The sequence below is a fragment of the Apium graveolens genome, chromosome 8 (genome assembly GCF_009905375.1).
Source record: "Apium graveolens cultivar Ventura chromosome 8, ASM990537v1, whole genome shotgun sequence".
Classification (NCBI taxonomy): domain Eukaryota; kingdom Viridiplantae; phylum Streptophyta; class Magnoliopsida; order Apiales; family Apiaceae; genus Apium; species Apium graveolens.
The window spans coordinates 238981918-239054006 of record NC_133654.1 but is presented as its reverse complement, the minus strand read 5'-3'; the positions used below and the strand labels follow the sequence as shown (position 1 = coordinate 239054006).

Genomic DNA, 72089 nt, shown 5'->3' with positions numbered 1-72089 from the left:
AATAGCCTGGGGCAAAACCTTAGGGATAAGGTTATCCATGTCAAGGAGAAAGCCCTTGTATATTGTTTGTGCTGGGACTGAGGATGCAACCTCAACATCGGTAGTAACAGCACCCATGAATGATCGTTCAAAAATAATTAGAATATATGACTATGTACAAGAAAAAGATGATACTAGTTGTGTTAGCTAGCAAAAACTTAATTTGGTATATGAAAAATGAATGAAGCAGAGGCAATATATACTGGCAGAAGTTAGGTTCCTTGTTTGAACAATGTTTGAATTGTAGAGGAGCCCAATTGGACACAACTGTAAAATAATTAGCACACTATTGAATTCCAATTTCTTCATGGCACATCAAAGATGAACATACATTCTTGGCCACTATGAATCACGAAAACATGTATCAATCATTTAAAAAAAAATATGACAGACAATTCAGCTTATTTGATAAATAGTTGAGAATTAATTAGCTTAAAATGTGATATTTTGGTGTAAGGAAAAAAAATACAGTTAAAACTCTTTAAAGTAATAGGTTTGTGACTGAAAAAAATATTATTTTAGTAAGTTTATTATTTTATCGGAAGTAGAAATATACTGTATTTATTATATGGAGACAGAAAAAAAATATTATTTTAATAAAATTATTACTTAATTCATGTTCAAACTATAGTATAAACTGTATATGGTGTAAGCGAGTTGGCCAGCATTCCCCGCAAAATGGTCATTATTGGCGGCCTCCTCCAGTGACTTGCATGGCCATTCTTTCTCAGATAAAACTAACATAATTGAAGTTTTCGGTGTCCGTTAGAGTTATAAATTATTTGATAAACTTAATTTACTTGAGAGATAATATCATTATAAAACATTGCAAAAATTTGAGTTACAGGGTCAAATGAATTTACTAGACTGAGTTGTGTCAAACCGGGCGTTGTGCTGAATATTTACTTTTCCAAAAGGAATACATTTTGTAACTTTTTAGAATTTAAGGAAATAAATTAAACCACCTCAATGGTAAACATATGCTAATAATATCTTTTTTAATATAAAAACAATTGCTGTTTTCCGAAGCAATATGATATTTTAAAATAATCAAACTAGACAGTGATATATTGGTTGAATTTATAGTTTATCACTAGGAAGCAGGCTGCTGCAAGGAGGTCCCATGCCCCATTTTATGGACAAAAAATCAAACCTACTTGCATTTATTTTTTCTCTTAATTTGTACGTATTTCAGTATTTTTTAGGACGGTCTCTCTTTCCCGGTAATTGCAGGCATCAATCAGTTAGGTAAAGAAATTGATATACAAATAAATAAATATAAATTCTTGTTAGTGGTTATTTCTCTTAAATTTATTTTCTTAACATCTTTTTTTTGACAAATACCAAAATTTTCATTAAATTGAATATAGTATAGTTGGGACACAAACCCCCAACTGTCGATACAAACAGGTGGTAAAACAAATAACATACTAAAAACAATTAGATGATTTGTTTCCTGATCGTTAAATACAGAGAATTTTAAAATTCTTGAAGCTAAAAACGAAATCAAAGAGATCCCAAATGATCCAAATTGCACAAGTATCTCTGAAAATAGCAACATCGCAATTGACCATATCACATAAAAATTATGGTTCGCCTAATGTTCAGAAACACCAATCGCATAAAATGAGATTGGAGAAGCTACATCACAACTATTTACATGCCGGACACCCGCTATAGACATGCCGAAGGCACCCCAGACCAGGTATAGACATGCCGAAAGTGTAAATTCATGAAATATGAACAATTATTGGTTGTGAAATGTGAGCTCTTTTAATAATCATCACCGCCCCAGATTCGATACAAACTTTGCAGATCACCAAAAATATCAAAATATTCGTTCTCAGCTGATCCAACACTAGATAAATTCAAGCATGACTAAACAAAAATATAACATAAACTCGAAGAAGAGAGACAAAACACACACTCTAAGGGAAGAGACACATAAACACCCAAAAATTGGATTTTATTGAAAGGAAATTAACGAGAATAAAATAGAATGAATGAATTGAGATTTTTCACCGAAGAAAACCGGTAAAAACCCCTCGATTTACTTGAAAATGGACAAATTTTAGCGGCGTAAATTATTTTCTTAACATCTTTAAGTGTGTCAAACTATCACATTGTTATCAGGTGAATGAGTTGTTAAATATAGAACAAACTCCGATCAAATCTTGCTCCCAATATTAACTTAATCAACAAAAGTTTTAATGATGCTAATGTAAACCAAAACAAATAAACTTATCCAGTATAAGTATAATTTTCAAGCTGGGCGGATAAATTGTAAAAATAGGAAAACTGTTTTCATAAAAATTTCAATTTTAAGTAAGTTCCTGATTTTCTTCACATAATACTTAACATTAATAATTGCCTAAGGATCTTTTTCAGAAAAATGAACAGGCAGAAGAAAATTATTGACGTAAAAACAGATCTGACGAAGATGAACTCGAATATAACTCCTTGATATATCTGTGAATTCGTGCCATTATGTTTACCTGATGTATCACTAGAAATATTTTAAATATTGTGCCCATTTAGCAAAATCTCAAAATAAATAACTTATAATTTAAAATAAATAAGAAACTTGTAAGTGATAAATAGATAGATACTTATAAGTTAAATAAGTGTTTGGTTAATCGTAAATTTTTTTTACTTAAATAAATTAAAATAAATAAATTTTAAATATAATTATCTTAATTCGTAAATTTAAATTAGAAAGACATGTAAAAATATAAATTTTAAAAATAAAAATTAATAAAAAAATTGAAAATAAATTAAGTTAAGAAAAAGTACGTCATTTCTAATATTAAATTTATCAATTTATAAATGATAAATTTAACTTATAAACTGGGTTGACAAACACTCGTGTCAACTAGTTAAAATCTCAAACACTTTTCCTAGCCCATTGCGAACTATTAAATGTCACAATCGAACCGTAGAAAATTGTCTTTCTTCGTAAAAGTGGGAGTATCTGCTAAAGATGTCTTTGTGTTATGCGAATCTAAATATTTAAAATAGTACTAGTAGTTTGATGAAGTGGGTATATAATGCACCTCTATTGATATTGATGTTATGCAAATCTGAAACAATATTACAATATAATTTTCATCGTGCTAACATGTTCTATATCAAGGGCAGATATACGCATGTTTTGTATGTAGATGATTTTCTTATAAATAGTGAGTATTTATATTGAAATTAGTGTCTTGCTGATTAATTTATGTTTGTTCAAAGTGAATGAAATATAATGGAATATAATGAGATTTTAAGCGTAAAATAATTAAAATTTTAAATTTTTTGTTCTTTAACTCATTGTATTTCTTATCATCTAAATTATAACTAAGAGCAATATTATATATTAAAAAAAAATCAAAAAGGTTCCCAAAATAACATGTATTATATTTTAATTAAGGGGATTCATATTAATGTATGAGGGACCCATTTTATTTATGAGTGAATATCCAATAGCATGTTGACACCTCAATATTCAAAAACGGTTTTGACAACCGTTTTTGGATTCTAGCATTTCTTTATATTAAATCCCCCAATTTGAGATGGAATATTACATTTTTTACTAAACCCATTTTCTTAGTAATTCTTACCATAAAAAAATTACATTTCTAATTTTTGTTTTCAAATTCTTTCCCAAACTCCCATTTATTACATTTGATTGACACCAACCGAACACAACCTATAGCTATGTTTGACAGAGGTAATTAGGCTGGAACAAAAATATTCCAAACAAATACTGCGACAAATGATTTTTTTTTCAATTTATAACTAGTTTTGGATGTTATTGACTCATATATCTGAAATTAACATTTTTTTAATTTCCATTTTTGCCTTCGAACCCAATCAACAAAGTGGAACCCAACAGTTGACAAATGAATTTTGTAACAACAAAATTTGAGTTTTATCACCAGAATAAAGATCTACGATGACGATTTTTCGCCTGTAAAATGAGAAGGATTGTGGTGGTTATGATTAATTGGGGACTAATATTGTTTAGGGTGGTAGTGGCCCTTTAAGTCACTCGCTTCCGACCCCTTTCATATTACCTAAGCATCCCTATTTATAAGAAATCAAACCAATGTAATTTTTGGGCAATAAGAAATCTAATGGATTTAGATTTCTCATCCCGCGGCTCAGGATGAAACCTACTGAAAATCGTCTTCAACTAGTTTTAGAAATGTCCGTCGATAAAGCCTAATCACAAAGACTCAAGACTCGTCCACGGCGTCGATACTTTGCGGATAAGACATCTCACCGACCAAGGATAACACTCCACTGTCAGTTGTTTCCCTAATCCGTGAATACATGTATAACCATGGTTTAACCTAAATGTTAAACGCATTATTGTCACCCGAATCAGGAGCCCCCACTAGATTACAGGACAAAATACTCCGAATTTTTCCAACGAGACTAACGAGGATTTTCCCAACGAGACTAACGAGGACACCCATTAATACATAAAGAGGGCTCCCAAAACACACATCAGAGTTTACCCAACATTCCCAATGAGGACGTACATTTACTACAGGAGAAAATATTTCATCCAGACATATTCCTGGATGTCTCTGACCACAAAAACTGACTTCCCTTGATTAAATTACAGAAATAAATTTTTCAATAGAGTGCCTGCAAAAAATTTATATTAGTAACAATGATTCATCGTCTTCCCAGTATCATGAAGCGGTCAAGAAATCTGCCTAAAAATTCACCTTCTTCCAAATAATATAATAGGGTACGTTTTAATTTCTTCACAAGTTAGAGTTTCCCCTCTTCTGTTATCTTCAGGGCACGGCACACCCTACCTTTCCTAGCAGGAGGGCAAGCCATTTTGAAGTAAATAATTACTTAATAATTTGTTCTGGTCAAGTTAAATTGACCTGAATTCTCTTTTTACCAAATTTTGGGTATACCATCAATCATCAAAACATATAAATATTAATGTACTTGGATTTAAATTATGATCATTATTATCTACAGGTCGTTTATTATTAATAGTCCACATATATAATTAGGTCTGATTATTATTACATAATCTTTGGATTTTTAACAATTTATTTTCTTTAAATAATTAACAATTCTATTTTCTAATCATTTTAAGTTAACGATAATTACTTGACATCGTGTCACGGAGTTCAAATCGAAAGCCATTCGAACTAAGCTATTTCAAATAATTTCATTTACTTCCATCTTAATTTCTAATTAAAGGTAGATTTTGGATATGGAAAATTGAAACATTTGATTTAATTCTGTTTATTTCCCTAAACTTGATATCTAATCAAATTCCCCTATAATAATTTTATATTTTGAGCACTTTGTGGTAAAAAAAAACCTCCTTTAATTTTAAGCAAATCACACGTGGGATGAGTATACGTAGTACAATAATTCTTTAAACAAAAAATAAACGTCAATTTTAGCCCCTCAAAGTTGACCAAAGAGGACTCAGTCCACATTCCAACATGCTTTTCCAAATGTTTGAGATTAAGCTTTTTTCCAATCCAAGGGTTAAATAACACCCAAGTTTAAGTAAGTTTCAATTTATTCAGTGTTTAGTCTAATTTGTTGGACTGAGTCTAGTATTTATTGTTTTCTAATATAAAAGAAAAAAAAAACTCCTTTCACTCACTCTTCACTCTCCGGCCAGTGTGTTATGAGATCACATCATCGAAACTAATACTTACCAATCCTCCTTTTAACCAAACCTTGTTAACTTATTCTTAAGAGTTAATTAATATTTTACTCTTATTTATTCTTTAAAAATAAAGAGTACAATCCGCGTCACATTTAATTGACTAAGTTATAGTATGAACTATATTGTCAATGGTTTCTGGAAAATGGTTTAATGTCACACCGAAAGTGACTACTATTACAAAGTCGCATATATTTTATTTTACCGACTATTTTATTTTTGAAATAAAGATAAGATGATCATGCAATTATGTAGTACATGTTGACAAGAAATCAAGATCCTGCTCGCTATAAATAGCAGCTCAAACTTCTCTCATTTCATCCTACCAAACTCACATCATCCACATTCAATCCTTCTCTTCTACTTCATTTGCTCTTATTTTCTCTAGCTCTCAAGTTTTCATTTATAATGGGTGTCCAAAAGAGTGAAGTTGTTATCACTTCTGCCGTCTCAGCAGAAAAATTGTTCAAGGCCTTGTGCATTGACATCGACACCCTTCTTCCTCAGGTCCTCCCCGGTGCCATCAAGGGTGGTGAAATCCTTGAAGGCGACGGCGGGGTTGGAACTGTCAAGCTTGTCCAACTCGGAGATGGTTAGTATTATTTTCATTGTAACACGTAATATCATGTTAAGTGATCAGCTCAATTAGTATTAATATTTATGTATTTGCAGCTAGCCCTTACAAGACAATGAAGCAAAAGATTGATGCCATGGACAAGGAGGCGTTTACTTTCTCATACAGTATCATCGACGGAGACATTCTTTTGGGATACATTGACTCCATCAACAACCATTTGTCATTTGTGCCTACTGCTGATGGTGGCTGCACTGCCACCAGCACAGCCGTCTTTAACACCAAAGGTGATGCTGTCGTCCCAGAAGAGAACATTAAGTTCGCTAATGACCAAAACGGCCTCATTTTCAAGGCTGTTGAGGCTTACCTCCTTGCAAACTAATTGATCAGTCTTACCTAAGCTTGATAATAAGTTTTGTATCAGTTGCAAGTACAAGGTTTTCTATTCATGTTTTGGTTTCTGTATTTGATGTTCTTGAAACAAATAAAGTGTGTTATGTATTGTAATCTTTCTGAAATTATGAACCGGATTTACTCTATATATTAAGGTATCCGAGTTAATGGAAATGAATTCCCTGCGTTACTCATCAAACACACTCGTGTACTTTCTTATGTTTTTACGTTAACTTTCTCTCCCAAGATCAAACAAATCGTAAAGAAAAATGTTTGGTGCATAAAATTATATACAAAATTTTGTATAAAATTATATTTTTTATGTTTTAACTAGAATAACCTCTATATTTACATTAACAATCACAATTAAAATATCCCATCAATTATCATATCATTCTGTACACATTTTTGTAAACAATTAGTTTCCTGCATCCACTTCATTGTAAAATAATTTTTACATTAATCAACAATAACATTATAAAACCCAGGCCGCCACTATAAGCGACTTAGGCGGTGGCATAAGTTCCCAATTTTCAAAGCCCCCTAAAATTTATGAACTTATATCTGTACTTTTAATTATTAATTTAATTTTTTTAAAAATGTGTCCATTCTTATGTTTAAATGTCCCAAAAAGTAATTTCAATTATTATTAAATTCTTTATATCAATCATTTTTAATAAATATAAAATATTATTATGACAAATATGAATAATTTAACATTATTTCTAAGTCAATTTGAATTTATTTTATTTCAGTGTTGCACTTTCAATTGATAAGTACTTCCTAATAGTATTTAGTATTCTTTATTTTAAACTATTTATTGAACTTGAAATTATAATATTATTAATTATTTGAATTGAAATTGTTTACTTGTATATATATATATAACTAAAACCTAAAGAATTTAAAATATTTTGAAAAATTTATTAATAATATAAAAAATTTGCAAAAAAACTTTAATATTTCAATACAAAGTATAAGTAAAAATAACCCGAGGTGTTAAAAAATTTATGCGTAAACATAATTATCATTTTTAATACCTATATCAAATTACAGTTCAGAAACTAAGCTTTAATTTTATAAAAAATTAAACTAAAATATATCTAGTATACCCGGTTCTTTTTGTCACTTTAAAATATGTGTCATGAATTCAAACATCAGTTAAATAAGATACATGAAGTATCATTAAATTAATATATTTTTTAATTAAAGGCTTTATATTTAAATTTCGTGTTAGGCCTCCACAAGACTGGCACCGGTCCGATAAAATCCTCACATTATAATCAATATTCATGTTAGCTATGACCCAATGGACGAATGCCCAACCTCCTAAAGGACATCTAGACCGAAGGTCGACCTAACGAAAAGTCTGAAAGCCTAATATTTCATCCTACCGTTAGGAGACCATCATAATCAAAACTTCCCCTTTGACTCCTCTAACGGTCGTCCGTATTTTTAGCATAACGGACGAACATTAATCATAGTTTTGGAGGGTATAAATAGAAGCAAGAACTAAGAAAGACACAATTCACTACACACTCAAACACTCTCCACTTTCTTGTATTCTCAACACCTAATTCTACACTCAGATTACTGATTCTCACACCGGAGGTGAATCGGGGGCAGTTTCCGAAGATGAGCGAGTTTAATGGAAAGGGCTATCCGGAAGATCACTGTGAAAAGTACGAACTGTTAGTGTGTGTGCCCTAGAAACAACACCATGATGTTTTATTTTAAGAAATTTGGATTATTAATAATTATGTTATATCGATTATTCCTTTTATAATTTATTAATTCTTAATTTACTGCGATATAAATGTTATTTTAATAAATATCCTTGGAATATGATATGCAATTCTATATCTTTAAGTACGTGACTTAGAAATGAGATTATGAGAATAATATCGATATTTCTAAAGGTCTCTAGTCGAGTATTATTATAGGGGATAATAATAATGCATTAAGACTAGTATGTTTGTTGACTGATGATCAAATCTCATTAATCATAGGTATGATGATACTAAAGTCAAAACACAGGCACATGTATTAGATACATGGTGCTGGATAGATAGATGATTCCCGCATCTAGCCATTTAAGAATTTCTTTCTTCACAACCTCCTTCATGATATGATTTATCCTTTTTTGTTGCTCAACAATTGGCTTGCTTCCTTCCTCAAGCAGAATTTTATGCATATAATAAGAAGGGCTGATTCCCTTGATATCTACTATAGGCCATCCAGTTGCTGATTTAAGCTCTCTTAAAATTCTCAAGAGCTTATCTTCATCACTTCCTGAAAGGTCATATACAATAATAACAGGCAAAATAGATGCATCACCTAAAAATGCATACCTCAAGTGATCAGACAGCGGTTTAAGCTCAAATGTAGGAGCTTCTGCAATAGATGGTTTGAGTCGCTTTGAAGAATTTTTCATCTATCCCAAACCAAGAGACTCGAACGGAAAATCAAACTTCCTCTTCCACGGGAATGCATTCAAATACTGCATTTGCTCTTCCCCTTCTTCGTCTTCACTGTCAAAATCCCCCGTTAAGGCTCTTTCTAAGGTATTAGTCCTTAGCAAGTGATCAATCTCCGAAGTCACTACGAAGTCGACCAACTCCACTTTAAAGCACTCCTATTCATCAATAGGGAATTTCATTGCATTGAAGACATTGAAAGTGACATCCTGACCTTGAACTCTCATGGTTAGTTCACCCTTTTGCACATCGATAAGAGTTCGACCTGTAGCTAAGAATGGTCTTCCAAAGATAATGGGAATCTTCTTATCTTTCTCAAATTCTAGAATAATGAAATCAGCAGGGAAGATAAGTTTATCTACCTTAACCAATAAATCCTCCACTACTCCTTGCGGATAAGTGATGGAACGATCAGCCAACTGCAAAGACATGTTCACAGGTTTAGGATCAGGTAGTCCAAGTTTCTTGAAAATGGACAAGGGCATCAGATTGATGCTAGCTCCCAAGTCACACAAACACTTGTCGAATGACAGATTTCCAATGGTGCAAGGTATCGTGAATTTTCCTATATCTTTAAGCTTAGGAGGTAGTTTCTGTTACATCACAACACTGCACTCTTCCGTTTGAGCAAGAATTTCCAACTCCTCAAGTTTTAGCTTCCGAGATAGAATACCCTTCATGAACTTAGTGTACCTCGACATCTATTCTAGAGTTTCAGCAAAAGGTATGTTAATATGCAACTTCTTGAAAACCTCCAAGAACTTGGCAAATTGCCTATCGAATATCTGCTTCTGAAGTCTTTTAGGATATGGCGGAGGTGGGTAGACCTGTTTATCCCCTGTATTACCCTCAATAAGATCGTTTTCAATAGCTTTCTTCTTTGGTTCCACCTCGGCATCTTTCTGCACAACTTTTTCAGCTACAATCTCATTTTGAGAAATTGGAAAAGGTGCAGATGCACCTGCATTCTAAACAAAGTCTTCAGAATCTTCATCTTCCTGAAATTGGGGGCTCGTGACCTTTCCAGACCTCAATGTAATTACCTTCAATTGCTCTTTAACTTCCGTCTTGCCTGAATTAGCTTCTGTATCACTAAGGAGAGTTCCTGATTGACGGTTCAACAAAATATTGGCAATTTTCCCTATTTGATTCTCCAGAATCTTGATAGAAACTGCTTGGCTTTTGCATATAAGCCTCAACTCCTCCAATTCAGATTTTTCATTAGTAGATTGACCGGCACTTCCATGCGGTTGCTGTTGAAGTTGGAGTTGTTGTATTGGTGCATACTGTTGTTGAAAACTAGGAGAGTTGAATTGCTTTGCTCCAAACTGCTGATAAGGCTGTTGCACCGCATTCTTATTGTTGCTCCAGCTGAAGTTAGGATGATTGCGGTTGTTAGGATGATAAGTGGCGGGAACTTGTTGCTGCAACCTCTGAAAGTTGCTCACATACTGAGCTGATTCACTAGATATAGCACACTGCTCTGTCTCATGCGTATCTGATTAACTTCATAATTAGCCAAAGAATCCACTTTCATCGTCAACACCTTTAATTGAGCAGCTATAACAGTAGCTGTATCCACCTCCAGAATTCCTGCTACCTTGCCTTGAGGTAGTCTCTGAGTTGGGTTCTGATATTCATTAGCAGCCATCAATTCAATTAGCTCATAAGCTTCATCATAGCTCTTAGCCCATAAGGCTCCTCCTGATGCTGCATCGAGCATAAGTCTCGACTGTGCTCCCAAACCATTATAAAAGCAATTGATGATCATCCAATCAGACATTCCATGATGAGGACACTGCCTAAGCATCTCTTTGTAGCGCTCCCAAGCTTCACATAAAGATTCTCCCGATTGCTGCGCAAATTGAGTAAGAGCGTTCCTGATTGTAGTTGTCTTCGCCATAGGGAAGAATTTAGTGAGAAACTTCTGAGCAAGATCCTCCCAAGTAGTGATAGAACCTGGTGGCAGAGAATGCAACCAACACTTAGCTTTATCCCTCAGAGAGAATGGGAAAATCCTCAGCTTCACAGCATCTTCAGAAATATTATTGAACTTAAAAGTATCGCAGATCTTGATAAAGTCTCTAATGTACATGTTGGGATCTTCCGTTGGAGAACCCCCAAACTGGACTGAATTTTGCACCATTTGGATCGTGCTAGACTTGGTTTCAAAAGTATTAGTCGCGATGGCTGGTCTGACAATGCTAGATTGAATATTATTGATTGTCGGTTGAGAATAATCCATCAAAGCTTTCAGATTTGCTACTAGTTCTCCCATTGTAATTATAGATTCTTCTTCAACTTTCTCAACTTCTTCAAAAACTTCTTCAACTACTTCAACGTCTTTTAGTGTTTCCTTACGAGATTGAGAACGCGTTCGCATATACGCTCACTGAGTACTTGAAACACCAACAAAGTAAACAAGTAAGTAAAATATCCGAGTCAGTGAACTTTAACGACCACTGATGTCAAGCACATAAACAAAATTTAACAACGAAGTCCCCGGCAGCAGCGCCAAAAACTTGTTCGCACTAAAACATACGGGAAAATACACGCAAGCGCACGAGATCACAAGTAGTATAAGATACAATTCAAGTTCGTTCCCACAGAGAATTCGTTTAGGTTAAGTTCAGATTATGCACCTATGCAATAATATATGGTTATCGTTCAATGCTAATACAAATAACAAATTAAGTTGTTTAACTAATTAAGAAATTATACTAACATACATTAACTAAGAGAATTAAGATTGAATTACTTATATGAGAATAAACATGGGATTTTAACTTCATTAAATACTTCATTCAAAGTTTATGTCTTTAACCGTAGCATATGATGGTGATGACAACTAATCAGATAACACGAAACTAGTATACGCTAACTTTCATTATACGTATACCCTACTATCAAACATCCACAGTTAAGATAGAAGTTGAATAGACACCAATTATGTTGTTAGGGCGGAAAACACGCGCTAATAATACACGCAAGTATACGCGTTCGCAAGTAATATAGAATACTTTCTAGTTCGTTCCCACAGAGACTCAGACTAATTAAGTTCAATTAACACTTACTCACCAATGTATGATTACTTCTCAACGTTAAGACAATAACACATAGAATTGATTAACTAATTATTAACTAGAATTAACTACGAGAATTAAACACTTAACAGACACTTGAATTAACAATATTAAACACACATTAGATCATAACTTCATTACTACTTCCTTCAATAGTTATTGTTATTACCCTTAGCATGTAACGATGATGATATTAATTGAACAACACTAAACTAATAAAAGCCAACTTTCGTTGTACTAATACCATTCTACCAAGCACCCACAATTAAGATAGAAGTTGAATAGTCATCAATTGTGTTGAGACCCTATATGTCTACAGAATTTGACAACATAACGATTTAAGCACAAGTTGTTCCTTATGATTACACAGGGCAAGTAAAACGGTTAGAGTTACCCACTAATCATGCATACACATACATGAACCTATGCTAGCATGGCAAGTTCTAAATCTCAAGATCCACCGTCGCTTCACAAGAGATTAGCACCCTATCTTATATGTTCGCGACACACATAAGACGAATAAGCACAACCAATACTAGATATCATACAATCAGCACACAATAAGGTATTAAACAACTAACTAAAGAATTCCATAGCAAATCCGTTACGACCCCATGATCACGATTAACCCATGATTGAACTCATCATCACCATGGATTCATATGAAAACATGATAATAACACACAAGAATAATTAATAAAATTACTTATATTAAACCAGAGTACGTCACAAGAGTAAATAGGTTCAAAGTAAAGAAAACTAGCATCCACTGATACAACGAATAAAAGAATCACAAGAAACTATGCTTCCTCTTCATTGTGATGTGCTAAAACGGTCTTCTTTCTTATCTCCTTGCTCCTCGATTGATACCACGATTCAACACACGTGAAACATCTCTGAAAACTACTTATATAGAAGCCCCACAAAACCCAGCCATCTAAGAAGTTAGAAGTCCAGCAGAACAAGAACTCTAAAAATCGGATTTTTAATTCGCGCCCCTGAGCGGCCGCCCAGCAATCCTGAGTGGGCGCCCAACTTCTTGAGCGGCCGCCCAACCAGGCTGAGCGGGCGCCCAGCACCTTAATGGAAAATGCTCTGTTCTGCTCCCGTTCTCTGCTACATTCTGCTCCTATCTTCCCACTTGCAATGCCAAACACACACTAAGGCTTATTCTTGATGAAATCTCCCCACAAACACAAGGAACAACCTGAAATGCACAAACACTAGAAAAACACATCAAATACACAAAATACTTGATTTCAAGACATCAATTCAAACCATTATAAGACGTTCTAAGTGGTATAAAATGCCACTTATCACACCCCTAAACTTAAATCGATGCTTGTCCTCAAGCGTCACAGACTCAAAAACAAAACAAAAACATGCATGAATGCAATCTATATGAAATGCAGCGATCCCCCTCACTACGACCAAACCAACCAATTCACGACATCTCAACAAATGCAATTAGGCGAATATAGATCAATCAAATCATGCAAACTAACATACAACCAGAAATGTGGTGTGTGCGGATGCTTAACAGATATGCTTCGAAACTAGATCAATTTTCATAACTCGACTATCCTCAAGGCAATCACATGATTATACGAAGAATAAATTTTAGGCACAAAATGACTTACAACACTTCAAGATTACTGGAGTTTATTACAGAATCATGCTTTTTATTTAACACATAACCAAATGCTTATTTGACCGTGCAATGAGTGAGGTCCCCAAAAGACTTATACAATGGCATCCATTTAGCGAGCGTTAGGTTAGCGGATCCCCGAATATAAAAGCCTTAGGTCACTAGGCACAAAGTCTCCTAAAAACTTAATAACTCGAATACCAAAGAGCCCACTCGTGATCAATTATGCATTAACTCTTTTTTTTTCTTTTTTTTTTCTTTTTTTTTCTTTTTTTCCTATTTTTTCTTTTCTTTTTTTCAAATTTCTGAGCAAGTGCGTTTCGCTCCATCTTGCTCAACCCTAGACTACTCGCATAAAAATACGAGCCGACTACTAGCCATTTGACTCCTAGACACAATTAGCAATGAATTCCAATTTTTACTCTAATTTTTTCTTTGCATGCCTTTTATCATTAAGAACCTATTATAAATTCTAAGCATTATCAATAGATTAACCTCAAAAACCATCAAACCGTGACAACAATCTAGTCCTTAAGCATACTCTAAGACTTAGTGAAATTACAAGTATTTCTAGCATGCATGTCATCATATAAGTCTCAACATCACTCTAACGCTATCACTACACTCGCATCAATATCACAAATCAATTGGTAAAGCAACGCAAAAGGGATCATGGTAAATGCATGAGCTAAATGACATGATAAATAAAGCTATAAAAGAAAAATAAAAAAAAACTATATGGCAAAAATATGCAATTATATGAACTAAACTATCATGAATATGCAACTATATGACACACACATAAAAATATTCCTTAACTACCATCACCAAGGTCCACATAATACTCCTCATTCAAAATACCCCATAACAACCTTGCTCACTCAACTGTAACCTCATGTGCATGTGAAGTAGGCAGAATATTAGCACAAATAAAGGCATTCCATGCACGGGCATACATGTTCATCGCAATAGCCGGAAAAGAACGATACTCATTAGTCCCAGTCTTGAACTTCCAAACCGTGCCTGGTTGATAGAGAGTAGCATAAATCAAATCCAAATCAAAATCCTCAGAGGGCTTCTCATTCCAATTCTCCTCCGTGGGCTTCCGCTATCGCTGCCCAATCACACGGCGAATCGCCTCAGGATGATAATCCACCGTTATCCCACGCACAACAGAAAATCCATTCTTTTCAGCCTTTGCGTTCGCATAGAACTTGCGAACCACGCTCATCAGAACCGCCTCCGGCGACTTACAAAAAGAAATCCAACCCTTTTCAGCAATCATCGACAACAACTCACCATCCCTCCCCGATGGTAAGAATTTCCTCTCCTTCAAAATCGGCTTACCCAGAAGCCTAGTATACTCCTCCTCAGCAGCCCTATCAAACAAACAAGGTCTCGCAGCAGTACCCCTCGAAGAATCAGCAGTAGGAACAGTGGTGCTGCTATCAATAGTCCTGGATCTCTTGGGTGCCATTGATACTGAGAAAAAGTGTTTAAGGTTTGTGTTTTTGAATATGGGAGAGAGTTTTAAGGTTGAAAGTGTATGAGGGAGTATATGAAATAGCTGTATGTATATATATGGTAGATATTAGGGTTAAAATTTGATTAGGAGTGGGGTTGAGGGTTAAAAACATGGGTTTATGGGAAAAGGATTCGTGGGTAGTGTGTTGTGTTTTTATTTTTATTTTTTTCTAATTTTTTTGAATTTTTATTAGGCTTAAAAAAAATTTCAGGCAGACGGGTCCTGAGCGGCCGTCCAGCTGAGCTGAGCGGGCGCCCAGCAAGGCTGAGCGGGCACCTAGGTGGTCTTTGGAAAAATATTTTTTTCTTACCCTTTTTTCTGATTTTTTTTGTGTTTTTGGATAGGTTACTGACCTTTAAGGGTTCCTATAACAACAAATCTTGGGTTGCCTCCCAAGAAGCGCTTCTTTTACGTCATTAGCTTGACATAGTGTACCTTGCTCAAGTTGACAATAAAACAGAACTAACCACTTTCCGGTTTACCGTGTCCCCATAGTAATGCTTCAAACGCTGACCATTAACCTTGAATGCTTGGCCCGGATCATTCTCAAAAATCTCCACCGCTCCATGTGGAAACACAGTTTTGACAATAAAAGGTCCAGACCACCTTGATTTCAACTTTCTAGGAAAACGTCGGAGACGAGAGTTGAATAAAAGATCTTGCTGCCCCGACACAAATGACTTAGGATATAGCTTCCGTCGTGCCACCTTTTCACTTTTTCCTTGTACATTTTGTTGTTCTCGTACGCTTGGAGTCGAAATTCATCAAGTTCATTTAACTAAAGCATTCGCTTCTTCCCAACTGCATCTAGATCAAGGTTCAACTTCTTCAACGCCCAATAAGCCTTATGCTCAAGCTCCGTAGGTAAATGACATCCCTTACCATAAACAAGTTGAAACGGGGACATCCCAAGTGGAGTCTTGTATGCTGTTCTATAAGCCCAAACAACTTCATCGAGCTTTAAAGACCAATCCTTCCTTGACGGACAAACAACTTTCTCTAGAATGCACTTGATCTCTCTGTTAGACATTTTTGTTTGACCATTCGTTTGCGGATGATAGGCAGTAGCAACACGATGATTCACATTGTAGTGTTGCATCATAGAAGTGAACTTATGGTTGCAGAAATGCGACCCCTCATCACTTATGATTACTTATGGCATTCCAAGCCTTGTGAAAATCTGCTTATGAAGAAAATTCAACACTACCTTTGCATCATTCGTCGGTAGAGCCTTGACTTCTACCCATTTTGAGACATAATCGACTGCCAGCAAGATGTACTGATTATTACAGGATCAGACAAATGGTCCCATGAAATCGATTCCCCAAACATCAAAGACCTCGACTTCAAGCATCACATTTAACGGCATCTCATCCTTCCTCATAAGATTCCCCACTCTTTGGCAACGATCACACCTTAAAACGAACTGATGTGCATCCTTAAACAAAGTAGGCCAGAAAAAACCTGCTTGTAGAATATGAGCTGTCTTTTCACCACCATAATGTCCACCATAAACTGTGGAGTGGCAGTCTCGTAATATCCCCTCCGTCTCATAGAATGGGATACATCTCCTGATGATCTGGTCAGCTCCTTGTCTAAATAAATACGGTTCATCCCACATTTACCACTTCACCTCAAGCAGAAACTTCTTCTTTTGAGCTGTATTCATATTATGAGGCATTATATTGCTGACAAGATAGTTCACAATATCTGCGAACCATGGCTCTTCCTCCTGAACTGCGAACAACTGCTCATCCGGAATAGATTCGTTGATCAATGTCTTATCATGTGAAGTAGAATCGGGATTCTCCAATCTAGAGAGATGGTCAGCTACTTGATTCTCAGTACCTTTTCGATCCTTGATCTCTAACTCAAATTCCTGTAGCAAGAGCACCCAACGAATAAGTCTAGGCTTCGAATCCTTCTTGGAAACTAAATAGCGAATGACCGCATGATCAATAAATACTGTCATCTTTGTCCCAAGCAGATAAGATCAAAATTTTTCGAAACCAAAGACTATAGCCAAAAGCTCCTTCTCAGTAGTGGTGTAGTTCATTTGAGCTTCATTTAGAGTCTTACTAGCATAGTAGATCACATGAAAAAGATTATTCTTGCGCTGCCCGAGAACTGCTCCCACCACATAATCACTCGCATCACACATCATCTCAAAAGGCTTTATCCAATCGGGTGCCGTAATAACCGGTGTTGTTATCAAACTCTTCTTGAGAGTCTTGAATGCCGCCTAACATTCATCATCAAATTTGAAAGGTTCTCGAGCAAGTTGCACAACGGCTTAGATATCTTCGAGAAGTCCTTAATGAAACGCCGATAAAAACCCGCATGACCAAGAAAACTACGGATTCCTTTCACAGATTTAGGTGGTGGAAGATTTTCAATGACTCTCACCTTGGCTTTGTCCACCTCAAGACCCTTGCTAGAGACCTTATGCCCAGGAATAATGCCTTCACGCACCATTAAGTGACATTTTTCCCAATTGAGCACCAAATTAGTTTCCACACACCTTTTGAGCACCGCACGAAGATTATTCAAACATTCATCATATGAATGTCCAAAGACGGAGAAGTCGTCCATGAACACTTCGACATTATATCCAATCATATCAGAGAATATAACCATCATACATCTCTGAAGAGTGGCAGGTGTTCCACATAAGCCAAATGAAACTCTGCGAAAAGCGAACGTGCCAAATGGACAAGTGAAGGTAGTCTTTTCTTGATCCTCTGGTGCAATGCAAATCTGATTATACCCTGAATAGCCATCCAGAAGATAATAATACTCATGATCGGCCAACCTGTCTAGCATCTGATCAATAAATGGAAGAGGGAAGTGATCCTTTCTCGTGGCCTTATTCAACTTTCTGTAATCCATGCATACCCTCCATCCTGTGACTGTTCGAGTGGGGATGAGGTCGTTCTTCTCATTTGCTACCACGGTAATACCTCCTTTCTTAGGTACACATTGCACGGGGTTCACCCAAGAACTGTCAGAAATAGGATATATGATTCCTGTATCCAGCCACTTCAGAATTTTTTTTCTTCACCACTTCTTTCATGATAGGATTAAGTCGTCGCTGTTGCTCAACAGTTGGCTTACTACCTTCTTCTAGAAGAATTTTATGTATGCAGTACGAAGGGCTGATCCCTTTTATGTCTGCTATAGTCCATCCGATAGCCAATTTGAATTCTCTCAAGATCCTCAAGAGCTTGTCCTCCTCACTACCTGAAAGGTCAGATGCAATAATAACAGGCAAAGTAGATGCATCACCTAAAAAGGCATGCCTCAAGTGTTCAGGCAATGGTTTAAGCTCCAAAGTAGGTGCTTCCTCAATAGATGGTTTGAGATTTCCTTCAACATTCTTGAGATCAGAAGTACCAAGAGATTCAAATGGCATGTCTAGTTTTCGCCTCCAAGGAGAAGCATTTAGATATTGTAGTTGCTCATTGCCATCCTCATGATCACTGTCAAACTCCCCCACTAAGGCTTTCTCTAATGCGTCAGACATTAGCATATGATCAAGTTCTGAAGTTACCGCAGAATCAATCAAATCCACCTTTAAGCACTCTTCGTCTTCTGTAGGGAATTTCATCGCTTTGAATACATTGAATGCCACATCCAGATCCTGTACCCTCATAGTAAGTTCACCTTTCTGCACATCTATCAAGGTACGACCTGTAGCCAATAAAGGTCTTCCCAAGATTATGGGGATCTTCTTATCTTCCTCAAAATCCAAAATGACACAGTTTGCAGGGAAGAAGAGCTTATCCACCTTTACTAACACGTCCTCCACTATGCCTCGTGGATATGTAATAGAACGATCAGCCAATTGTAGAGACATGTAGGTGGGCTTTGGATCAGGCAAATTCAACTTTTTGAAGATAGACAACGGCATCAGATTGATGCTTGCTCCCAAATCGTACATGCATTTATCAAAAGATAACTTGCCAATGGTGCAAGGAATGGTGAAGCTACCTGGATCTTCAAGCTTTGGAGGTAATTTCTGCTGCAACACAGCACAACACTGCACTCTTCAGTTAGAGCAACGGTCTCAAGGTCATCTAGTTTCACCTTCCTTGAAAGAATACTCTTCATGAACTTCGCATAACTAGGCATTTGCTCCAGAGCCTCAGCGAAAGGTATGTTGATGTGAAGTTTCTTGAACACCTCCAGAGACTTACCGAACTGCTTATCCAGTTTTTGTTGTTGCAATCTCTTAGGGAAATGTGGTGGAGGATAGAGCTGATTCTACCCTGTATTACCCTCAGGCAGAGTGTGTTCAACAATAGTCTTCCTTGTTTCCGCCGCTTTCTCCTTTTACTTCTCTTCTTCATCACCAACTTCAGCTTCTCCGTCTTTCGCTTTTTCAGCATCAGCAACTTTTCCAGACCTTAAGGTAGGGGTGTACGCGGTTCGGATCGGATCGGTTTTGAGATAAAAGTCTAACCAAACCGCGAAGAGCGGTTTTAGAAAATTATCATCCGCAACCGTATTTGCGGTTGCGGTTAACCGCGTCAATTGCGGTTGCGAATTTGCGGTTATTGCGGATCGGTTTGCTGTTCAACCATTTATTTTAAAATAATTAATAATTTACAAAAAATAAATTCGGAATATTAATAAATTTAAGTTTAAGTTACGTGATAAATTTATATTCAAAAATAAAATACAAACTAATGCTCCGTGTGGAGCAAGAATATTAAAAACATATAAAAATACGGAGGCGAGAGAAAAGAAAAAAGAAAAGGATAAAAAAATTACATGTTGATTACATTTTCCATTTGTTTGGTTATATATATAGCTTATAATGATTGTGAATCTTATGAACGAAGTCTTAACATTAACCTAAGATTAGTTAAAATATGTGTATACTTATTAATTTATATGATATCAACTACATTTTTGGAAATATATTTTATTATAAATATATGTTGCGAGTTGCAGTTGCGGTTGCGATTTTGCGATTTTAAAAAATTTGAAACCGCATCCAAGCCGTGAATGTGCGGTTTTTAAAATTTAAATCCACAACCAACCCGCGTTTCGCGATTATTCGCATTTACGGTTCGGTTGGGAGCGGTTGAGCGGTTGGATGCGGTTGAGCGGTTCATCTGTACACCCCTACCTTAAGGTAATAGCCCTGACTTGCTCTTTAGCTTCCTTCCTTCCTGGCACTTCAGTATCACTGGGAAGTGTGCCAGGTTGACGATTGAGCACTGCATTGGCTATTTGACCGATTTGATTTTTCAAGGTCTTGATAGAAATAACCCGACTTTTACACAACAGCTTAAGTTCCTCGAAATTAGCACTAGAAGGTGGAGCAGGACCTCCTTATTAAAGATATGAATGCCTTTGAGCATACTGCTGTGGTTGCTGGAATCCAGGTGGATTAAATTGTTTACTTACACCTTGCTGATATGGTTGCTGAATAGCATTCTGAGTATTGCTCCAGCTGAAATTGGGATAATTTCTGTTGTTAGGATGATAAGTAGTTGTCACAGGCTGCTGCGGTCGCTGATAATTGTTCACATACTGAACAGATTCATTAACAAGAGAATACTGATCCATAGCATGAGAACCTGCACAAAACTCACAGACCATAGCTATCTGATTGACTCCATAGGTGGCTAAAGAATCGACCTTCATAGACAGCGCTTGGAGCTGCGCTGCAATAGCTGTAGCTGCATCAACTTCCAGAATACCTTCTACCTTCCCAGGCATCATCCTTTGAGTTGGGTTTTGATGCTCATTTGCAGCCATAGTTTCAATAAGATTATAAGCCCCGATATAGCTTTTGGCCCACAAAGCGCCTCCAGCTGCTGCATCGAGCATGGGCCGAGATTAGGCCCCCAAACCATTATAGAAACCAGTGATCACCATCCAGTCAAGCATACCATGATGTGGACACTTTCTCAACATCTTCTTGTACTGCTCCCAAGCTTCGCACATAGATTCGGTTGGTTGCTGCGCAAACTGAGTAAAAGCACTCCTCATAGCTGCAGTCTTCGCCTTTGGATAGAACTTTACCAAAAACTTTTGCGCAAGATCTTGCCAAGTAGTGATGGACCCAGCTGGTTCAGAATATAACCAGTCCTTAGCTTTATCCCTTAGAGAGAATGGGAAAAGCCTCAGCTTGATAGCCTCATCAGTCACACCATTATATTTGAAAGTACTACAGATCTCGACAAAATTCCTGATGTGCATGTTGGGGTCTTCAGTTGCAGCACCTCCGAACGAAACAAAATTCTGCACCATCTGAATAGTGCCCGACTTGATTTCAAAAGTATTAGCCTGAATAGCCTGATGAAGGATGCTTGACTGAATGTCATCAATTTTAGGCCGAGAAAAGTCCATAAGAGCTGGATCTTCCAGAACTATACGATCACCCATGATTACTGGTTCTTTCGGCTCACTCTCTTTATCCGAATCTTCAAAATCTATCTTCTCCTGAATATCAAGAGCTGAGTCTGTCTCCTCAGCCGTATCTAAAGTCCTCTTGCGAGTACGAGAACGTGTTTGCAGAAATGCTCGCTAAAGTACCTGAAACACAACCGGAAATGATAAGTAACACGTCTTAATCAATGAATCCTAATGACCACTGATGATAAGTATATAAACTAAACAAATACGGCGAGTCCCCGACAGCAGCGCCAAAAACTTGTTAGGGCGGAAAACACGCGCTAATAATACATGCATGTATACACGTTCGTAAGTAATATAGAATACTTTATAGTTCGTTCCCACAGAGACTCATACTAATTAAGTTCAATTAACACTTACTCACCAATGTATGATTACTTCTCAACGTTAAGACAATAACACATAGAATTGATTAACTAATTATTAACTAGAATTAACTACGAGAATTAAACACTTAACAGACACTTGAATTAACAATATTAAACACACATGAGATCATAACTTCATTACTACTTCCTTCAATAGTTATTGTTATTACCCTTAATATGTAACGGTAATGATATTAATCGAACAACACTAAACTGATAAAAGCCAACTTTCGTTGTACTAATACCATTCTACCAAGCACCCACAATTAAAATAGAAGTTGAATAGTCATCAATTATGTTTAGACCCTATATGTCTATAGAATTTGACAACATAACGATTTAAGCACAAGTTGTTCCTTATGATTACACAGGGCAAGTAAAACGGTTAGAGTTACCCACTAATCATGCATACACATACATGAACCTATGCTAGCATGGCAAGTTCTAAATCTCAAGATCCACCGTCGCTTCACAAGAGATTAACACCCTATCTTATATGTTCGCGACGCACATAAGACGAATAAGCACAACCAATACTAGATATCATACATTCATCACACACTAAGGTATTAAACAACTAACTAAAGAATTCCATAGCAAATCCGTTACGACCGCATGATCACGATTATCCCATGATTGAACTCATTGTCACCATGGGTTCATATGAAAACATGATAATAACACATGAGAATAACTAATAAAACTACTTATATTAAACCAGAGTACGTCACAAGAGTAAATATGTTTAAAGTAAAGAAAACTAGCATCCACTGATACAACGAATAAAAGAATCACAAGAAACTATGTTTCCTCTTCATTGCGATGTGCTAAAACGGTCTTCTTCCTTATCTCCTTGCTCCTCGATTGATACCACGATTCAACACACGTGAAACGTCTCTGAAAACTACTTATATAGGCGCCCAAAAATGTTTAGGTACCAAAATACCGTCCCTGGGCATTTCTGAAAATCAACGAACCAGATGGAGACGGTTAGGATTCAATGGCCATGATGAGATCACGAATCTCGATACTGGGACAACTATCATCATCAATAAGCCCCCACTTCCCCATAACGATGACACGTGTCTAACCACGTCTAAACCACCGACTGAAGGGTGCCCTAGGGTTCATACCCAAAGATGGTCTAAAGCTTATTGTCATCCTCCTAACCAGGGGGCCGACTGAAAAAATGGACATGTTAGCTATAGGCCCTTTTGAAAGTGGCATTGAAGGTGACATCCTGACCTTGAACTCTCATGGTTAGTTCACCCTTTTGCACATCGGTAAGAGTTCGACCTGTAGCTAAGAATGGTCTTCCCAAGATAATGGGAATCTTCTTATCTTCGTCAAAGTCTAGAATGATGAAATCAGCAGGGAAGATAAGTTAATCCACCTTAACCAATAAATCCTCCACTACTCCTCGCGGATAAGTGATGGAATGATCAACCAACTGCAAAACATGTTCACAGGTTTAGGATCAGGTAGTCCAAGTTTCTTGAAAACGGACAAGGGCATCAAATTGATGCTAGCTCCCAAGTCACACAAACACTTGTTGAATGATAGATTACCAATAGTGCAAGGTATCATGAAGTTTCCTGTATTTTTAATCTTAGGAGGTAGTTTCCGTTGCAGCATAACATTTCACTCTTCCGTTAGAGCAACGGTTTCCAACTCCTCAAGTTTTAGCTTCCGAGATAGAATACCCTTCACGAACTTAGCATAGATCGGCATCTGTTCTAGAGCTTCAGCAAAAGGTATGTTAATGTGTAACTTGTTAAAAACCTCCAAGAACTTGGCAAATTTCTTATCGAATATCTGCTTCTGAAGTATTTTAGGATATGGCGGAGGTGGGTAGACATCCCCTGTATTACCCTCAGGAGAATCGCTTTCAACAGCTTTCTTCTTCGGTTCCACCTAGGCATCTTTCTACACAACCTTTTCAGCTACAATCTCATTTTGAGAAATTGGAAAAGGTGCAGATGCACCTGCATTCTTAACAGAGTCTTTAGAATCTTCATCTTCATGAAATTGGGGGCTCGTGACCTTTCCTGACCTAATGTAATTGCCTTCAATTGCTCTTTAACTTCCGTCTTGCCTGGATTAGCTTCTGTATCACTAGGGAGAGTTCCTGGTTGACGATTCAATAAGGCATTGGCAATTTTTCCTATTTGATTCTCCAGAGTCTTGATAGAAACTACTTGGCTTTTGCACATAAGCCTCAACTCCTCCAATTCAAATTTTTCATTAGTAGATTGAACGAAACTTCCATGCGTTTGTTGTTGAAGTTGGAGTTGTTTTCTTGGTGCATACTATTGTTGAAAACCAGGAGAGTTGAATTGCTTTGCTCCAAACTACTGATAAGGCTGTTGCACCGTATTCTGATTATTACTCTTGCTGAAGTTAGGATGATTGCGGTTGTTAGGATGATAAGTGGCAGGAACTTTTTGCTGCGACCTCTGAAAGTTGCTCACATACTGAGCTGATTCACTAGATATAGCACACTGCTCCGTCTCGTACGCACCAGCACAAAGCTCACATACACTAATGATCTGATTAACTCCATAATTAGCCAAAGAATCCACTTTCATCGTCAACACCTTTAATTGAGCAGCTATAACAGTAGCTGTATCCACCTCCAGAATTCCTACTACCTTGCCTTGAGGTGGTCTCTGAGTTGGATTCTGATATTCATTAGCAGCCATCAATTCAATTAGCTCAGAAGCTTCATCATAGCTCTTAGCCCATAAGGCTCCTCCTGATGCTGCATCAAGCATAGGTCTCGACTATGCTCCCAAACCATTATAAAAGCAATTGATGATCATCCAATCAAGCATTTCATAATGAGGACACTTCTTAAGCATCTCTTTGTAGCGCTCCCAAGCTTCACATAAATATTCTCCCAATTGCTGTGCAAATTGAGTAAGAGCGTTCCTGATTGCAGTTATCTTCTCCATAGGGACGAATTTAGTGAGAAACTTCTGAGCAAGATCCTCCCAAATAGTGATAGAACCTGGTGGAAGAGAATGCAACCAACACTTAGCTTTATCCCTCAAAGAGAATGGGAAAATCCTCAGCTTCACGGTATCTTTAGAAATATTATTGAACTTGAAAGTGTCGCATATCTCGATAAAGTCTCTAATGTGTATGTTGGGATCTTCCGTTGGAGAACCCCTAAACTGGACTGAATTCTGCACCATTTGGAACGTGCTAGACTTGATTTCAAAAGTATTAGCCATGATGGCTGGTCTGACAATGCTAGACTGAATGTCATTGATCTTCGATTGAGAATAATCCATCAAAGCTTTCGCATTTGCTATTGGTTCTCCCATTGTAATGATAACTTCTTCTTCAACTTTCTCAACTTATTCAAAAACTTCTTCAACTACTTCAACTTCTTCCAATGTTTCCTTGCGAGATTGAGAATGCGTTCGCATACACGCTCCCTAGAGTACCTGAAACACCAACAAATTAAACAAGTAAAATATCAGAGTCAGTGAAGTTTAACGACCACCGCTGTCAAGCACATAAACTAAATTTAACACCGAAGTCCCCGGCAGTGGCGCCAAAAACTTGTTCGCACTGAAACACACGCAAAAATACACACAAGCGCAAGTGATCACAAGTAGTATAAGATTAAATTCAATTTCGTTCCCACAGAGAATTCATTTAGGTTAAGTTCAGATTATGCACCTATGCAGCAATGTATGGTTATCGTTCAATGCTAAGATAAATAACAAATTGAGTTGTTTAACTAATTAGGAAATTATACTAACATACATTAACTAAGAGAATTAAGATTGAATTACTTATATGAGAATAAATATGGGATTCTAACTTCATTAAATACTTCATTCAAAGTTTATGTCTTTAACCGTAACATGTGATGGTGATGACAACTAATCAGATAACACGAAACTAGTATATGCTAACTTTCGTTATACGTATACCCTACTATCAAACATCCACTGTTAAGATAGAAGTTGAATATACACAAATTATGCTTAATCTCTATATGTCTATAAATATTGAAAATATAATGGTTTAAGAACAAGTTATCTATCGGGATTACATAGGGTGAATAAGATGGTTAAATTTACCTACTAATTATGCATGTCAATTCATACATAAACCTATGCTAGAATGGCAAGTTCTAAACTTCTATATTCACTATCGCTTCAATAGAGATTAACAAACAATCTTAGATATTAGCTACGCATCAAAGACGAATAAGCACAACCAAACTAGGAAATCATAAATCACCACGCACAAAGGATTTAAAATAATCAACTATTGAAATCTATAAATAAATTTATTAGAACCCCATGAAAATGATTAGTTCATAATCGAACTCATCGTCACCATGGGATCCAATGAAAACATGATAATAAACAATATAAGAGTACTAGGGTTCAAAGACAAATAAAAAATAAGCATTCGAAGTACAACTATAATGAAGAATATAAAAGTCTTCTTCACCGTAGCCGTCTTGTGCTCTCTAGGTCTTCGTATTGCTCTCTCTGGTCTCCTTCTTTTTAAAAACGTCTTATTTTAGGTTTATATAGGCTTCTGGACGTCCTGGGCTCGCAAAATCTCTGAATTCAAGTCAAATCAGGAATCTGGCTCAGACTTCCCGCGTGGCCGCCCCGACTGCGCGCGGGCACGCGCGTTCCTTGAAAATATGGCGTGGCCGCCCCGCCTCCGCTCGGGCACGCCGTGCTCTTGGATTTTTGTTCCTTTCCTTGTTTCTTCTGTAACTTCAGTTCCGTCTTCCAGAATTTGGCGATCCAATAGTCCACGCGAAGCTATCGAGATATTCTTCAATATGAGAATGGTCTTAACTTCATAACCTGACCTATTTACAACATATTTCTTTGAAAAGCTCGTTTATTCATCCGACTAATGCCTGCAATGCAAAAACTCAAAAACATATAAAAAATACCAATAACTTGAGTCTAAAACATGAACTTAAGCTAATAATAAAGCTTTCAAAGTAGATATAAAATCCACTTATCAAGGTACATCTTCTGGATCTCGGAGCTATGAGCGGAGTTTATCCGTGAGGATGAGTAAACCACAAAACCCTAAACCGAGTGACAGAGTGCTGAGTGATACACTACGAGAAGCCCGTGAGACTCTTAACTCCCAAAATATACCTATATACATGTCAAAATATGTAACAAAATCTTAACTTGAAGGGTAGTTAGCATTTAAAGATAGTTATCTTAAAGAACAACCGGCTCTCAAGGATAAACTGTCTATCAGGGATCACCAGATTACACGTCTTTCCGAACAACTTGAACTCCAACAAGCATCATTTGGTAGTATATGGGAATTCATGGAGCAATCTCTCTCTCAATCAAGGAAGAGAAAGGAAATTTCCAATATTGAGCCAAAGATCTCAGTTAGCAAGCAAGCGCCAATCCATGTCTCCTCTGAAATATCTCTTACCAGTACTGGGCCAAAGACCTCAGTCAGTAAGCAAGTGTCTATTTCAGAACCATCTACTCAAGAGATCCATGTCTTGATCTTGCTTGCTCAATCAACCCCATCTCTGAAGGATAACATAACTGAGGGGGAGAAAGGGTAGAGCAAGAAAAAGTAGTTGCTGCTGTGGATTTAATTCAAGATGCTTTTCAAGCAGCTAACTCTGGATATGATGGGTTTGGAGATGATCTTCAAGAAGAAAAGGAAGAAGAAGAGGAGAGGATTGATGAAAGGGTGTTACTGAAGTTAAGATATACTGTTGAGAAGAGTTTTATAACTCAAGGGGAGCAATCAACATCAAAATAAGATCATCTGAGCAAAGTCATTACAACTCAGAGGAATCTTCTGTCAGAGATATATGCTCTAAAGCCCCTATTCTCAGAGTATGAGCTGGAGGAAGGAGAGATAGATGAGAGCGATGTTCCTAAGGGGTGCGAACCCAGATTTGAAGAAGTGATGATGGAAGCGAGAAAGATTATATCTGAGGATGAGGAATTTGAAGATGAAGATGCCTTCTCGAATGACTATTTGTTCTATGAATTGCCGGAGAAATTCAATCGTTCTTATGAAGAAATTCAAGGAGAGATTGAAAGATCAAGAGTTAGAGCAAAAAGAGCTATACAGAGAAGGGAAGCAAGAGAAGCAAGAGAATTATATCTTCGGGATAACATGAGAGGGAAGGAATGGGATGAGATAAAAAGGATAATGGACAAATCTGAAAACTATCATAAGTTACACCCTGGAAACAGGAATCTTCTAAACTTTATGGAGAAGTACAAAGAGGATTATCCCAATATTCATGAGTTCTATGATCAGTTAAATGGGATAATCACTGGTACCCCTGTGAATATTCTAAAGAATGGATGGAAAATTACTGTTAATCACATTGATGGACTACAAATGAAGATCTCCACAAGTGTCTTGAAGAAACTAAACATTGTTGAACTTTTTGTCCTTGCATCAAAGATTCCATGGTTGAAATCGAATGAAAATGAATACTTCATAGACAAGCTTCAGAAGATGATGATGGATGTGTCTCCTCAAGTATTCTTTTATCCATTCGTGATCAAGGTATTTGCAGATGGCACAATGCAGAACATCACCATGTTTGATCAACATATAAGATCCATTCATTTTCTACAACTCACTTTCCTGGAAAGTTAACTCAGGAGCAAAAGAGCAAAACTGGAAGCACCAGGAGTTAAAAGATCAAAAGCAGACCTTAGAGCTGCTGAAGTTCCATATGCTTACAGGCTCAATGACAAGATGACCAGGGATTCAGAGAAGGACATGAAGAAGGTGAAAAGAGCTTATCATGAGATGGTGTTTATAAATGGAGAGGCATAAATTAATCTTTTAAAAGATAGTGAACCTATCATTAGTACTGATAGTGAAGGGGATGTAATATTTAAGATTAATAAGTCAAAGATTAAGATTAAGGATTTCAGAACAAGCTAATCAGAATCAATACAACAAGCTTTGATGGATGTAAAACTTTCCACATGTAAAGCAGACAAGGTTGCTTTGATTCCCTTTATACAGATACTTGATGAGGTGGTGGAAGAAGAATTGATCAACGACACTAATAGAGTACGAGGACATCATAAAAGGATAACAGTCTTCGTAATGGCAAAAAGATCTACTGTATTGGTTGAACTTATTCCTAAGTGCTCCAAGATCAGATATCTCCAATTGATGTTTAATAAACTGAATAATCCACCTCCAATTAATGCACTTGAAATAAAAGCTCATGATTTGGTCCAAACTAGACTGAATGACCTTTTGAATAGAAGCAAAGGATTATCTCTTCCAGACTCAACAAAATAAACAAATCCTAGAAAGAAAACTATAAAGAGAAAGTCTGTTCAGACTCAATCAAATCAAGAAGGAGGAGGTAGTCAAGGCAAGAAGCTCAAGAAGATAAAATCAAAGAAGACATAAATAATTTGTTCAGGCTAGAGGAACACTTCTTTGTAATTTGTAATTTAAGAAATCTGGAATTGTATATGTACTCCAGAATGCATTTAATATCTTTATCTATTTTGAGGTTGCACTTTTTCTTATTTATCAGTTGAGTTATCCTTAGGGATTTGCTTGTCGAACTCTAACAATCAAATATGGGGAGATTCTAAAGCATAATGTAACTGATATGTAAACGAGCAATTATAACTCAATATATAACATAAACAGATAAATAATATTAAATTATGAAGCACATGAACCCTGAAAATTAAGACTGAATGAATTCAAGAATCAAACAATGGAATTGACGTTCTAAGTCCATAACCAAGTCATGGGAAGAAGTTCATTAACATGTTCAAACTTCCATGAAGAATAAGATGTCAAAAAACTTCTAGTGTCAGTGAAATGATTTGATTTGGAGTGTTGAAGATCAGGGGTTCAGTGATTGAATCAATGAATAATCATCTAAGATATATCAAATCAGTATTGCAAAAGGAATTAAATTAAATATATTCATGTTATTTGTTTGTGAACGAAACCAGTGCACTAAACTTCAACATTCCAGAAAAGATTTAATTCAATAACACAAATGAAATGTTTTTTTGGTACAGCTATTGGAGACATGGAAAATAATCTAATGCAACCACAATGCCTTATGGTCGCAGGTTGAGAGTTGGGAAAATACTCTAAGGAAACCACAGTGCCTTATGGTCGCAGGTTGGGAGTTGGGAAAATACTTTAAGGCAAAATCAATGCCTTGTGGTCGCAGATTGAAAGGGGAATCACATTACCCTGTGGTCGCAGCTTAGAGGTCGCAACTTAGATATGTGAAGAAAAATTCTAAGACAAAAATCATTGCCTTGTGGTCGCAGCTTAAAATGTGAACAAATATATTCTAAGGAAACATAATTTCCTTGTGGTCGCAGGTTAGATAGGGTCACCGGTTACAAAGCATAGAAATATTCTAAGTCAAGATCTTTACCTAGTGGTCGCAAGTTAGGAACAACATATATTTCCCTCTGGTCGCCAGTTAGCACTTGGAGTTTATATTGAAGATCAATTGCAACAAATTCAAAGGATTTTGTGTGGATATAATTATGCCACATGTCTAATAAAATTTGAATACTACAAATCAGCAAAATGAATTGATATTCATTTGGTTATCTTCTTTAGCAAACATAAAGTGTATTAAGAGAGCTCCATTAAAGACCATATTTATTACGCTTGTAAACACAAAGTCGTGCTGCTGAATTTATTGTAGCTAATCATTTGTTTGATTAGATTGTAGTAACCTCAAGGTTTATATTAATAAAATAATATATTCCTCGAATTGTTTCGTGTCTATTTTGATTCCGTATAATTAATGAAGAACTTAAAATGAATCGAAAAAGAGTGCAGTTATCGTATTCAACCCCCCTTCTACGATACTTTGGGACTAACAATTGGTATCAGAGCTTGTTGTTTGATATATAAATCAAGATATGGAGAAAAAAGCAAGTTCTAAAAATTTCTTGAAATTTTTTAATTTTCAAAAATTCTTATTTTTTAAAAATTTTGAATTTTAAATAATTTTAATTCCGCCAAGATGATGAATAACCAAAGAACTGGAAGTATCAAGGTTCCCTCATTCGACAGAGATACTTACAACCTATGGAAGAAGAAGATGATGCTGATTATAAAAGCTTCGAATCCACTTTATACAGGGATATTACTGAATGGCCCTTATGTCCTGGTGGAAGTGGTTGTTGAATCCACTACTGCAACTGGTGTATAAATTCCTTCCTCATCCACTCCCAGGGATCCGTCTAAATATACGGAGACTGCCAAGAAGTTGATAAATCTAAACACAAGCCTTTAACTCATAATAGTGGAATCGACCGATAATGATATGAGTCATCAACTTCTGGGGAGTAATAGTGCAAAAGATATATGGGAAACCATTGAGATGTTGATGGAAGGTATATAAGAAGTCAAAGAGAACATGATGGATATTCTGAAGACTCAGTATGAAGCATTCAAACTTCAACCCGGAGAAAAACTGTCTTCACTCTTTGAGAGATATACAAGACTGTTAAGTTAACTAAAGCTACAAGGGAAAGTTTATCCTATACGAGAGTCTAACAGAAAGTTTATGCTGACTCTACCAGTTCATTTGGAACAAAAGAACACATCAATCAGGGAAAGAGCTGATTTTATTACCATGTGCCTGGATGCGATTTATGGAAAGCTAAGAACCCATGAACTGGAGCAAGAGCAGAGAACTATTATCTATGGACCTGGTTCTATAGATAGTAAGAGTACGACACTTGCAAAAACCACTGCACTTGTAGTTCATGAACCTGAAACCCAAGAAGTCAAGGTTGCGCCCTCCTTAATAATCAAGGAAATTAGTGTAGATGGAATTGCTCATGGTGAGCCAGAGGATGAAAGTGAGTTTTACACTCAAGAAAAACTTGAACAGTTGGAGGATAAATCAATGGCATACATGGCTACAAAAATTAGTAATGTTAGATTCAGAAGAAAATCCAACTGTAAACCAAGGGGCTCATCTGGGAGATTTCAGAAAGGAAGTTACTCATCAGGTTTAAGCAAGAGGAGGCTACAAGTCAAGCTGGGTAGACATGAGCAAGACAGGATGTTAAAACTGCAATGAGTTGGGGCATTTTGCATCCGATTGCAGAAAGTCTCAGACAGCAAAATGAAAAGATTTCTATAAAAAGAAGGAAACTTATGAAGATCTGAAGAGGTAAAATAAGAAGCTGAAATGAAGGCTGAATGCTTATGTGTTTAAGGAAAATAGAAGAGCGTACATTGCTGAAGGAAAAAGCTGGGATGATACCGAATCAGATGAAGAGAAGAGTATATGAATCTTGCTGTTATGGCAGACTCTGCAGAGGAATCACCACAACTATCTCAGGTTCCTGAACTTACCACTATTGAAATGTCTGTATCTCAATAAAAATCTACTGCGCATGAACTTACTTTAGAATTGTATAATATTCATACAAGCGTGCTTGAATATAAACTTGAAAATGATAAGTTAGTTCTTAAAGCTGAGAGTTTAACCTCAACAAGGCTAACATGGTCGTAGTAAAAAAATCCAATGGGAAATGGAGAATGTGCGTAGACTACACATACCTCAACAAGGCTTGTCCAAAGGACCACTACCCTCTTCCCAACATCGATCAACTGATAGATGCCACAGCTGGATACCAGGTACTTAGTTTTCTTAATATATTTTCTAGATGCCATCAAATTGCTATGAACAATAAGGATGTGCCCAAGACATGATTCAGAACTCCGAAGGGAACCTATGAATACATCAAAATGCCCATCAGACTTAAGAACACTAGAGCCACATTCCAGAGAATGGTCAATAAGGTGTTCAAAGAATAGATTGGCCGTAACATGGAAGCCTATTTGGACAATATGATCGTGAAGTCCTTATTCTAAGATCATGCCGAAGATCTAAGGGAATGCTTCGAGACTCTCCGAAGGAATAATATGAGGATCAATCTGAATAAGTGCACGTTCGAAGTTGCAAATGTGAAGCTTCTGGGTTACATGATCAGTGCCCGAGGGATCGAAGCGAATCCAGAAAAAATCGAAGCTGTTACCAATATGGAAGCTCCAAAATGTATTCGGGACATACAGAAGTTGACCAGGCGACTGGAAGCCCTTTGGCCCTTCATCTCCAGATCTGTCGAGAAAGCCTTACCTTTCTTCGCCGTACTTAAGGCTCCAATAATTTTGAGTGGGGACCCGAATTCCAGAACACCTTTAAAAAATTAAAATAATATCCCACCAAGGCCCCACTCTAAATGAGACCCGATCAGAAGGAAACCCTCCTACTTTATCTTGCTGTGTCCGACCGAACCTTTGGAGCAGCTCTTACTAAAAATCATGACGGAAACCAGCACCTAGTTTTCTATGTCTCCCATGTATTGAAAGATGCAAAAACAAGGTACCCTAACCCCGAGAAGGTCGCATATGGGCTGTTCATGGCCTCCCAAAAATTACGACATTACTTCCAAAGCCGAACGATACAAGGGGTAACTGATCAACCACTAATTTTTTTTGACTAGGACAAAAGTTTTGGACATAGTTGTAGTTTGGTCGATCGAACTAGAGGAATACGATCTGGAGTATGTACCCCGAACGTCTATAAAGGCTCAAGCACTAGCTGACTTCATGGTCGAATGCACCTTCTCCAGTCCGAAGGATCTTACCCCGGAGGAATAGCTCATTCGGACTCTTGGAAAATGGAAGCTTTTTATTGACGGATCGGTCCCAGGCAAAAAGTGTGGGAGCAGGACTGATCCTCTCTAGTCCCGATGGGTTTGAGATCTGCCAAGATATCCAGTTCAACTTTCCTCTTAGAAATATTGAGGCATAATATTAAGCACTATTGGCCGGAATGGAACTAGCAAGAAGTCTAAAAACAAAGCACTTAAGAGTGTACAACAACTCGATGCTGGTGGTCAAGCATTTTTCTGGGGAGTATGAACAAAGGGATCCCCGTACGAAGGTCTACGCCATAAAGGTAAGAGAAACTTCCCTAAAATTTGAATCTTTAGAATTAAGTCAAATTGGGAGAGAGAATAACAGCTGGGAAGATGCCCCCTCAAGGCTTGCTTTGGCCGAAACATAGAGCTTAACCGACTCTATTTATTTAACCGAAGCAAAGATGCCTTCAATCAAAAGAAAAGACTGTCCAAAAATAAAATTAGGGGTAAACTAGATGACCTCCCATTCATAGTTACCTAAATAAGGGGATTTTTCCTTTGATCGAAAGGGGGCTCAAAAAACCAAGTACAGAGCACAAACTACACCATTATAAGTGGAAAGCTGTATTTTCGATCAACCACCTAACCAATATTGAGATGTTTGGATTTTGGAGAACAACTACAAGCTTTAGATGTAGTGCACGAAAGGATATTTGGGGAACATCTAGCCGTTCGGTCACTAGCATTCAAGATCCTTCGACAAGTATTCTTCTAGGCGACTTTGAGAACAGATGCAAATGAATACGCAAAAAAATGTAAACCGTGCCAATTATTCACCACAGTTCCCAAGCAACCCCCAGAGGGAATGGCTTTGGTTGTAAACCCCATACCTTTTTCCATGTGGGCTGTGGATTTTGTAGGCATCCCCCCCACTAGCACGAAGCAAAAAAAGTACTGTATCATCGTCATTGACTATATGACCAAATGGGTAGAAGCAAGACCATTATATTTCATAACCGAAAAGTAACAAAAAAAATCATGCTCAAGAAAATCATTTTGAGGTTTGGAATTCAGAAGGTATGTGTCTTGAACAATGACAAGCAGTTTATAGGTAGTAAGTTCAAGAAATTTCTCCATCACTTCGAAATTCAGCATAAGTTTAGTTCGGTCGCCCACTCCAAAGGTAATGGAGCAGTCGAAACTGCCAACAAAATAATCTTTCCAAGCATCAAGAAAAGGTTGGGCGAAGCCAAAGGGAAGTGGGAAGAAGAACTCCTTTGGGTCTGTTAGGTCACACTTTCACTGTAGAGGGGGTGAATACAGTGTTTATTACAATCAAATCAAACTTCAAGAACTTATGTAACAGAAAACAAACTTTATTGAAACAATAAACTCTGTTACAATCTAGAACTGTTATCTCTCAGTGATGAACAAAATATCACGAGAGCTGCTAGGGTTACAGTAAATAATATTCTCGATAATGATAACACTTATAGTGTAAACCCTATGTCTGTGTTTATATATTACACAGTTACAAGATAATCGCTAATTGATATGGAATATAATTCTGCTTCCTAATATATATCAATCAGATATCTTTCCTTCCAAGTATTCCATTCTTTACGGAATTCCTTCTTCATGCATATCTCTTCTTATGTTTATCTTGATCTTCTTAACTTTAATCAGCTATTGTCCTTATCTGATCGTCCTTCAGCACTTAAGTTCTGATATCTATCTCCTGATGCTTATCTCCTGATAACATAAGTACTGATATCCCTTAAGTTTTGACGTCCAGTATAAGTACTGATCAATTAAGTACTGATTTGTTCTGTTCAAATAAGATCTGAAATCTAAACATAAAACATATTAGCCATGACATTATCAAATATATCTAACAATCTCCCCCAACTTGTAAATTAGCAAAATATACAAGTTTAACAGATATTTGATGATGTCAAAAATATTAAGTACAAATGCATGAGAAACAGACAAGATAACTACAACTTACAGTCCTTAAAGCTTTTACCAATTCAACTTCTGATAACAACTTTAGTCTGTATACACATCAGAATTTAAGTAGTTGTAGATCTTTGACTTGGCTTCATCATTTTCTGATCTCTCTGATGTCAGGAGTTGTTCTGAGATAATTCTTCAACAAACATTTCTCAGCATATCTGAGTTCATCAATCATTCTCCGTTTGACATCTTTAAGCTCTGCAGTATCTTCACCAGTTTGAAATATTGCAGCTCTGAGATCATTAATCTTTGCTTTTCTCAACTCCCGATCTAGTCTTATGACATAAGCTTTGTCAGACTCTAGATTGAATTCAAGCCCCTTAATACCAAGATATGTTCTGATCTGTGCAGTATTAGGCTTCATATCAATAATATCACCATTGTGATTTCTGTACTTTGGAACATATATGCTGTCAGACTTAACAGAATAAAGTCTTTTCTGTCTCTGAATCTGTTCTTTCAAATAATTTGCAGCAGTCCCTGTCAATCTGTCATCCACTTGAAGTAAGAATAATACATGCTCCAATTCTTCAAAATACTTCAATGGAATGGCATTTTGTCTTATATGATAAACCCTACCATCTGTCATGAAATACAACAAGATGTGTTCCTTCAAGTAGGTATGGTAAACCATTTGTACAGATTCCAATTGATTCAATCTTTCAGGAGTTGCTCCAATTCCTGGTTCACACAAGGAAGTTGGATCATTGGTAGTGTTGTGTACTCTTCTTTCATCAGCACTTCCCAATCCAGTTTTATCTCTTGCTTCCTTTCCAGTAACTACTCTAGCTTCAAAACGACTTGCAGTAGTCTTCAAAGGTTGAGTTTGTTTTGCTTTAGTGAATCCTGGTAGGAGTGTTTTTGATCTTCCTTCTGATATCAAGTTAACTTGAGCTGTGTCAGAGGTTACTTGCTTCTTCTGAATATCAGAACTTTTAATTTCTTGACTCTGAACAACTTGAGCTGTGTCAGAGGTTGTTTTAAGAACTTTTTTTGAAGTCAGAGCAAGATTATCTTTGTCATCAGTAATTTCTTCATCTTCAGGAGGTACATAAACTTTAACAGGTTCACCAACCTTTTCTTTACCCTTGGATCTTGGATCTATCTTTGGTTGTGATTTAGCAAATGTTGCTTCAGTTTGTGCCTTTTCTTTAATCACAATACCTTTCAGTTTTGGAAGTGACTTTTTACCAGAAGCTTCGGATTTAGATGTGACTTTCTCTGATTTAAGTCTAGCTTCTTCTTCCTTTAAACTTTCCAAGTCCATTCCTGGATTTTCTTGAAGAAATAACTGTCTTGACATTTCTTCATCAAGATCTAGAAGTTCATCAGAATTTATTCTTTTACCAGTATCAGAACTTAATCTCTTCCCAGTATCAGAACTTATCCTGTGACTTGCAATTTCAGCATTTCTTGATGAGAATCTTTTACTTTGACTATGACCTCCACCCATTCCAGAGTTTCCTTGGTCATCTTTTTCATCATCCTTTCCTTGCAGTGTCTTGTCATCCTTGCATTTGGACTTAATCACTTTCTCCCCCTTTTTGGCATCAGCAGGAAGTAGAAGAGAGATAAGCAATTCCACTGAAGATTGGATTTCTGTCAGTTGTGATTGCTGAGAAGCTTAATTTTGCAGAATTTTATCAATCTGTGCTTGTTGGCGATCTTGAGTCTTCTCAATATAAGCAATCCTGTCCATAGATGGTTGAAAGAACTTTTTCTTATCAAGTTTCCAAACTTGTTCTTGTTTGGTAAAGTTCTCCTGAATCTTGTGTATTTCGGCATGAGTAGTTGAATGAAGACCTTGTAGATTTTTAGTACTCAATGCAGTGACATGAAGCTGAGCTTTGAAATCATCAGAATTTAACATTTCATCAGCTTTAGTAAAGTGCTCAGTAAGATGTAACGCAGATGGAATACATGAGACTGAGTTCCATTCCTTAGTCCACTCCTGTCCTGCAGGAGTTTCACGCCAAGGCACTGGTGGTTCCTCTGTAACATACTTCTTTACTAGTTCAGACTTAGAAAGAGGAATGTGTCCTGAAGGACATGCTGCATCAGTATTTGCAGTTGGAGCAGCATCACCAGTATCTCCAGCATGTGCAGCATCAGAACTTATAGAATCAGCATCATCTGATATAATAGCAGTGTGAGTAGCAATGGAGGCGTCAGCATCCTCTAATTGCTGATCTGATGCTAAGTTCTGATCAACAGCCAAATCCTGATGCTCACCTAAGGTCTGATCATCAGTGTCTAGATGCAGAGAAGGTGACTTAGATAATTCCGGAGTTTTAATAGCATCAGTAACAGTTGTTGGCAAAAGATTTGTTGCTGTTGGAGCTTCTAAGAAAATTACTCCAGGCACAACTAAGTGTTGATCAGCATTATCAGCACTTGTGCCTTGATGACCAAGAGACACAGATGGGAAATTAGCCTTGTCAGATACAGTTTCCTGAGATGGAGTGGATGGAGAAGAAGTAACTGGAGCAAATTCTTTTTCTTGTGAGATCAGAGATTCCTGATCCCCTTCCTTAGCTGCTTCCTCCTCATCATCTGAAACTGGCCTTTTTGCCCTCTGTTTCTTGGATGTCCTTGGTAATTTAGAGTCCTTGGAAGTGTCAGGAATTGTCATTTTTCTAAGCCTCTTGAGAAGCTTAGATCCTCCAAGTTCAGAATCCTTCTGAGAAATCTTTTTCTCAGCTGCAGTTACCACAGGTTCTGAAGAAAGAATCGGTTCCTCAGAATCTGAGTCATCTCTCAAGGTGATCCTCCTCTTCTTCTGAGGTGTGTGAGAAACAGTCTTTGTTCTCTTTGGCTTGGAAGATGTAGGTTTCATATAGGACTTGAGATATGTTCCGAGAGATGGTTGAGAGGTTTGAGGTGGCTGAGTAGAGATGGTAGGTGCTGATGAACCAGGTTCTGATGTTTGAACATCAGAATAAAGTGCAGTGTACTTAACAGGATCATAGGTGATTAAGGCTTGTTTGACAGATAAAGGTATTAAGAGGGGTCTTAACACAACCTTTTTATTATCAGAAGATAATAAATCAGTAAAAGCTCTCTTAGCTATTCTGAAAGATGGAATGAGATCACCAAAATTTTGGGGGGAATTACAACAAAAATTATAAATAAGCTGACAAAATCTTGCAAAATATACAGTATTGCGATCTTCTGTCATCCTATCCCCAATAAAACCCAAAACTGCACGTGCATAATCAAAATCAGTGTGATTTAGAAGTGCATACCCGATTTGTTGGCTGAATATGGGAATTGCATCAAAATTTGTACATTTGTTGGCGAAAGCTTTGGTAATACAATCAAAGAAGAAACTCCATTCCCTCCGTATGAAAGATCTCTTCAACTGTCCAAGCTTGGTCAATGTTCCTTCATATCCCAGACTAACCATCATATTTTGAAGAACTGAGTCATCAACAGTAGAATAAACACAGTCCTCAGGAAGCTGTAATGCCTGTCTAACCGTAGACAGAGTCACAACATACTCATTTTCCCCTGATGAAAATATTAAACTTGGGGACCCGTGAGCACCACCATTGTCATATACTCCACTCCTCCAAAACTCCAGTACTTGAACCCCAGAAATTGATGTAGGCTCAGTTAGAGCAAACCCAATATCAGAACTTGTGAGAAAGTCCTGAATAAAATGAAGTTCAGAGGGTGCCTCTGTAGTGTGTAGTATCGCAGAGAAGTTATTAGGAACAAACTTTGCTCCATCAAAGAGAATGTCCTTGGGTGCCATTATGTTTTGAAAAGAAAACGGTAACCTGTAATGTGTTTGAGAAAATGCCTCTGAAAAGAAAATCGTCAGGAGATGAGAGAGTTTAAAAGTAAAGAGAGAGATAAAATATAATGGTAAATAAAAGATTTGACAATCTTTTGCTCTCTTTTACTTATACACAAAAAGTAACCGTTGAGGACACATGGCAGACATGCATTTAAAAGTAGTGGTAAATACCTTGACACCTGTTTTTCATAGAGAAGGCAAAAAGTAATGGGCACGGTAAATAAGGAATAATTACCACCCACTTGCAGTTTTTCAAGGAAAAACAAACCGTTCCACTTACCTAGATTCCATTAATCAAGGTGAATCAGTTTTAATTTAAAATTGAAACTGTTCCCACTAATTCAAATATTTTACTCTGCAATATTAATATTCCGAAAAAAACTGTGTGTGAGAATGAGTAAAATCAATCAGTTAAGTAAGTACTGATAAAACATTATCAGAACTTAAAATCAGACACAATTTATACGATCATCAGAATATTTATCAGGATTTATCAATGCGTATCAAAATTTCTCAGAGACAAGATCATAAGACTTAAAACAAATTCCATTAATATATCAAAATAATACATTGATGAAATTGAAATTACATCAGAACTTTTACATTCTTGTCCTAAGCTTCTAAATCTAACATCAACAGCCTTAGTCCTAGGTAAGAAGCCTGACAAAGCTGAGGATGAAGAAGAACAGGAAGAAGACGAGATTAAGTCATCTTCCTCTTCCTATCTTCGACAAACAAGATAGCGAGTCGAATGATTCGCTCTTGCTGACGGATAGCTTCCCGCCGTTCCGCCTCCAATCGATCAAGATGAAGCTGGTAGTCCATCTCGAAGAACAGAAGTTGGTTCAGCACCGCCTGTGGGACAGAGCCCCATATCTCTTCAGGAATGGCAGTTACATGCCACTCCTGCTGCCAGTCGGCGCAGCTTAGCTCCATATGAAAATTTTGGTAATTCAAAAACATGTTGAATCGAACCATGATGCTTTTGAAAAAGAATATGAAGTTAAGATTGTGAGAAAAATTGATGAAAGGGCTAATGTGAAGTGGCTGATTATATAGGCAAGAGAATGCCAGGAGACGCGAAGATATTTAATGCTGACAGATAGAGTTAAGTCTACCTCGTCTCCCTAGACTTGAAAAAGAATAATAGTCATTTGAAAAGGAATGTGCACATGTAACAAGAGTGAACTGTTCAAGGACGAGTGCCATTAGTCCTAACCATAGACTATTAATCTTCCACTTCAACATTTCGAAATTAATCTGAGACTGTTACCAAATTTTACTCACAGATAAGTCAAGTAAAGGGTTAGACTGAAAAATCAGAACTTAGACCTATACCAGAACTTAACAGTCATCAGAACATAATGTCTTAACTCGAACAAGGAATATCTATCTTAGTAAGTTTTCATACAAGTTCTGAGTTATAGTCTTCAGGACTTAATCATCAGAGCATATAACTAGAACGTGTCCTCAGAATTTGTGCAAAGGGACACAGTGACTATTTGTCTAAAAGAACATAGACCACCACAAAAATTTCATCATTCATATGGAGTGATTTGTGTGTGCATTAAGCTAAATAACTAATAAAGAGTAAAGTCTGATTTACTTCAGTACATCTTAGAAATAAGTCATAATTAAAATTTTGCTAAAGAGCTGTCATTATCCTGAAACCTACTGATAAATGAGTTCATGCATGAGTCCACCTCAACTATTTTTGTGCTAATTTTATGCATCTTTGAAATTCTCTTTTACAGTGGCTTCTCAGTGTAAGTGAGTCACGACTGCTTATCAGAATTTATGCTATTATCAGAGTATTTCTCCAGTAATCATAGAGTGTGAACAGTCACCAAGAAAATATTTTGCTTTTCTAATGCATATTTACTTAATACCAGCTATGCACTTGGGTCGTCCCATTCACATTTTTACTCTAGATCTCAAAGGAGTACCTGATATTATTCTTTGATTCTTGTTCTTCTTCTTTTGATAAGTGAGGTTTATCAGCACTTAGTACATTCAGCAGTTTTACTAGAATCAGAACTTAAACAGATGAGTAGCATTATTCTAATTTGGGACTTAGTAATAAGATGAATAAAGTAAACTAAACTAAGCTCAAGTATCAGAATTTTCTTGTGTCATAAGATTTCCACAGAAATAATTACTTCTTTCATGGGATCATTTGTTTATTGAAGACTAGTAGGTCAGTATCTAGCACAATTATCCTCATAGGATTGAATGATTACTTAAACAGATATATCACTTATTAGAGTTAAGAGATATGTATCAGACAACAGTCAGTACTTAAAAACATTTATCAATTAATGCACAGAATATACAAAGAGATTAATTCTGTAAATACTGATCATAAAGTCTGATAACATAGAACAAGTTTAAGCAGATTTAGAGAAAGAACCTGAAATCATTCCAAGTTCATTTACCAATTTTGTAAAGGTAGCTTCACACAGTGGTTTTGTGAAGATATCTGCTACTTGTTGATCTGTGGGAACAAAATGCAATTCCACTGTACCTTCATCCACATGTTCCCTGATGAAATGGTACCTGATGCTGATGTGCTTTGTCATAGAGTGTTGAACTGGATTACCTGTCATAGCAATAGCACTTTGATTATCACAGTAAATAGGGATTTTGAAATATGTTAACCCATAATCCAGTAACTGATTCTTCATCCAAAGAATCTGTGCACAGCAGCTTCCTGCAGCAATATACTCTGCTTCTGCAGTTGATGTGGAAATTGACTTTTGTTTCTTGCTATACCAAGAAACCAACCTGCCTCCAAGAAATTGGCAGCTACCACTTGTGCTTTTCCTGTCAATTTTGCAACCTGCAAAATCTGCATCTGAGTAACCTATTAATTTAAAATCTGATTCTCTAGGATACCATAATCCTAGATCAGCTGTTCCTTTAAGATACTTAAAGATTCTTTTTACAGCTGTTAAGTGAGGTTCTCTTGGATCTGCTTGAAATCTTGCACAAAGACAGGTAGCAAACATGATATATGGTCTACTAGCAGTTAGATAGAGAAGTGAGCCAATCATACCTCTGTAATCAGTAATATCTACTGAATTACCAGTATCCTTATCCAGTTTTGTTGCAGTGGCCATGAGAGTGGATGCACTTGAACAGTCTTGCATTCCAAATTTCTTCAGCAAGTTTCTGGTGTACTTAGATTGACAAATAAAAGTTCCTTCTTCACTCTGCTTGACTTGAAGGCCCAGAAAATAACTAAGTTCTCCCATCATACTCATCTGATATCTTGACTGCATTAGTTTGGCAAACTTTTTGCAAAGTTTGTCATTTGGAGATCCAAAAATAATATCATCAACATAAATCTGGATCAAAAGTAAGTCCTTGTCATGGTTGAGATAGAACAGTGTTTTGTCAATAGTTCCTCTGTTGAATCCACTTTCCAGAAGAAACTGAGCTAAAGTCTCATACCATGCTCTAGGAGCTTGCTTAAGTCCATAAAGTGCTTTATCAAGCCTGTAGACATAATCTGGATGTTTGGAATCTACAAAGCCTGGAGGTTGTTCAACATATACTTCCTCTTCCAATTCTCCATTGAGAAAAGCACTTTTCACATCCATTTGAAAGACAGTAAACTTTTTGTGAGCAGCATAAGCCATGAATATCCTTATGGCTTCTAACCTAGCAACTGGCGCAAATGTTTCATCATAGTCAATTCCCTCCTGTTGAGAATATCCTTTTGCAACCAGCCTTGCCTTGTTCCTTACAATTATGCCATCACTGTCAGTTTTGTTTCTGAATACCCACTTTGTACCAACAACCGATCTATTCTTAGGTCTTGGCACTAAGGTCCAGACTTTGTTTCTTTCAAATTCATTCAACTCTTCCTGCATTGCTTGCACCCAATCAGCATCTTGAAGAGCTTCTTCCACTTTCTTTGGCTCAGACTGAGAGAGAAAAGAATTGTAAAGACATTCATTTGAAGTACCTGTTCTAGTTCTGACACCTGCCTCAGGATTTCCAATTATCAAATCAGGTGTATGTGATTTTGTCCACTTCCTTGCAGATGGAATATTTTCTCTAGAACTGGATGCTCCCCCATGATTCATGCTGTCTTCGGTTTCATTTTCTGATGCTCCCCCTGAAACTATGCTCTCTGAGTTGGATCCTTCAGCATTTAGATTTTCAGTACTGTCAGTACTTGGCTTATCAGAACTTGACGAATCAGAATTTGAAGAGCCAGATGTATGTTCTGATGCTTCTTGAGATGCATAATATCTTGAGTATGCTCCCCCTGCATTGGTGCATCTTCCTTTGACGTAGTCACCACAGTTTCAATAACATCAGAGTTTAATCCATCAGAATTTACAGTATCAGGACTTAGACTGTCAGGACTTGAGGTATCAGAATATGAATCTTCATTTTCAAATCTCAGCTGATCATGATCAATGCAATCTTCAAGTCCAGTGATCTTCTTGTCATCAAAAGAGACATTGATAGATTCCATGACCACTTTTGTTCTCAAATTATAGACTCTGAAGGCTTTTGTAGAAAGTGGATATCCAACAAAGATTCCCTCATCAGCTTTTAGATCAAACTTGGATAGCTGTTCAGGATGAGTCTTGAGAACAAAACACTTACATCCAAATACATGAAAGTATTTGAGATTTGGCTTCTTGTTCTTCACCATCTCATATGGTGTTTTTCCATGCTTGTTAATGAGTGTTGCATTTTGAGTAAAACAAGCAGTCTGCACAGCTTCAGCCCAGAAATAGGTTGGAAGCTTTGCTTCTTCAAGCATTGTTCGTGCAGCTTCAATGAGAGTTCTATTCTTCCTTTCAACAACTCCATTTTGCTGTGGAGTTCCAGGAGCAGAAAATTCCTGCTTTATTCCATGATTTTTGCAGAACTCTTCCATTATCAGATTCTTGAATTCAGTGCCATTATCACTCCTCAAAATTTTCACAGAATCTTTGATCAATTTATCCAGATGTTTGACATGATCAATCAGGATAGATGCAGTTTCACTTTTTGTGTGCAAGAAATACACCCATGTGTATCTGGTGAACTCATCTACTATGACCAACGCATATTTCTTCTTTGCAATAGACATGACATTCACTGGACCAAATAGATCAACATGAAGTAGATAATAAGGCTCAAGAATTGATGATTCAGTCTTGCTCTTGAACGAAGATTTTCTTTGTTTAGCCTTCTGACATGAGTCACAAAGACCATCAGGAACAAACACTGATTTTGGCAGTCCTCTCACAAGATCTTTCTTGATCAGTTCATTTATCTTGTTGAAGTTTAAATGAGAGAGTTTCTTGTGCCAATTCCAGCTTTCTTCAGTTGAGGCTCTACTCACTAAACAGATTGCAGAACCATCAGAACTTGTTGAAAGCTTAGCTTCATAAATGTTACCACGCCTGAATCCCTTCAGAATAATTTTTTCTTTAGATTTACTAACTATTTCACAATGTTCTGCAAAGAAATCAACATGATAACCTCTGTCACAGATTTGACTTATACTCAGTAAGTTGTGTTTAAGTCCTGAGACCAGAGCTACATCTTTAATGATGACATTCCCAAGATTGATATTGCCATATCCCAAAGTTTTTCCAATGTTGCCATCTCCATAAGAAACACTTGGGCCAGCTTTCTCCACAAAGTCTGATAGCAGGGCCTTATTTCCAGTCATATGTCCTGAACATCCACTGTCTAGAACTAAAATATTTTTCCTGTTGCCCTGCAATCAAAAAGACCACTAATTATTAGTTTTAAGGACCCAGACTTGCTTGGATCCTTTGGCCTTTTTAGGTTTGTTAACATTTGCAGCGGATTTAGCATCAGATTTTATGTTAACAGTTTTCTTATCAGAACTTATACTACCAGACTTTGAATCAGAACTTACACTAGAAGGAACAACAGAAACTTTCTTTAAAGAAGGTTTTATTTGATAATAAATATAGTACAAACTATGATATTCCTTACAAGTATAAATGGAATGCCATAAACTACCACAATGAAAACAAGGATTTTGTGGTTTGTATCTAACAGACTGACTCTTAACTCCTGATTTTGAAGAAAAGGAGTTAATATTCTTATTCTTCCTGCAAAAAGAAGCCAGATGGTTAGAACTTCCACAGTTATGACACGCTTTCCTAGGAGCATCAGGAACAGATTTATAGTTATTGCTTTTATTCACACCTTCCTTTCCATTCCTGTTTTTCCTAGGTGATTTTACCTTGTTTGCATTCTTAACATCTTTCAGCTTATGCTTAAGCTGCTTCTTTGTCATTAAGCCTATGTTAACTTCAGCTGACTTTTCCTGTTTTAGTTTGTCAGAAGCTAATTCCTTTTTAACTTCTGATTTCTCATTTTCAGATTTTTCAGTTACAAACTTAACAGGTTTTAACTTCGGCTTTTGCTTATCAACAGGCTTAATTTCTACAGTTCCTTTTTCATTTTTATTTTCTCCATAACCTAAGCCCTCTTTCCAGTTTCCACTGCTTAGCAAATTTTGAGTTGTTTTGCCAGAGTTAGTCCAAGTTCTGATAATCTCTCTCTCCTTTTCTAACTCAGTTTTTAGAGATTCATTCATTTTTAGCACTTCATCCCTAACATAAAAAGCATCATCTCTATCCTTCTGAGTTTGATGGAACATGACTAACTCTTTTTCTAAGAAATCATTTCTTTTCCTAAAAGCAAGATTTTCATAAGTTAATCTTTCACATGTTAAAGTTTGATCTCTATAACTAACAAACATGGTTTTAAGATATCTTCTCAACTCATTAATATCATCAGTATGAAAAGCATAAGTAGTCTGAGGTACCTTTGTTTCAGCAGCTTCAGAACTGCTCTCAGAACTTGATTTATCAGCATTTGCCATCAATGCATAGTTCTCCTCACTTTCAGAGTCTGAGGTGTCTGTCCAGCTTTTCTGCTTTGTGACAAGAGCTTTGCCTTTGTCACTCTTGGTCTTCTTGCAATCAGGAGATCTGTGGCCTTTCTCACCACAATTATAACATTTAACATTAGCGTAATCTCCTCTGTCAGACTTTCCTCCTCTTCCTTCAGATCTTCTGAAATTCTTCTTATCAGAACTTATGCCTTTCCTGGAAAACTTCTTTCCCTTCCTGAACTTCCTGTATGCAATCTTTGTGATTCCTTTCACCATAAGAGCACACAGCTTCATCATCTCCTCATCAGCATCAGTTTCAGGCAAGCTTTCAGAATCTGAGTCATCATCACTCTCAGAACTTGATGACTCAGTATTAGACTTTATGATAAGAGCTTTACCCTTGTCTTTCTTTGAGGAAGGTGGTTTGGGGGATTCCTCTTCAGCCTTGAGAGCAACTGTCCTTGACTTTCCTCCTTTCCTCTTGCTTCTTTGTTCCATCTCAAGTTCATGAGTCTTGAGCATTCCATAGATTTCATCAAGAGTTGTTTCATCAAGATTGTAGTTGTCTCTTATTGTTGTTGCCTTCAAATCCCAACATTCAGGAAGAGCTAACAGGAATTTAAGGTTTGTATCTTCAAGATCATACTCCTTATTAACCAATGACAAGTCATTCAAGAGTTTGACAAATCTATCATATACATCAGTCAATGACTCATTAGTCCTAGAGTCAAAGTGTTCATACTCTTGAGTGAGTATTGTCTTCCTGTTCTTCTTAACTGTTTCAGTTCCTTGACACCTTGTCTCCAGTGCATCCCATATCTCCTTAGCAGTCTTGCAGTTGATTACCCTGTTTGACATTACATTATCAATGGCACTATGCAATAAGTGTCGTACCTTGGCATCCTTAGCAATAGATGCTATATCTTCAGCAGTGTAATCACTCTTTTCCTTTGGTACGGTCTTTGCTGCTTCACCTGCAACTACAACAGCGAGCTTGGTAGGTTTGTGAGGCCCTTCCTTGATTCTATCAAGGTATTCTGGATCTGTTGCTTCCAGAAACATGGTCATCCTTACCTTCCATATGGGATATTCAGATGGTCTCAATATGGGAACTCTGATAGTCTCATATCGACTCTGAGTTGATGTCTTTGATGATTCCTCAGTTTTGGTAGGCTTAGTTGGAGTTTCTGTGTCAGACATGATTGTGTTTGGATCTTTAACTGTATGTGTGTTAACAGAAGGCTCTGATACCACTTGTTAGGTCACACTTTCACTGTAGAGGGGGTGAATACAGTGTTTATTACAATCAAATCAAACTTCAAGAACTTATGTAACAGAAAACAAACTTTATTGAAACAATAAACTCTGTTACAATCTGGAACTGTTATCTCTCAGTGATGAACAAAATATCACGAGAGCTGCTAGGGTTACAGTAAATAATATTCTCGATAATGATAACACTTATAGTGTAAACCCTATGTCTGTGTTTATATATTACACAGTTACAAGATAATCGCTAATTGATATGGAATATAATTCTGCTTCCTAATATATATCAATCAGATATCTTTCCTTCCAAGTATTCCATTCTTTACGGAATTCCTTCTTCATGCATATCTCTTCTTATGTTTATCTTGATCTTCTTAACTTTAATCAGCTACTGTCCTTATCTGATCGTCCTTCAGCACTTAAGTTCTGATATCTATCTCCTGATGCTTATCTCCTGATAACATAAGTACTGATATCCCTTAAGTTCTGACGTCCAGTATAAGTACTGATCAGTTAAGTACTGATTTGTTCTGTTCAAATAAGATCTGAAATCTAAACATAAAACATATTAGCCATGACATTATCAAATATATCTAACAGGGTCTTATGGGCTTACCAAACGACTCCTCGATCTTCTACATGGGAAACCCCCTTTAGACTAGCTTATGGAACAGATGCCTTGGTACTAGTGGAAGTGTGCTTAGAATCTTACCGAACAGACGTCTACAATGTGGAAGCCAATTAATTTGGCATGAGAGCGAATGCAGACCTCTTAAAAGAAGAAAGAGAAGCGGCTCACTAAAGAAATATGAAGACCGGAAGATGCCAAATGTCGGCTCTCGAAGAATATTCCAAGGCAAGAATACCCTGAAGGAAGTTCTTGCCAAGAAACACCTTATCTTCCATCTTTAAACCCAACTGGAAGGGATAGAAGATTGGAATATGCCAAAGGTCGACTCCCGAAGAATATTTTAAGGGAAGAATACCCCGAAGGAAGTTCTTACCAAGAAACACCTCACATACCATATTTAAACCCATAAAACACCTAGACAAACAAAACCCAGACAAACATAACCCTAAAACAACAAACCCAGAAAAAAGAGAGAGACCAGACCATTATACTACTCCCAAAAACTCAACTTACAAAAAAATTAAAAAGTAAAAACATGCAAACTCGAGAAAAGCATTCTAAAAAGGAGAAATTTAAGTACATTACTTACTGATTTCAAGATAATGCTAGAGAGAGATGGGATGATCTAGATAAGTAGAATTGACGCTACCCGTCTTGATAAAATCCAAAGAATTTTGAGAAAAGTTTTACCAGTGCTTGAGTGTGTTTTGTTGGGACTTGGATGAAAAAAATGAAAGGAAAATGACTGACAATACTTATATAGGCGCCCAAAAACGTTTAGGTACCAAAAAACCGTCCCTAGGCATTTTTGAAAATCAACGGCCCAGATGGAGACGGTTAGGATTCAAGGGCCACGATGAGATCATGAATCTCGATAGTGGGACTACTGTCATCATCAATAAGCCCCCACTTCCCCATAACGATGATACGTGTCTAACCACGTCTAAACCACCGATTGAAGGGTGCCCTAGGGTTCATACCCAAACATGGTCTAAAGCTTATTGTCATCCTCCTTACCAAGGGGCTGAACGAAAAAATGGACATGTTAGCTATAGGCCCAATAAGACTCAATGAACGAAGGCCCAACCTCCGGAAGGACCCTTGGGCCGAAGGCACACCAAACGGAAAGCCTGAAGGCCCAATATTTTATCCTACTGTTGGGAGACTATCAGAATCAAAATGCCCCCCTTGCTTCTTCTAACGTTCGTTAGTATCTTTAGCATAATGGACGTACATTAATCAAAGATTTAGAGAGTATCACTAAAAGTTAGAAGTAAGAAACACACAATTCTCTACGCACTCAAACACTCTCCACTTTCTTGTATTCACAAACAACATATTTCTACATTCAGATTACTGATTCTCACGCCGGAGGTGAATCAGGGGACAAACCCTCACATTCTCTTCCTTTTCAGGTCATAATCGAAGAATATTCTTGAAGACTGAAGGGTGTTCTTGCATCTGTAAAAATCCGGGCGTAATAATTCTTTTCAAATCAAAATCTTAACATGTATCGATATGCGGATAATATTAAGATCTGTAACTAGGCCGACCAAATTAATATATATTATCTTCATGACCTTCATCTGCATGGTGGCTTTTATATATTGTGGATATATTAGAGCCTAAAATCAATGGCTTAAGTATGCGCAATCGCTAGTTATCCAAACAAAAATATAACAAGTTTGACTACATTATAACGGGAACGTACGTACAGACAAAGTAGGCAGGTGGAAATTGTAACACATTTAATCGTCGGTGCGAGTTGGATTCATTAGAAATGAATTAGTATTAAGAATACATTATTAGTAACAATTAAGTTAAATGTGATAAGAACAAGTACTATAAAAAGTTAATTATCGAAAATTTAGTTATCTAATAATTAAATATTTTGATCTCATTATCAACATTATGTGTGCACATATCTGCTGATTTATAGGGTGTGCCCTACCTGTAAAAGTACTGTAATCAGATAAAAAAAACTTCGTCAAAAAAAACAGAAAAAAACTAAATATCGAAAGTTTAATTATCTTATAATATAAGAATTGACTTAAAATTAATTTTTACAAGGATACGGGTCCCACACACGTGTGTGTCACTTTGTTGCCGTGTAGGAAATATAAGAGATTGTTTATCTAACACCTATTCAGGATATCTGATATATGTTTTAAGTCTCCAAATTATTCTTTTAGTTTTTGTTAAAATTAATAATGAAAACTAAAATATAGTTTCAATCCGAATCCTTAAAAATATAAATCTAATATTTTAAATATATTGTGCGTTAGAGTATCCTTAATTACCTGACGCTCTCTGTGTCAAAAACCAAAATTCAACTTTCAAATAGATATAAAAATTAAATGTCTTTTTTTCTTAAAAGATAACAAAACAGCTAGTATTTGCTCTAGAATGCTGTTAATTTAAATAATATTTTCAAAATCAATTAAATATGAACATGATTGAGACAACTTGACACCCGGGTTGGATTGTTTGAACATCGCCCATCCGGTGTACATGATTGACCTTTCAACTCAGAGCTATACTGAATGCTTTCTAGAATTTAATTTATAAAATTTCAACAAACACTGCACTATCTTTATTTTTATTAGATTCTTATCGTTTTGTAAGCTTTTAACAGTTACACATGCAATATTTTAATATACATCAGCGTCTCAACAGTCAAGGGCTCGCACTATAAATAGATGCTCTTGGTGCTCTACTATCATCACATCAATCCCTTACAGTATAAACCTCCAGATCTTTCTGCTATCTATTTTCGAGTTCTAATCTTTACAAGCCATTCATTTCTTGAAATCATGGGCGTTCAGAGCCATGTTCTTGAACTCACCTCCTCAGTCTCAGCTGAGAAAATATTCCAGGGCTTTGTCATTGATGTTGACACAGTCCTTCCCAAGGCTGCCCCTGGAGCTTACAAGAGTGTCGAAATCAAGGGAGATGGTGGACCTGGAACTACAAAAATAATTACTCTTCCCGATGGTTAGTCTCTTCATTATCTTTATTTATTTATCTGCTGTCTAACATCACATTATATCTAGTCTCTGAGCATTTAATTGAATTCTACATGTGTTCCTCAATACGCAGGTGGCCCGATTACCACAATGACCCTTAGAGTTGATGCAGTTAACAAGGAGGCATTGACATTTGATTACAGCGTGATCGATGGAGACATCCTCTTGGGATTTATCGAATCTATTGAAAACCATGTTGTACTAGTGCCAACTGCTGATGGAGGAAGCATTTGCAAGACCACTGCCATCTTCCACACCAAAGGTGATGCTGTGGTTCCAGAAGAGAACATCAAGTATGCCAATGAGCAGAACACTGCTCTTTTCAAGGCTCTCGAGGCCTATCTCATTGCAAACTAAGTTCAAATGTCTTGCAAAGTTACAATAATGTCACTGTTCAGTTTGTGTGACGACAGAGTTGAGAGTTTTTATATGTGTTTTGAATTCTGTTATTATATGTACATGCAACCTCGTTTGGGGATGTCATTGATGTTTTTTTTAACCAATAAAGACCGAATCGGATACTGCTATATATTGATTTCCCGTTTGTTTACGTCTATCAATTATCACCTGAGTATTTCTAAAACATGAGTGAGACAGTGAATGATATATGAAACATTGCATGTCACCAATTAGAAAGATCTAATTAACTGTGTTAAAATTTGTACGATTTCCGTTATTTGAAAACATGAGTGAGAATTTTCAAGTTTGGTAACTGCGATTAATAAGCAGTTGAGATTTCTTAGATTCATGATATTTACTCTCAACTTCTAACGCTTCATAATCTAACTAAGAAACTCAAATAGGTTAAGATTCCTACCTGGGCACTCTGAAAATATTTACCAACTATCTCCTGATTTAATAACCGCAAGTATGACTTATTCCAACTGCTGGTTTCATTGTCCCCACTGCAAAAGTAAACCTGGAAATTATACCGTTTAAACTTTAATGAATATTAAAACTGTGTACTACTCAGCTTTAAACTTTATCTCTCGTCGGCACCATTAGAATCTCGGCTAAATTTAACCACACAAAATCGGTCGAATTTAATCTATTTATACTATAACTAGTTGTTCTTAATCAAATTTGACAGAAATTACGACAATTATTTTGGGCTGATTGAATTTAATATGACCGTCATATTTATGTAAATTCGACCGGTTATTGTTTTGGGCCGGCCAAAATTAATATGACCGTCGTATTTAATTTTGATGCCATCGGTCCTCAGCAATACCTCTCCGTTAAATTTAGTGTAATCTGATTTTTGACTTAGTAATTCAAATTTTCATTGAAAATTTGAATGTCATGCCGATTTACACTAAATAAAACTGTCATCGCTAATTAATTAAAAATGACTATCCTTTGTTGTTAATTAAATACGATTGGTCATGGTTGAAAATTAAAAATGATCAAAAAATATCATTCGTTAAATTCGAGTGCTCCTAGCTGAATATTTTTTGTAATCTTTCTTGAGTGTAAATTAAATTCGACCAATTTTTGTTGAAATATTTTTACGAACGACTTTGGAGGAAAACAATTTCAACTCGACCGTTGTTGATTAAACCTCAAATATGACTGAGTTAAGTTGTTTGTAAAAATGACCAATTTATGTTGAAAAAATATTTTTAATAGTATGTTAGTTCAAATTTCTTATTCTCTCCGATATTGATTTATTATTATCAAATTTTCTTATTTAATGCTACACAATATTTACAAAAGGGAATTTTAAGTTCCAAATCGTTCATAGATTCACCAGTTGATATTAGCATTAATTACCATTGTCACAAATTTTGATTATCAAGTTAAGATAAACAGAAAACACAAGGCCTAAAGGAGCAGAGAGGAAACAGTTTCGTGACGGACAATTTCCGCATCGACTCCAGCTTCTTCATTATTGCTGGTGTTGTCCTGATCCCCCGTATCATTCCCCACACAACATTCTCCAAAGTTACTACAATTAAATAGGCATTAACACAACATATTAAATCCCGAGACTCGTGGGTCACACAAAACGCATAATTTGATCAACTATAATTACAAGTTACTTGACAATTAATCTACAATTACAAGTCAAATAACAATCAATCTCAAATATATTATACATTACAATCACTTCATAATTAATCGAAAATAATTATTAAAATATTCATACATTCACATATACAGTAAAACCTCTGTAAATTAATACTCGATTAATTAATAATCTCTCTAAATTAATAATTTTGTCCGGTCCCGACTTGGGTCAGTTCAAAAAATGATTAATTTCGATAAGATAATAAGATAATAATTTTTTTGAAAACCCTGTATAAAAATATGGTCCCAATAAAACTATAAATTAATAATTCCCTTATATTCATAAAAATATAGCTATTACATCTTTGTAAAATATGATTCAATTGTAGTTTACTTTTTCATATAATTTAAATCAACATGAAGCTCATCCCTAATCTTCCTTATTGCATCCAAAAGCTCGGGTGTGGTGCTTTCATGTTGCATCAAAAAGTTATTAAGCATTTTTGATGCCTTGAGTGCTTCTTTACGTGTAACCGGCTCCAACGGTGTTGTATCGTCTTCAAGATCATCTTCAACACTATTTTCAAGGATGGTGTTTGCAATCTCTTCTATACTCACATAATGCTTTTCTTGCTTCATCCGTCATTGTTGATTTTGTGACACCTTTTAGATGAGAAGCCATTGTTTTGTTTGTATAATTTTTCCCCTAATCTAGTATATACAGTATATATAATATATTTTATGACTACACATACATTGAATACTTTCTATGTAAAATACAATGAATTAAATTAATTCATGTACTTTGAATTTTTCTAATATTCATTGAATATTTTCTATGTAAAATACAATGAATTTAACTTATACACTACATGGACTTTGAATCTAATATATTGTACATTACATTGACTTTCTAAATTCATATACATTGAATTAATTGAATTAAGTATAAAATATAAATTGTACAATTCATTTTATTTAAATTTATGTGAATAAAAATTTAATCAAAAGTTAATTTTGTTTGCTACCGAAAATTCTCTATAAATTAATAATTATTAATTTATCGATTAATTAATACCTCTCTAAATTAATAGAATTCTCCGGTCCCAACTATATTAATTTATAGAGGTTTTACTGTAATCGGCAACTATAATTAGACCAACTAATCGACCATACAATCAACAATCATTTAAAAAAATATACATACTCATACATTCTAATTAATATTTATTATATGGGTAGAGTAATTTTTATTTTATTGTCTTGTACTTGGCATATTTTTTAAGCTCCGTCGTATTTGTCATTTTTAGACCTTGTTCTAAAGAGTAATAACCCTATAGGATATCAGCTAAATTTAGATATACACAAAAATCCCGGGCCCAAAAATCTGGCGCAGACCGATTTGGTCAAAGCCTGGTCAAACCCGACCCGGTTTAAACCCGACCTGGTCCCGGCCCGGGCTTAGGGTCTCGACGGGCCCTATATTTTTAGGCAAAGTCCGGCCCGGCCCGGTTAAAAACCCGGGTTTCGGCCTGGCCCGATCTTTGGACCGGCCCGATTAAAAACCCGAAAAAACTCGGTTAAAATCTGATTATTCTAATGTATTTTCTTATATATTTATGAATTCACATTTATTATAATTATAAATAATAATTAAAACATATATATATATATATTTATTTACATATTTGTAAATAATAATATTATTTATATATACTTTATTGCATAAATAATGAAAGAAGATATAGTAAGTACACTATAGATTAGGGATGACAAAATAATCCGATCCGACGGATACCCGATCCGAAAACCGAAATTTTGGATTTACCGAACCCGATTTTTTAGATTTGGATTTGGATATGGCTTTAATTTTTAAACCCGAAAATTTCTGGATTTGGATTTGGATATTAGGTTTACCGATCCGATACTCGATTCGAAATACGAAACTTTATCCGAATCCGAAATCCGAAAAAACCCCGAATTATTATATATATTAATTATATATATATATAATATTAGAATTTTATATATTACACATTATAATATTATAATATATATATTAATAATATAAATTATACATATTATTATATAATTTTAGAACATATATTTTTATATTTATGTTAAAAATTAACTAATTAATAAAGTTTAATTAAATATAATTATTCAATCATCTTAACGGATGATAAGATTTATAAGTTTCACAAAACATGTTTTAGTAATAAATCTCAAGAACCGAGTATCAACTGTGTTGATTTTTTAAATATTAGCTATACATATAATAACACAATTAATAATGTGGTGTAGTGGTTGAAGATGACACGTTAATTTTTTTTCTCTACAAGTCGCGTGTTCGATTCCAAGCACTTGCAATATCAATAATTATACAAATTTTCAGATTTCGGGTTTGGGTTTCGGGTTTGGGTTTGGGTTTCGGGTTTGGGTATAAATATCCAATTCAAAAAAAATTCGGGTTTCGGGTATACCCGAATCCGATCCGAAATTCAATGGATCGGGTTCAGATATTCATTTTCGTGTATTTTTCGGGTTCGGGTCAGATTCAGGTATGGATACAATTTTCAGGTTTGGATATGGATTCTGCAATACCCGATCCGACCCGATTGTCATCCCTAATATATATATATATATATATATATATATTTGGATAACAATGATAAAACATATTATTCTATAAACAAGTTTATTTTTACTGAACTTAAATGTTCTCAACGAAGTAATGTTTTCATAAAATAACCCATGTAAACTAATATATTTTTGTGATGATCTAGTTGCTAACATATGTAGTCTTCGAAATATCTAATAAAACTCGATCCGATTAAATTAGAAAAAGCCCGGCCCGATCCGATCCGGCCCGAATAAAAGCCCCGTTAGGCCCGCCTCGAGGGCCCAAACAGGCTATGATATTTTCGGAAAGCCCGGCCCGGCCCGGTCAAAGTCAATGCCCGAAAAGCCCGGCCCGGTCAAAGCCCGGGCTTTTCAGGGCCCGGTCAAAGCCCGACCCGTTGGGTCTTTTGTGCATCTCTAGCTAAATTCGACTGCAGAAAATCGGTCTACTAGCCGATAATTCGTAACTCGAATTTTTAAGTCAATTATTTGAATTTGACTAGTCGAGCAACATGACAATGTTACAAACATCATCAATTTGTTGAACTTGGAAGTCTATCATTTGAATCGGGTTAGCCGAGCAACTTGACACCAATGCTACAAACATCATCAATTTAAATAGACACCAAATCAATATTATCAAAATCATCTGCATATTTTTAAGTTTGTTTAAATAGAAACAATTACCTCTACAATGACCTTGTCATTGTTCTTCAAGATTAGGATACACAAACCAGTAGCTGCCCCTAAGTAATATTTATGGTTTGATTGCTGACTTGGGTCCAGAAAAGTTATTAAGAATATTGATCTGCTCGTCTATAATGGACGGTTTCACCTCACGCGTGGGTAAAGAACCATCCATTTTCCTGACTTCATCCAAGATTTTTGATATCAATAAGTACATGTGATCATGAACAACTAATGATGTCGAGTCTTTCATTATTTTTTTAACACTTAAGTTGCATTATTTCATCACAGCATATCCGCCAAGGTTTCTTGGGGAAACAAAACAACCTTTCCCTTCATCATGGCTCGTACTTCAGCTAGCAAAATCATGTAATTACTTCGCTAAAATTTTCACTAGATACGGGGGATGTCGGTTCATCAGATGCCCACTTCAACTCAGATGACAATTCAGTTCGTACCTTTTTAATTTGTTTCCTACAATATAAAAGCTAAAGAAAAATATTTAAGTTCTAATTGACCACAAAGAAGAAGCATTGCATGTTGTTTACAAATTATTTACATTAAATAATAAGACACATTTAGCTCTGCTAGTTCAGTGGGGTCGTACACCACACATTTAGCTCTGCTAGTTCAGTGGGGTCGTACACCATAGATAGGCATCTCGCCTTTCTTTTATCTGTATTTATCAATTTCCTATCATATGGAAAATAAACAATAAACTGTTTTCTGTCAATATTTAAAAAAAAAAACAAATTCAACAATTTAAAAGATAGAATCATACTTCTCATCTCTATTCAAATTTTTTTGCCCCGCTTTGGGAGGTTAACTCGAGCATATTTCAGGCTTCCTGGCTAGCAATAACAATCGATCATGTTTCAAATTCTGGTGTTCCCCAATAATCACAAATTAAACTCTATCCGTGCGGCGAGAATTAATTAATGAGTCCTCAATGCTTCTCCCTTAATGTATAGTTCTTCTTCAGTATATCCACTCTCCAAGCAGTGATCCATATTTCCCACAAGTCGGCTCCTCTCAGCACCAAGATAATATTGGAAGTTTCGCCGGAGATGCGTTCTTACAACTTTATCCCCTTCTTCTTCAAAATATCCTTTTGAATAAATGTAATACTCCTTGTCAAAAGAAATGGTAAGTTTATAAAAATGGATGACGCTAATATATGTAGGCAATAGGTAGCCATTTTTTTAATAAAATTTAATTCAATATTATCATTACATGAATTACATACCAAACATTTTATTTATTTTTAGAAATCCTTAATTTGGATAATGCTATCATAAAGTACAGTGATAAGTTGTCTTTTGTTGGCAATAAAAAAATGATGTGATATAATGAACTATATCTAAAACATCACGTAAATTTCTACTTCCTCCGTCCCTAAATATATGTCTATTTTGACTTTTGACGGATCAACTTGACCAAACTTTGACTAAAATTTACACCTACTATATAATTGAAAAAATAATAAAAAATATATTATTGAAATGTGCATTTAGTCTATTTTAAAATGTAACTTTAATATTTTTAAAATTATCAATCGATAATTCATAATGTTAAGTCGAAAATTGGTCAATTTGACTATTAGAAAAATAAAAATGGACATATATTTAGGGATGAAAAGAGTTTATATTTTTGTCAAGTTTCTCAAAAAATTATAAACAACACAAAGTAAACATATTTAATGTTACGACACTAACAGTATAAACAAGGAAACGAAAGACGTATTTATTTATTTTAAAATTATTGATACATTTGCAGTACCAAGCTTCACGTGAATCTCATTTTGTCTAGACCATGTATCCATCCCATTTAATGCGAGCAATGTATGACATAGTTTTCTTTGGTTTAGCCTCCCTAAAACGGAAAAAATTCACAGAAGAATCAAATTCAACAATAGAAGTACTAATTACCAAGTATAAAAAACTTGAGGAATGTATAGATTGATTTATTTTACCCAATTTTGTTCGTAAGAAAGTAAACAGCTGGCCTTGCATCCTTCGCTGGTTTCATCGGGTAATCACATTCACAATAACTACGTCTTTTCCTCTCAAAAACAAGGTTCTGACTACTTTCGCCCACCTCGTAAGACCCTTCCCCGTGACTTTCTTCATCATTCAGTTTGTGTGATTCACCGCCAGTTTGCATCCTTCACTGGAATATGCATCATGTATATCATCATCTCTATAGCCGAAGTTTATAAAACTCACTCCGGCATCGTCCCATGACATATCGTTCTATCCGTGACAATCTCACTTAGTACATATCGTCCCCTCCTTGAAAATCTCACTTAGTATGCCATTGCATGATACAATATCGATGCAAATCAATTTGCACGCTAAAAGGATTCTTATAGTACTTATTCCCACAATCTTTGCACAGACATCTTATAAGCCCGTCGTCTCTTCTTTCAGATGTTCAATCACTACGGCATAGATTGGATTCCGCAACCCCAAGAAACCATTACTAAAGGCCAAAAAAGCGTTGCTAAAGGCCAAAAAAAGGCTTTGACGACTCTTTTTCGGGGTTGCAATTTTAGGCGTTGCCATAGAGTTTTTTGCAACCCCGGTGACACCCTATTGCAACCCTTGTTTATCCGTTACAGAAACGTGTTATTGCAACACCAATGGGGTTGTAATAGGTCTTGAAAAGTGTTACAATAGGGTTTGGGCTACCAGTACAATATTTGTGGGCCATATGTGGGGCCCTTTATCATCTATGGCAACACACCTATTGCAACACCTTTAATGTTGCAAAAAAGAATTTATGTGCATAATTTAGCACCCTATTGCAACGTACTAATAGGCTATTGCAACACCTGAACTGTAAAAAATTGAAATATACTTTTCAAATACTTGATTTCCCATAAATTTAACAACATTCATAACCAATTCAATTCATCCAACCAGTCATAACTACACATCCAACCATTACATTCTGTCCAACCAATAATTACAATCCATCACACCAAAATATAACTTAAGAAATACAAGTACTCTTGCTAAGAACTAAACGTGCAAGATAACGCAAAAGCATACAAGTCTTTAATCTTTCCTTTTGATACAACATATACAGTACATAAATCTGGTAGCCCTTTTAATACACAGAATATAGAGCATACTCACCACGGAATATAGAGCATACTCAACTGTCAACACCTAAGGTAACTCAACAAAGATTAGAATGGAGTTGGTAAGGTTTTTAATGCTGATAATCGCAAGTCTCGTCCTGGTTTTGCACAACTCCTGTGCTCATGCTGTTCATTACCAAGGTAACATCTAACTTCTACTAGCTAGAGCTTACTCCTCTTAGTCGTAGATACCTAAAAGATTGACGTAATATATCTTCAAATTTATTATTTCAGGAAGAAAACTGACAATTATAGGGATGAAACCGGCAGTGTTGCTCGTGCTTCAGCTTGCTATAATACAGATAAATATCATGGTAGCCAAGACTTTGGTATCTGCAGAAAAGTTCCAGTGATTCAGCTACTTTCACCAATGCCAGACACCTACATCATCTAACACCCCGTACATTTCAACATTTGCAGCAAAGTTGGTATCTGCAGGGACGTTCCAATGATTCAGCTACTTTCAGCTCATTTATTATAACACTTCATTTGTTTTTCCTTCAGTAACAGATACTATAGTTTATAGTTTATGATATAGATGTTCAAGATCAACAATAATTTGAGACTATTCTCCTTTCTGCTCAGAATAAAAGTATGATTTATATAACAAATGAATATCTAACTCAAAAAAAAATCTAACCAGGAGGCAAATTCGATATATTCAAAAATTCGATAAAGAACTGGAGCACCCTTTTAATATTTGTAACACACCTCGAACTTAAATACAGTAAAAATGTTCATGTCATGATAAAAAGAAATGTAGTAAAACATTAATAATAAAAGTAGAAGTGGTTTATGTGAGGATGAAACTAATCATACCAACTCAACTTCATTTGTACTCAATGAGGATACTGGTACTGCAAAATGTACGTCAGCAGAGAAAGAATTATGGATCTTAATGATGAAACTATCCGAAACTTCCATTTCCTGCATAAAGTATGAACATACCAGGTCACTCAAGAGTATCAACACAACTACAAAATACGAATAAACAGTTAACAATAGTAGTAGTTTTTATAAGCTTACCCTCATCAGTGAACTCGACAAATTCAAAGCGAAGAAGGGAATTTGGATCACCACAGATACGACAATCGACAACCTTGTATACAAAAAAAATATTTTGGGGATTTAATTAGGAATAATCCCCAAAATCAAATGCTTTTAGTCTTGAAAAATATAATCGAATTTTTTTGGCTATTACTTGATCAATTGGGTATTAGTTATTACTCAATCAATTACGAATTCACCACTGCCATCTTAAAAATCTGTAAAAAAAGAAAAAATAACAAAGTGAAGGAGAGGGAGAGAATGAAATACACAGAGCGAGATAGATAGACAGAGGGAGAGAGATACAAAATAATTACACACATATCAAGTGAGGATTATACCTTAAAATCAAAATCAAACTGAAAGTTCAAACCCTAATTGAACCTTGAATCCCAACTCACCTCGGACCATAATTTAGATGGAGAGACAAAGGTAGAAGACCTAATTTGGATAGAAAGAAAGAAGAATATAAGAGTCAGAGTGAGGTGTACTGATTCCCCCTTTTCGTTTTTGGCTCTCAATGAAAATTTCATTTGCTGCCTTATACAAGACTTAGCCGCCCTGCCCCAAACCCAAAATTCAACCACAAGGCCTAATATATTTAATTTTGCATAATTTAAATGATATTTTCAATATTTTAGTCTATAATATTTTTTAAATTGCACACATTATATTATTATAAATAATTTATTATAATTTATTTTCATAAATTCAAATCTATTACATACTTTGATTTTTTAATTAAAAAATTATTTTTGGAGAATTTAATCAATATTTTAAAATAATTATTGAAATTTATTTAATTAGTTTTAAACAAGTAAAAGAAATTTAATATTTATTAAATATTAAAAAATTAGTTATTTTGCGTATATTTAATTTCTACAAAAGTCCATAAATTAATTTATTAAAATCACTTTTAAAAAATTAATAATTTTGAGTTACATTAAAGAATATATTTCAATTATTATATCATTTCTATGTTTATTATCAATTAGTTAAATTAAAAAATCATCTTTAATCATCTATATCATTTTGGTAACACATTTTGACTATACCGCAACATCAAAAAATAGGGGTTGCGATAAACATGGGTTTAGAAGGCTATTATTACACTTTTGTTTGCAACCCTAGTGTGAACGGTTGCGGAATTCAATCTATGGCGTAGTGAATAGATAATTTAATGAAACTATCAACACCATCCTTATATTCTTTCGTCAAGTATCTTGCCTCATTAAATCGATTATGACTTATCCAATTACGATAGGATACCATCTACAAATACACACACATTGATATTCATCAAATGACACTAATGTTTGTACCAATTACACCATGAATAAATTCAAGTACTTGAATCATTCATACATAAACACATAAATTTTTATACTACTTATACTAATTAAAAAAACAATCACATATAAATTTGACAGACTGAAAAATAAAATATTACAATTTGTTGAATAAATGGTGATCAAATAGATGAAATATGGTGAAAATGGTAGAAGAATGAGAGAAAATGGTAAAAGGGGGAAGAAGATGAGAAGTGTGCGGTTACTGGAAAATGAATTGCAGTATGGTTGCCAAGGAGACGACTTATTTCGTCTTAAAGTAGTTGTAAATAAGGCGCGATTGATTTTGAGTGATATCGGTCGTATTAATTTGCAACTTACAGTGGTCAAATTTCAAATGCAACCGAATTTTGTCGAAATCAGTTTGTAACCGTCCTTGATCAAATTTAATTTTCATCTAATTTCAGTCAAATATGAAAATTCAACCGCTCCTGATTGAAAACAAGTAAAAACGACAGTTTAGATTTTCTTATAAGTTTTTTAATAAAAAAGTCATAATTTTGTATAGTATCTTGTAAATAAATATATTGATTTTTTTTAAAAAATTCCCAGACATTCTTTTATTTTCATAATGAAAACACCCATACGGCTGATTATTTAAAAAAATTGAAAAATTGTAAACTACAACCCTAAACCATACCATAAATCCGCCCGTAATGGTTGGCTCGGTTGGTTAAAGAGGGGATAACTATCCTCTTGATCACATGTTCGAATCACCACATGAGGAGAATTTATGATTATGCCTCCTGAGTCAAGTCTGCCGCTTAATTGCGGTTTACCTTGGTTCACGTGGTTTGTAGGCTATTGTCTGAGCCCGTAGGGTTTACCCAGTGCGCACCAGAAGGGTAGCGGCTGCGGGTTACCTACGATAAAAAAACCATACCATAAATCCTAAATATCTGATCCTTAAAATATATATCAACATATTGTAGAGTTATTTTGACAATCTATAAAGTTTATTTGTGTAATATCCCGTAATTTTTAGAATTAGATAAATAATAGAATAATAGAATTAAAAGGATTAAAATTTGATAAGGACTAGGATTTAAAATTGAATTAGAGTTTTGTGCCTAAAATTTGGATCAGATTCTAATATGGATAACTTGTAGGTTAAGATATAGGGTTTTGTATCGTTATAAATACATCCTATTCGTTTTCCTCGTTTTTAATATCAAAATTCGTAGGGGCTTTTCTTCATAAATCAGCAGTCTTGTAAAATTCGTAGTAAATCCATCGTAAGTCGGAATTCAGTAATTCTAGACTTTTCGGAAAGATATTTTCGTTCTCTACAACTTTCGTGCTTTGTGTTTTCCATGAAAACGTCGTTTAAAGGGTCAAAAAGGCTCAATAAGTATCTGATCAGAATTGGAGTCATGGAGAAGATCGAGATTTTAGATGTTTCGTTTTTGATGGGTTGCTAAGGATTGATTGTCTATTCTAATGTGAATTATCTGTTTGCGTAATTGAGGCAAGTAACTTCTCGTTGCTCCATATTACTTATTTGCTTACGTGTTCCGCAAATAACTTTTCGTTGCTCCGTATTACTTATTTGCTTACGTGTTCTGTAAGTGACTATCCGTTGCTCCGTATTATTGTATAATATTTGTTTGAATGCATGTTTCGAATATGTATGTAATTGTTCGTTGCTCCGTATTTATTGTGTAACGTGCCATGTTATGTGTGATTAATAAGATAACAAATTTTTTAGGATATCTCAGTCTTAATCATGTATAAGAATAAGATTCTGATCACTGGACAGTGTGATACTTAGAACTTAGAACTAGTTTGCGCACGTTCCAGAACACATCGATACCTTGTCAAGTTTTGGTTGCACTTGACGAGGGACGTGAACTAGCCCCCCATCGAATAAGAATTAGAACCCGGTCACTTGGGAAGTGTGGCATAAAGTATAAGATGTCGATCGCTGGCAAAGAGTGGCATAAGGTGTGATTTAGGACTGTGGGACTAAAGATAAGAATTTTTTATTAAGATTTATTGATTGATTAAGAATTTTGATTATGTGGATTATAGAATGTGTTTGATTATGATTATTAATTATATCGCGTGCATCTTTGTTCACCTTGTTATCAAATATATGTGTGATTTTGTGTGATCTGTGTTATGTGTCAAACATGTTTAAATTCTGTTTTCGAAAAAGATTTAAAATATTATTTTAAGCCGTCAAACGATAGTTGCTTGCTGGGCTTCGCCGCTCATTCTTTTAATATTTCAGGTTTCATCTAAAAGACTCGAGTTGGTTAGTATTGGAGTTCGAGGACCTTAGAATTGGAGTAGATTAACTTTTGGACTCCGTTTTTAGCTGCGCGTTTGTAATTGTGACCTTTGTAATAGATTTTCGTATTAGTAAATTGTATTTTATTTTAGTTTTGGTTTAGATTTAATACTCCGAAAGTGCGCGGGCTGTTACAGTTGGTATCAAGAGTAGGCTGTCTTTCAGAGTGTATTAGGTATGTGACTAGTACATTCCCTAGGATGCGTTCCTGTGGACCATAGTTTAAGTTTGACCTGTAGAAGATTAGTAACACTAGACGTATAAGATTGTTGTGAATTTGGGGACCAAATTTTTTTAAGAAGGGTAGTATGTAATATCCCGTAATTTTTAGAATTAGATTAATAATAGAATAATAGAATTAAAAGGATTAAAATTTGATAAGGACTAGGATTTAAAATTGAATTAGAGTTTTGGGCCTATAATTTGAATCAGATTCTAATATGGATAACTTGTAGGTTAAGATATAGGGTTTTGTATCGTTATAAATACATCCTATTCGTTTTCCTCATTTTTAATATCAAAATTCGTAGGGGCTTTTCTTCATAAATCAGCAGTCTTGTAAAATTCGTAGTAAATCCATCGTGAGTCGGAATTCAGTGATTCTGAACTTTTCGGAAAGATCTTTTCGTTCTCTACAATTTTCGTGCTTTGTGTTTTCCATGAAAACGTCGTTTAAAGGGTCAAAAAGGCTCAATAAGGATCTGATCAGAATTGGAGTCATGGAGAAGATCGAGATTTTAGATGTTTCGTTTTTGATGGGTTGCTAAGGATTGATTGTGTATTCTAATGTGAATTATCTGTTTGCGTGATTGAGGCAAGTAACTTCTCGTTGCTCCATATTACTTATTTGCTTACGTGTTCCGCAAGTAACTTTTCGTTGCTCCGTATTACTTATTTGCTTACGTGTTCTGTAAGTGACTATCCGTTGCTCTGTATTATTGTATAATATTTTGTTTGAATGCATGTTTCGAATATGTATGTAATTGTTCGTTGCTCCGTATTTATTGTGTAACGTGCCATGTTATGTATGATCAATAAGATAACAAATTTTTCGGAAATCCCCAGTCTTAATCATGTATAAGAATAAGATTTTGATCACTGGACAGTGTGATATTTAGAACTTAGAACTAGTTTGCGCACATTCCGGAACACATCGATACCTTGTCAAGCTTTGGTTGCACTTGACGAGGGACGTGAACCATCGAATAAGAATTAGAACACGGTCACTTGGGAAGTGTGACATAAAGTATGAGATGCCGGTCACTGGCAAAGTGAGGCATAAGGTGTGATTTAGGACTGTGGGACTAAAGATAAGAATTTGTTATTAAGATTTATTGATTGATTAAGAATTTTGATTATGTGGATTATAGAATGTGTTTGATTATATGATTATTGATTATATCGTGTGCATCATTGTTCACCTTGTTATCGAATATATTTGTGATTTTGTGTGATCTGTGTTATGTGTCAAGCATGTTTAAATTCTGTTTTCGAAAAAAATTTAAAATATTATTTTGAGTCGTCAAACGGTAGTTGCTTGCTGGGCTTCGCCGCTCATTCTTTTAATATTTCAGGTTTCGTCTAAAAGACTCGAGTTGGTGAGTATTGGAGTTCGAGGACCTTAGAATTGGAGTAGATTGACTTTTGGACTCCGCTTTTAGCTGCGCGTTTGTAATAGTGACATTTGTAATAGATTTTCGTATTAGTAAATTGTATTTTATTTTAGTTTTGATTTAGATTTAATAGTCCGGATTTACAATTTGTTCATTAAAATTTCCTCAAAAAATTATAATAGATATGATATATCATATTTCGGCTTGCCTAATTTTTAATAGATTTTTAAATAAATTTGATATATATTCAATGTTCGTAATGTATCAAATAAAAATATATTCACAATTCTCTCGCATATATATTTTTTGGTGAACTAAATTTTTGCATGTGAATCAACATTATTCACCAAATATGTAAATGTTAAATAATAAATTATTAAATCTTCTGAAATTTCTAAATTCAATCAAAAGCTTTGAAAATAATTTATATTTTTTAATTAAGGGCTATCAAGCCAAAAGAGTGGCAATTTTGGTGCCTCTCTTAATTTTTCAAAAACTTAAGTTTACGACGGATCGCAATCGTTTTTAGTTTAAGAATTTTTTAAAAAATTTTCCCGCCTTCTTTTCTAATAAAATAATTTGACCGGTTAAAAAAACCAGTCGTATTAAATATTAAATATAACCTTTGGTCGATCGGAAACAAAAATGACCATGTACGGTTAAATTACAGTTTTGCCGGTCGGGAAAAATAATTAACCATAAATTCCACCGTTCGCTGTCAAACTGTTTCGGTTGAAATTAGCCTTACTTTTTTATAAAACTGGCTGAACTAGATTTTTATGAACGGTAGGTGAGATCAAGTCAAGCCGAATTTTTATCTGTACTTTTTTTAATAGCTTTTTTTAATATAATAGTACTAATTTATATTTCTTGCCTTCATTTGTTGGAGTAGTTTTGATATAGAAGGAGATAATGTCTTACATAATAAAATTAAATAATTTAGATATCGAAACAAAGAATATACTTTTATACTATGTTCGGCTATTCTCGTTTATTATTCTTTATTTTAATAAACGTATTCATTATACAGTACCTTCCCGGCTAAAACTCTAGTGATTGCTATTTAATGTACTAAATCGACAATATTCGGAATATATCTTATTTTATTTTAAATAGTATAATATTGTTTTTAGTCTCATATAATTTTTAAATTTTTATAGAAAAATTATAAAGTTTAATGTACAACGACACACGAATCTCACAAGATGATGCAGGAAATGTGAACAAAAATGTAAATGTAAAGCGTTCAAATATCTCTGGATTGAGAATATCAATAGTAGTACTGGTATAATTTAATAAAAGTGGGCAAGATACCGGTATATATATACAGATTGGCATATCAGAAAGAGATTTTATATGCATGTCTATGCATTATCCGAAGAATGAACCCTATTTTCCTCCTCGTGCAAGCATGTTCATCTTAAAATTAATGTAAGGCATAACTAGGATTACTTAATGTCAGAATTTTAGAAGCTAGTGTAATACGATCATGTAAAGTGTTTAAAATAATGTGAATATCTGTGCACCTTGATAGAGAAATATTATATTTATTATATATAATAATGAGAATAAAATAAAATTATAATATAGAAACTTTAAAATTAATCACCCAAAATATAAATATTGATTATCAATTTTTTATTAAATATAAAAAGTAATGAATATTTATGTAAAGAAAATTAATTTTGAAAAATATAAGATTAGCGGAGGAAAGGAACCTATTAGAAGTTATAAATTTAAGAAAATAAAAAAGAGCAAGAAAATGAATGAGATTTGATGATGTAAATTTCTAAAAAAGAATGTGAGGGATCAGTTTTAATGATAACAGGTGTTTTTTGTTTTAGTATAATATAAATAAATATTTGCTGAACAAATTTTTAAAAAGGGATTTTTTTTAATCGTAGTTAACCCGCTGCCGCAATTTTTTGGGTGCGCATATAATAGCAATATTTTGCAAATCACGTGAACCAATTAAACCGCATATTTAGAATGGATTTAGCACTAGCTAATAAAAGGCTTTCCTAAAACTCGATCAAACAAATATATTGAATAATATCTATTGATGTTTACCTGTATCACTGTATATATGTCGATAATTATATTTTAGTGCATGTATTAATAATTGAAGACCGGCCCGTGAACCCGGAATTTATAAGAATAAAATTGTTGGTTAGCAACCTTGCGCAAATCACATGCAGAAACAACTAAAATAACAAAGAGCAAACGTTCACACTCAGCACCTCTAGATTGACCAAATTGACGACACCAACATCTGTCCAACAAACTAGAATTTGTCCGGATGCATTTTTTAAACTTTTTAGTATTAACCGCTAATCTTGAATAATTGACGACCTACATCTCAGTAAAAATTCGGATTTATAGAGTTTACATGCTTCCTATTATGTTAGGTGACTTCGGGTCAACAACGGAAGCTGCTTGATACCCTAGACTAATAGACTTATCCACTTGCATGTTGATATTATTATTGGCACTAGTGCACTACTACTGCAACAAAAAAAGGTTTGTAAAAAAATTAAAAATTATGCGATTTAGAAAATTTCCAACCAATTATATATGTTGCAGATAATAACTTAAAATATGACTTCATTTTATAAGATCAACTCCAAGAGTCACTTAGACCACTGCTCAAAAAATTATTATAAAATAGGCTTATAGTCATTTAAGATCCATATATATTTTCACTCATCTCTATTTATTTTAATTTATTTTATATTCCATATATATATTTTTAATGTTTTACTTTCTAACTGTTATCTGCAATTCTGCATCACTTCCATACTGCATCCCATTGTTTAGATTTTAGATCAGTTCTAGAAAGAGTATCCACGTGAATAAAACTTTAATATATTTCTTATAAACTTAAAATTATTTATTCACCCTATTGAAAAACTAACTCGAAGCACATGGGATGAGATACTAGCATAATTTCCAACCAAACTAATCTCATGGATTTCAAATTACTGAGCCCAGCGTAAACTCTCGGCCATGAAAATTGTTGAAATCAATATATATTAATAAAAAAGTAATTGAGAAGGGAAGGTATGCTCCTCACAATTGAGGAAATGTTTGAAGCTTCTAACTTTTTAGGGAGGGAGTAGGAGTATGTTGGAGATGTTATTCGTTTTAATCTTCTTACATTTTAAATAGGAGGGTGAATAGAGAGCTTGTTAGAGTTGTTATAAGTATTGAGAAATGAGAATGCCCGTGAAGGATAATCAGCAAGTTACGCGGCGGCCATCAGTACGATCCATCTAGAATGTTATCCTAAACTAATATATTTCAAAATAATTGAATATGGATATGCCCAAGACTTTTCTTCGCGCGCATGTTGACATAAAGTTAAATTGCACTAGTTAAGTTGTCTGTCATTAGATTGGAATCCTTTTATTTTATTTTTTTTATAAACAAAACATGCATTATTATAATATACATATGCGTCTCAACAATCAGCGACCGCGCTATAAATAGATGCCTTGGGGCTCTACTATCATCACATCAATCCCTTACAGCATCAACCTCCCGATCTTTCTGCTATCTATTTTCGAGTTCTAATCTTCAGTAATTCATTTCTTGAAATCATGGGCGTTCAGAGCCATGTTCTTGAGCTCACCTCCTCAGTCTCAGCTGAGAAAATATTCCAGGGCTTTGTCATTGATGTTGACACAGTCCTTCCCAAGGCTGCGCCTGGAGCTTACAAGAGTGTCGAAATCAAGGGAGATGGTGGACCTGGAACCCTCAAAATTATTACTCTTCCCGATGGTTAGTTTCTTCTTATTCATCTTTATTTGTGTATATTGTACATGTAACATTATATATATCTAGTCTCTGATTATTAATTGATTTCTACATGTGTTCCTCAATATGCAGGTGGCCCGATTACCACAATGACCCTTAGAATTGATGGAGTTAACAAGGAGGCATTGACATTTGATTACAGCGTGATCGACGGAGACATCCTCTTGGGATTTATCGAATCCATTGAAAACCATGTTGTACTAGTGCCAACTGCTGATGGAGGAAGCATTTGCAAGACCACTGCCATCTTTCACACCAAAGGTGATGCTGTGGTTCCAGAAGAGAATATCAAGTATGCCAATGAGCAGAACACTGCTCTTTTCAAGGCTCTCGAGGCCTATCTCATCGCTAATTAATCTGGAATGTCTTGTTGTAATGTCAATGTTTGGTTTTGGAAGTAGGCTACAAATGCCCTGGCTTCAAAATATTTGTGTTTTGTATTTTGTTTCCATGTACAACTTCGTTGGGTAATGTGTTTGATGTTTCCCATGACAAATAAAGCGAATGTGATATTGTTATCTTGATCTAGCTAGCAGTTCTTTTAATTAGTTTTGTAGTTCAACTTATGAGAGGATACCCAATAGATTTAGTAGTAAAATGAATATATGAAGCTCTACGGATAACAATAATGAAGAAGAACAAAGAAGAAATGAAATGTATTCATGTTTGTAAAAGTTGCTTATTGATCAGTACAGATTCAGCATTTATACAATTGCAAGTCTACCAGAAATACAGCTGCCACTACGTCCAATGCAACAATGCCTTACGAAGCATGAACCACATAAGCCTTATGTTGTGACTTCAAGTTAACCACAACAGCTGCTAAATGTGAATTATCTGTAATACTCGTAATACTCCCCCACAGATTGAAAATACACAAGAATTGTGTAATCAAAGCTTGGAACAAAAATATCAATGAGGTGCACTACCCAAACCTTTAGTAAAAATATCATCCAGTTGCTCCTTAGTAGAAATTTTTCATGGACATAGCACCAGCCTGGAACTTTTCATGGATAAAAGCAATCCAATTTAATATGCTTAGTACGAGTATGTTGAACAACAAGAATCAACAAATCACTAAGCAAGTATTTAAGCCACATAATCTCAGTAGTAATCTATACTCTTTATTAATTAACGAAATCATGTTTTATTGATGCACAAAAGTACCAAAAATATCAAATTTTTGTACTCATCTAATACAAATTGAGTTAAATTCTGTTTAAACTTTATTTATTGTTCATCTAAGCGTCTACTTACATTTTATTTGGAAAATAAATTTTTATCAATAATTAAGCTATATTAAATAAATTATATTGAAATTAATTATCAAATAATATTAATTAATATCAAATTATCAAAAATAACATATGTTTGGTTCATATGATAATATAATTCATTTCAAAGAAACAAAACTAATATGTTAAATTTCTATAATAAATAAAGCAATGATATACTTTTTTTTTGAAAGTAACCTCGAACTTGCATTAACTTAAATCTGCCTCAGCAACAAAATGATACATAATAAAGTCCGGAGCAAAAATTAACCACTCCTAAAAGCCTGACATAGAATACGTAACTTGAGCTATCAAGTGTGCTGCCGTATTCGCAGACCTAGGACCAAACACAACTAACACTTCACAAAATTCACAAAAGTGTTTAAGAATATCTTTACATTCCTCAATAATCGTATGAAAATATGACATCCCTTCTCTTGCTCGGATTGCATCCACTACCTGTTTAGAATCACATTCAAACACACACTTGTCACACCTCCAATCTTTAGTCCATGATAGTACCTCATGAAGCGCAATTGCCTCTGTCTCCCTGTGTTGCATCCGACCATGAATTACTTTACTAAATGCTCGAACAAAACAGCCCTGATCATCCTGAATTACACAACCAACTCCCATACTTTCATTGGCCTAATTACATGCAACATCCGTATTAATCTTTACCCACCCTTCAGGTGGT

The 72089-nt window shown here is 35.3% G+C and overlaps 4 protein-coding genes and 2 non-coding genes across 6 annotated transcripts in view; 5 read left to right on the top strand and 1 right to left on the bottom strand.

Moving 5' to 3' along the window:
- Window positions 1-228, bottom strand: part of LOC141679047 (pathogenesis-related protein 2) — a 958-nt gene extending 730 nt beyond the window's left edge. The window contains exon 1 of the mRNA XM_074485528.1: window positions 1-228. This exon is cut by the window's left edge and continues 67 nt beyond it. Within this exon, the coding sequence (XP_074341629.1) occupies window positions 1-117 (117 nt within the window). The 5' untranslated portion in view covers window positions 118-228.
- A 5823-nt stretch (window positions 229-6051) lies between these two features.
- On the top strand, window positions 6052-6903 carry LOC141679077 (dau c 1 isoallergen Dau c 1.0401-like). Its single transcript, XM_074485560.1, has 2 exons — window positions 6052-6329; window positions 6410-6903. The coding sequence occupies exons 1-2, from the start codon at window positions 6146-6148 to the stop codon at window positions 6691-6693; spliced, it is 468 nt and encodes a 155-aa protein (XP_074341661.1). The 5' UTR covers window positions 6052-6145; the 3' UTR covers window positions 6694-6903.
- A 4059-nt stretch (window positions 6904-10962) lies between these two features.
- Window positions 10963-11069, top strand: LOC141682085 (small nucleolar RNA R71). The gene has a single exon (XR_012559488.1). It is a non-coding gene; the product is annotated as a small nucleolar RNA R71 (small nucleolar RNA).
- A 13997-nt stretch (window positions 11070-25066) lies between these two features.
- LOC141682359 (small nucleolar RNA R71) lies at window positions 25067-25173 on the top strand. The gene has a single exon (XR_012559760.1). It is a non-coding gene; the product is annotated as a small nucleolar RNA R71 (small nucleolar RNA).
- Window positions 25174-51231: 26058 nt separating this feature from the next.
- LOC141677543 (major allergen Api g 1, isoallergen 1-like) lies at window positions 51232-52090 on the top strand. The gene is made up of 2 exons (XM_074483527.1): window positions 51232-51504; window positions 51610-52090. The coding sequence occupies exons 1-2, from the start codon at window positions 51324-51326 to the stop codon at window positions 51891-51893; spliced, it is 465 nt and encodes a 154-aa protein (XP_074339628.1). The 5' UTR covers window positions 51232-51323; the 3' UTR covers window positions 51894-52090.
- Window positions 52091-69805: 17715 nt separating this feature from the next.
- LOC141677544 (major allergen Api g 1, isoallergen 1) lies at window positions 69806-70642 on the top strand. The gene is made up of 2 exons (XM_074483528.1): window positions 69806-70082; window positions 70191-70642. Exons 1-2 carry the CDS (start codon window positions 69902-69904, stop codon window positions 70472-70474), a joined length of 465 nt encoding a protein of 154 aa, XP_074339629.1. The 5' UTR covers window positions 69806-69901; the 3' UTR covers window positions 70475-70642.
- The last annotated feature ends 1447 nt before the right edge of the window (window positions 70643-72089 follow it).

Coding starts and splice junctions, on each gene's coding strand:
- LOC141679077 (XM_074485560.1), top strand. CDS start 6,146: ATGGGTGTCCAAAAGAGTGAAGTTGTTATCACTTCTGCCGTCTCAGCA. Junction 6,330..6,409: donor GCTTGTCCAACTCGGAGATG/GTTAGTATTATT, acceptor ATGTATTTGCAG/CTAGCCCTTACAAGACAATG.
- LOC141677543 (XM_074483527.1), top strand. CDS start 51,324: ATGGGCGTTCAGAGCCATGTTCTTGAACTCACCTCCTCAGTCTCAGCT. Junction 51,505..51,609: donor AATAATTACTCTTCCCGATG/GTTAGTCTCTTC, acceptor CTCAATACGCAG/GTGGCCCGATTACCACAATG.
- LOC141677544 (XM_074483528.1), top strand. CDS start 69,902: ATGGGCGTTCAGAGCCATGTTCTTGAGCTCACCTCCTCAGTCTCAGCT. Junction 70,083..70,190: donor AATTATTACTCTTCCCGATG/GTTAGTTTCTTC, acceptor CTCAATATGCAG/GTGGCCCGATTACCACAATG.